General features: G+C 40.6%; 2 protein-coding genes and 2 long non-coding RNA genes across 7 annotated transcripts in view; 2 read left to right on the forward strand and 2 right to left on the reverse strand.

Annotated features, from left to right (window-relative positions):
* Nucleotides 1–3,998: 3,998 nt before the first annotated feature.
* On the reverse strand, nucleotides 3,999–59,347 carry bckdhb (branched chain keto acid dehydrogenase E1 subunit beta). The gene is made up of 11 exons (XM_052064794.1): nucleotides 59,111–59,347; nucleotides 56,523–56,600; nucleotides 53,937–54,005; nucleotides 47,498–47,631; nucleotides 41,965–42,120; nucleotides 35,089–35,197; nucleotides 28,849–28,946; nucleotides 27,940–28,050; nucleotides 9,969–10,055; nucleotides 6,613–6,764; nucleotides 3,999–4,295 (listed from the first exon to the last, which is right to left on the reverse strand). The coding sequence occupies exons 1-10, from the start codon at nucleotides 59,304–59,306 to the stop codon at nucleotides 6,624–6,626; spliced, it is 1,179 nt and encodes a 392-aa protein (XP_051920754.1). The 5' UTR covers nucleotides 59,307–59,347; the 3' UTR covers nucleotides 3,999–4,295; nucleotides 6,613–6,623.
* Nucleotides 26,689–27,632, forward strand: LOC127600389 (uncharacterized). Its single transcript, XR_007962330.1, has 2 exons — nucleotides 26,689–26,934; nucleotides 27,538–27,632. It is a non-coding gene; the product is annotated as an uncharacterized LOC127600389 (long non-coding RNA).
* A 1,509-nt stretch (nucleotides 59,348–60,856) lies between the features above and the next one.
* Nucleotides 60,857–66,414, forward strand: LOC127600391 (uncharacterized). The gene is made up of 2 exons (XR_007962335.1): nucleotides 60,857–61,123; nucleotides 63,625–66,414. It is a non-coding gene; the product is annotated as an uncharacterized LOC127600391 (long non-coding RNA).
* Nucleotides 65,015–72,089, reverse strand: part of ttk (ttk protein kinase) — a 14,530-nt gene continuing 7,455 nt past the window's right edge. The window contains exons 14-25 of one of the 4 annotated variants that reach the window (XM_052064657.1): nucleotides 69,549–69,667; nucleotides 68,506–68,624; nucleotides 68,214–68,343; nucleotides 67,831–67,920; nucleotides 67,509–67,666; nucleotides 66,955–67,106; nucleotides 66,738–66,862; nucleotides 66,553–66,627; nucleotides 66,283–66,459; nucleotides 65,751–65,847; nucleotides 65,299–65,417; nucleotides 65,015–65,219 (exon numbers count right to left, since the gene is read on the reverse strand). In XM_052064657.1, the coding sequence (XP_051920617.1) occupies nucleotides 65,154–65,219; nucleotides 65,299–65,417; nucleotides 65,751–65,847; nucleotides 66,283–66,459; nucleotides 66,553–66,627; nucleotides 66,738–66,862; nucleotides 66,955–67,106; nucleotides 67,509–67,666; nucleotides 67,831–67,920; nucleotides 68,214–68,343; nucleotides 68,506–68,624; nucleotides 69,549–69,667 (1,427 nt within the window). In that variant the 3' untranslated portion in view covers nucleotides 65,015–65,153. The remainder of the gene's footprint in view (nucleotides 65,220–65,298; nucleotides 65,418–65,750; nucleotides 65,848–66,282; nucleotides 66,460–66,552; nucleotides 66,628–66,737; nucleotides 66,863–66,954; nucleotides 67,107–67,508; nucleotides 67,667–67,830; nucleotides 67,921–68,213; nucleotides 68,344–68,505; nucleotides 68,625–69,548; nucleotides 69,668–72,089) is intronic. The other 3 variants (XM_052064658.1, XM_052064660.1, XM_052064661.1) reach the window with 3 other exon arrangements.

Here is a 72,089-nt window from a genome sequence, read left to right on the forward strand (position 1 = left end):
AGCCGACAGTTTCTCCCTCACAATCGATAATGCCACTATATCTCCTTCCCCCCAGGTGAAGAGTCTGGGTGTCATCCTTGACAGTTCACTATCCTTTCACTCCCACATCAATAACATTACCCGGTCCGCTCATTTCCACCTTCGCAATATAAACCGCCTCCGTCCCTCACTCACTCCGCACACCACCGCTATCCTTGTTCACAGTCTCGTCACTTCCCGTATTGACTACTGCAACTCACTCCTCTTCGGTGTCCATCAAAAATTCCTCCATAAACTTCAACTTGTTCAGAATTCAGCAGCCCGGATCATCACGAGAACCCCCTCCTTCCATCATATCACCCCCATCCTCCGACAGCTCCACTGGCTTCCTGTCAAACTTAGAATCAACTTCAAAATACTTCTCTATACATTCAAAGCCATCCATAACCTTGCGCCCCCCTATCTGTCAGATCTTCTTCAAATCTCCATTCCCTCTCGCTCACTCAGGTCCTCATCCTCCCTCCACCTTTTTCTACCCTCTGCCCGTCTCAGTACAATGGGGTGCAGAGCCTTCAGTCGCTCTGCCCCCCAAACTCTGGAACTCACTTCCTCCCAACATTCGTAATATTGACTCTCTTTCCTTATTCAAAACCCAGCTCAAAACCCACCTATTCAGACTTGCCTACCCGCCTTAAATCTTTCTTTCTTTATTTATTATTTTATCTGTGTTTTACTATTGGTCTTGGCTGTACAGTGTCCTTGAGTGTTGTGAAAGGCGCTTACAAATGTGATGTACCGTATTTTCACGACTATTCGACGCATCGTACTAATGGCCGCAGTCTCAGTAATGCGTGACATTTCTGTATTTTACACATACACAGGACGCATCGTACGAATGGGCGCAGTTTTACAGTGGTAAAACATACGCCAGCTTAAACATACGGCATGCATGCGCGCACTCTAACACGTTAGCTTGAAGCATACGGTAGCACGCCAAGACATACAGATAAGATAAAAACACGTTTTTAAAAAGGCAACGAAAGCAGAACTGAGTTTGGGTGTATTTTATTTAGCCATCGTACAATGTTCTCATGTTTTTCGATCAATCATCACCCAGAAATCCATCAAAGTCCTCATCCTCTGTATCAGAAGCAGAGGACTGCACATCTCAGTTGTCATTGAATGCATGCTAGTGTGAGTTGCTACGCATTGCCGAGCGGAAAGAAGGAGTACCAACAGCAAAGTCAACATTTCTCTCGTGTGAAGCTTTCCCACATTTGAAAGTAAAGAACAGAGCGAAACATGGTGGCAGCGCGTGTGTGTGTAGAAAGAATTGAACAATTGTGCAAGTACCGTAATCCATCAAAAACGCCGCGTTCCCTCTCGTTGTTGCGTATTGTGGCGTAACTCGCCAAGGGCTGCCTCTCACTCTTTGTAAAGTTGTGTTTGCCACCGATCATCCATTGTTCCCATGCTGTTTGCAACTTTACTTTGAACGCCCGGTTGATGCCAATGTCCAGCGGTTGGAGTTCTTTAGTCAAGCCTCCGGGAATAACGGCAAGCTCAGAGTTCATTTGCTTGACTTTTTTTTCACCGCTGCTGTGAGATGGGGACGCATGCCAAAAGCATAACCGGTGGCTTTAAGTTTGAACTGAGCTTCGTAGGCGTGTCTTTTTGTCGAATTTATTTTCAGGGGTTCTTAGAAACCAAAACCGGAGTTGTTTTGCAACAATGCACATTGCCACACTCTATCCAAGTGTTGGTACTGGCTTGAGGCGTCCACTTACACGCCCACCCTTCACCATTGGCGGACTAGCTTGTCTGTCCTCTCTCTCCCTCTCTCTCCCTCTCCATATATGTATATATACACGCCCACCCTTCCCTGATTGGCCGACTTCTTTCATGCCTGGCCACCGTCACTTCCGCCTTTTCTCTATATAAACAGCGTGTCGGCTGTCAGTCAGATTTTGGAACTCGGCGCATATAAAGGACGCTCCGCACCATAAGGCGTCCTGTCCATTTTGGAGAAAATTTAAGACTTTTAATGGCGCCTTATAGTCGTGAAAATATTATTATTATTATTATTATTATTATCATGATCAGCCAACAGCAAGACGGCAAAATGGCCACCCTCTGAGATGGATAAAATCGAGTGGAATCTACTGCTTACTTCATATTCCATCCATTTTCTGATCTGCTTAGCCTCACAAGGGTTGCAAGCCTATCCCAGCTTTCTTTGGGCAGTAGGCGGGGTCAACCCGGAACTGGTTGCCAGCCAGTCGAAGGCCATAAACAACAATTCACGCTCACACCTAGGGACAATTTAGAGTGTTCCATTCACCTTCCATGCATGTTTTCTGGAATCTGGGATGAAACCAGAGTACCCGGAGAAAACCCACGCAGGCACGAGGAGAACATACAAACCCTTAACAGGAAGGCCGTGTGAGGGTGGTTCTGTTTGTGACCTACAGGTGAGACTGTAGGGCTCTTCCTGCAGTGGCACACCTGTTGGTCATTGTGTCAGTAGTGAAGTGTTTCTAAAAGGACTCCCTGCCCAAACAGTCGGTGTGGGTCATTGTGATTGTATTTTTGTTAAATACATCTTGTTAAGTCCACTCTGCTCCTCCTTGCCTCACTGCTTTTTGGGTTCCTCCGACTACCACCTCGCAAATCAGAGCCAGAATCAAACCCTGGACCTCTGCACGGTGAGGCCGGTGTGCTAACCAGTCACCACCCCCCGTGCTGAATTCATATGCCACATATGCAATTATCAGAATGCTGTGTTGAAATTTGTGGGGGCACATGGAACATGATTGCTAAGAAAAATTCAGAATTGACTTCCCCTTTACAGGAACATTTTCAAAATGCAAAGGAATACGTATAGAAACATTTCCAGGTAAGGGTTGGTCAGAGTGTTACACTATAATGGAGTTATAGACTTCCGATTTCATATTAAAAAGGACCAGGTGAAAAGTGATGTCATGTCTCTGAGCGGTATGCAGATTTATACCCAAGGCTCCACCACCCTGTTGTGTTAAAAGCAGAGGTTCAAAAAGTATTGTGTGTCACATCAGATGTTGCCTTACCTCAAATTCATATCTGCAGCAGGCAGTGTCACCGTGTCAAGATGCAAATGGACACCAAAATGTCCCCATACACTGGGCTCAATGTGTAACAGGCATCCTATTTCTGCATCCTATAATGCTATCCTGGGTGTCATCAGCTGTCACCAAGAAGCCACTCCTTCATGATACTGTCTGATCATGTTATTAATACCAGTGTGACGTATGGCACGGTAATTGTTTTTAGAGGAGCCGAACTCAAGGGTAACAATTACTTATAGCAGATTTTTACTTAAGAGGTGAAGATTAAGGTTCCTGGCATTGTTTGTGTGATTTTATACCATTATGGCTCAAAAGGTCAGTGGAGAAATACTTTTGTAGATATAGCAGGATATATATATATTTTTTATGCTTCAAGTCAGAATGACTGTCAGGATAGGGACTTTGAGGTATTTACGGACGATCAAAGATCCTTCAGGATGTTCCAACAACTTAACACACGATTCACCATTAATGACTGAAAAACTGGTAAATTAGTTGGGGTTATTTAACGTAAGCATAATATGGGGGGCATAAACCAGATGAAAATGGGTATGCCGTTTTGAATTATGCACTTTAAAATCAACACACTTCTATAACCAATGTTTTATTTTGGAAGAGATGTGCAAAGTAAAAAAAAAACATAATCCAAAGCAATAAATAAACTCCTCTAGTTGTTAAACACATTGTGGATATTCTCTCATTATCCAGTCATGAGGATGTGGTCAAATAAATTAAGTTCTAAATTTTGACTCAGTCACTACAAAGTCTGCCAGCCCAAAAGTGTGCACACACAAAATATAAAGGCCACCACCCACATGTTTTCACCAATTAATATATTTTTTTCTATTTCTCAAAAAATAATGTGTGTAAAGGAACAGGGAGTGGGGGTTAGAAACACTGACAAGTAAGAAGAAATAAATGATAGAATGCCATTTTATTGATGGAGACGAGCTCAAATGCAATTTCATAGAAACATGGACTATAGATCACGTCGTCCTCATAGTTGCCATCATGGCCACCGTAGAATAAGGTTCTCTAATCCAGAAGTAATCTAAAAGTATGAGTTGAGGGCACACGGAGACATGGAGTCACCTGGACACAGCTTCGCTACTGGATGGTCAACAAAGTGTCTTTCAGTGGCTGCGCTCCACTGATTGGATACATGAGGAGGAAAATGGGGAGCACGCCGTTTGGGGCTTTCAGGAACTGGCTCTGGAACAAGAAGGGGTGAAAAAGTTAAAGTGAATCACTTGGCGCTGATGACAGATGAGGCGGAAAAGTCATGCTGGATAGAGATGGTGAACGAGGATGAGCGCTGACGTAAGTTGGATATGTTTGAGAACATTATTAATGGTTTCACGGCCCTCAGGCCAACTCTTCAGGAACTATAACTCAAAATGAGAAGTAAAAGGGGATAACTGGAGTGTGGCTGATTCAAAGCACCCCAGTTCACAGGATTACTGAGCCCTCCTGGAAGCAATCAGGCAAGAGTGGGGCCTCTGCAGTCACCTCAGTCTGCTGAGCATGAGCAGGGGACTTAAATGGCGAGGAATTGTGAGGCGGGGGGGCCCGATATGGCATTAATAATCTTGGATCAATGATGTTGCTGGTGGTACGCTGAAGAAGAATAGCAAATCTGTTTTTACATGAACAAAGCTACAATGGACACGCCTCACATGTTGAAATCACAGAGACATGCATTCATTGAGAGAGATGTCCATGTTTTGATCCTGGGCACAGATTTCTGACAGAACTAGCCTGCCCGCTCTGTGCTGACGGGAACATATTTTAAACACATGGTGAGACTCCGGCCTTGCACATTCGAGTTCAGCCAACACACATAACGGTGCTCCATAAACACTTACGTGAAGCTAAAAGCCGCTAATGTGAATACAAGAACAGTAAAGTCTAGTTCTGTACCGCTTAAACACTGAAATGCACTTTATTAAAGCGATGGAGACCATTGCAGCAATATCGAAGGCCTTCATTTAACTGCAGAAACATAGTGCAATGCAAAGTGCATTTGTATTTTTTTTCTTGATAATTGTGGCATTCATTCAAGTTTCATACATTCAAGTTATGATTTGAAAGACAAATGCCAATACACTAAAAAGAGATGCTTCAGGGTCATTAACTCATTCAGTACCAGCCAATTCTAGACACCCCACTTTTTTTCCCACTAAATCTTGGAAAAATTAAAAAAAAAAAGATGTATCTGGGGTTGAACGTGTGGGGCGTGAAAAGACATATGAATATGTATTTGGGAGTGAATGAGTTTACAGACTACTGTAAGTGTCAACATTTCTCAATGTTTATGACACGCTGTGGAGCAGTGGCATAAGTACAGAGCAAGAATTCTCGACATTTGGGAATGGATAAAAATATAGAGTGGATAGAGAAAGCTCAAACAACCATGTGTTTTATTTTATTTTAGTGATTACGGCTTTTAATTATTTCAGAAAATTACCCCCCCCCCCCCCAAAAAAAAAGATGGTTAAATCCTGCATAATAGAACTGTAAAGGAAATGGAGGGGAAGTGATGTAGGTTTATAGTTCCCAATAAATATTGAAACCATTAAATTAATGCGTTCATGATGCGCCTGTTGATTTTATGACAGAACTAAGTCTTTTCAGTCAAGAGTATGCCTGGATTTACACAGCAGGTCGAAGTGGCCAATTATGATGAAATGTCTTATTTGATTGTCGGGTTCCACCTACGTTTCAAGTGACATACGTCCTAGTGGTGTTTACATTAACGGAACACGTGAAACAACCACCATGCGCAGGTGCCTAAATTAATCGTGTTCCTAATTCTACAAGTGCCAACATTGGCCCGTGACAAAGTAGAAGTAAAGAAAAATACACATTAGCGTGACTGTTTAATTGACCTTGGCAACAATATGTATCAGATTTGGATCCACAGGCCTGATTCTGATCTGAGGAGATGCAATTCCGTGCAGATTCCAGCCAGATATATTGCTCTATATTTGGGTCAAATCGGTGATGGAGTCTTATTTTTTTCCCCCAAACTCGCTGATCGACCCCCAAAATGTATTCATCCCTCACAAAAATGACCCCAAACTCTAATTTTACTTGCCTGTCATAATTTTTAGTTTTTTTTAATGTATCAAACCAAATTTTTGAGTTTTCGAGGAATGACTCAAACTGTTGTCCACTGTTACGGTGCTGATCATGTTTGCTCAAATTTGAGATGGTATGTATGGAAACACAATCGCATGATTGCTTTAAATCGCTCAGGTGGGTGCATGAAAACTCAAATTCAAATTGCAGTGATTGCAAAAGGCCATACCGTGAAGAGAACCGTCCGTCTATGTGGAAAATACATGGAGAAATAATTACAGAGCTGTCAAGACATTTTCTTTTTGTGATGGCAGATGATATTTAAAACTCCTTTTCACCTCACATTGACACAACGTACAAGCTGCACACTGATTGAAGTAAATGCAGGAAAGCTGGATTCTTCCACTTCATGAATCGCGTTCAAAGACATTCAAGAGTTTTTCCTTACCATATTCCAGTTTAGTAGTTGATCATCTTCTTGATTCCTTCAAAGCACTTCCACTTATCTGGGATGTAGAATGGTTCAAAAATATGAGGGAAGGGAGTGTCGTAACCACACACTCGACTAATCGGAGCCTCCAAATTAAGGAAACACTCCTCCTAAAAATAGAAAATTAAAAAGAAACAGATCAGTGTAAATTCAGAATTAAAAATGGTGTATGAAATTATGCATGCAAAGATGACGTTTGTGTGTATATATATATATATATATATATATATATATATATATATATATATATATATATATATATATATATATATATATATATATATATATAAATATATATATATGAAACGATATATATCGTTTCATTTTAGGAGGATGACTACTACATCATTGTCATCTATTAGCATGGCACGCCTTGAGCCAATCCTTCCTTGCGAAAGGTCTCCAAACTGATGCGACTCGAGATGCTTTGTGAGCTGGAAAAGTACCATCTGCTACCATGGACGCTCGCACAACAATATGCAACGTATTAGGTAAGGGACAGAGAGCGGAGCTGGCTCAGATGGTCGCCACACGCAAGTCTGTAAACAAATACAGTATTGTACTGCTAAGCCTCTGGCTAAAATATATGGCAATACAGTACAAAAATATATTAAATGGCACACACACACACACACACACACACACACACACACACACACACACACACACACACACACACACACACACACACACACACACACACACACACACACACACACACACACACACACACACACACACACACACACACACACACACACGCAACATACATAAAGTCATCAATTCACTATTGGATTGTTTTATACTAAATAAATAAATGAAAAAAAAAAAGAACCTGTACTTTGTTAACTGCCAATGTGATTACCGGTAATTTAGGTCTTCTAGGATAAAGCATAAACCTTACATTCAGTAGTGGTCTCATAAATTAGTTTAGCACTGTATGTCATCATGAAACCATTTCTTTTGATGCAACAGGTCAGAAGAAAAAAGCATCAAGCACGTAAACGTCACCGCCCTGGTGCCGTCCCATCTGTGTTATGACTCGAGTCCTACGTTTGAATGCAGATGTCCAAAGCTAAATGCTTACCCTTTTTTGTATTTTTAATTAAATGTAATCAATGTACAATGAATCCAGATAATGGGTTGAAAAACCCTTCTTTTCATCACTTTCTGTGCCCTCAGCCTTTGGATGGAATAAAACTTGACGGATTCTTTCCAACAGACTGTGGTTGATCCAGACAGTAAGCCAAAATATACGAGTAAAACTGGAAATCTATTTTCCAACTTTTTTTTCCACTTTGCTTAAGAATGTTGCATTTAGTGCAAAAAAAAAAAGACAATAAGGGATAGTGAAATAGCTTGCTGTTTGCTTTCTCTGCTCGGAGACAGCAGATATTCAGAGCATCCCAAAATGTGCATGATGTGAAATACAAATTGGCGCAAAACCGGCCATTAATTACTGATCTGTACTATTTAGCAGATACAAGTGCACATGTCCTTTAGCTGTTTACATGCCACATGTAGTTATATTACTATGATAACTTGATTGCAAGGGTGCCCAAACCTTTTAGACCGAAGATAGACTTTTCGATCAACCAACCTCCCACGATCGACCCAATACCGCACATGCGCACGCACATAGTCACACACCCCATGATGAGCAACAGCCTGAAACTGACGCATGCGACGCACTTTTACAGCCTGTTAACTATCGTAGCTCACACGTGCCGTTTTAAAGTGCTTCCCTCGGCCCTCTAGTTTCCTATTTGTTGCCCGTGCCCTCACTGAATTGTACACGAAACAAACAGAATGATAATAATGATAACGATAAAAGATGTAGCGCAACAGCTCTGATTACAAGCTGCAATTGCAGACTGCTGAGCGCTAACAGCTTCCAAGGACGAAGGTCACGCGCCACCGTAGGTTCAAGATTTACCTGCTTTATTTTATTTTTTTAATACTTTTTGTGAAAATTAGACTGATAGGATGATTAGGGTGCAGTGTACATTAACACAAAAAATATATTACTAACATGCACAAAGACACACAAATGGTTCGCTTTTTTTGTTCTCTGCACTCGCGATCGACTTGGGACCAGTCCGATCGCAATCGACATAATGGACACCCCTGCTTTAGAGCATAATGGGAGCATCACACTTTGCTTTCACCGGTTAGCTGCTGATACTACCAATCATTGTGCTGTGATTGTGAAGGCACAAGCGCACTGTTAGGAATCGTACCAAGACCAACTCTTGCAGGACAGGTGACAACATTCAATCAAATTGACAGCCATTTACATACAGCTTCACCGAAATCGATTGAAATTTGCATTGTGTGCATCGATATGCTTCAACTGCTTTTGGATTGAGTATTTCCGATACAGGAGCTATATTTCTTTGCTGGTCACTCAGTCAAGGCAAATCAAGCTCAAACTCACACAACACCCTTGTTGTGCGACATACTGTGCTTGAGCATCTGCATGCGCTTAATCTAACAGCCATTAATCCTTTTGAATATATTTAGAATGAAATCTTAAAATTTGACGGACGAACCGTTGTCCTTACAGCGGTAGTTCAATGTCGTTTGAATGAAGATTTGAAGCACTTTCCACGATCTGGAATTTTTAAGCACACGACCCGGTGACTGTTTTTAACTACCGTACTTCAGACAATGGAAATAGAGCCGTAGTGTACGCGAGTGAACTGAGCCTGAAGCAAATAATGTGGATGTCATAGACTTGGAAAGTGACATCCATCTTAATGAGCATTGCAAAATCCCTTTGGATGTGCCAAGAGAACTCAGTGGGGGAGAAAGAGCCGATATGTTTTCTGATAACATGCAACCAGTCAGACAGTAACAAGGAGTCTGTCTGGTCTGTTTGCACTCTGTGCAATCTCCTCTAAAAACATTGCTGCATGTGGGAGTAAAGTACTGTACTCTGACTGCCAGCCACCACAGCTGGACAGGAGAAAAGCCACACATCTCAAATTACATTCAAATCAGTATTTACATTTTGGGAAGTTTATCCATATATTACGACTAAATATGCAGTTGCAAATGTGTGTATCCACGAATGGAACAGGATTTAAAACAATTTATTAAGGGATGTTTTTTGCTAGGGATTCACCAACACCACTTTTTTTTCCAGACAGAGTATAAGTTCAACTACCGGTGCTTACAATGAATTAAACAACACTAGCAGATTCCGGTTATCAATTATTGACGATTAAAAACAGTGCATCTGATAGTCTGAAAAACACAGTCATGATAATACTATATAACACAGTATTCTCTTAAAATCGATAGTCACTCACTTGTACTGTAGAGCTGATTTCAGCAGCAAAGCCTCCAGTGATTGGGGCCTCATGGCTAATGAGCAGCCGTCCGGTTTTCACCACTGACTGCAATACAAAGACAGAAAAACAAAAAGCATGACTGCACATTCTCTACACAAAAAGACATTCAACCGTATTAAGTATAACAGAAATAACATATTTCTCTCCAGATATTTAGATATTTATAGCTTCATTTATTATTTTAAGTGTTGTTTTATCATCTGCAAATCACAGAAACATCTTGTGCACTGCTCGCTGCAAAACATTCCTGACAAAATTCACCCCAAAATGTTTACATGAAGATAACCACTTACTCTCATACTTAAGAACGAGCTCAGTAAGTAAAGGCCCTTGAAAGTGATCTGCAAACAAACTCAACCAGACAGTATAAGTGATTGTTGGGAGAGTGGACAGGGGAAAGTTTAGTATGCAAACAACTATCTGCATACCACCAAAAAAAAAAAGTCACCGTGTTTCGTGTGTGTGGTCTGCATGTGACTCTTGTGCATGAGTCCACATGATGGATGTGTTGGTGCAAATGGGAAGATTAAAAGGCTACTGGATGCAAAATGCTGTAAATTGATGTTACCAAGTCAGGGTGAGGATGACAGACAGCATCGTTCAGTCTGCTACAGCAGCTTGCTTCACTTGCGTTGTGTGTCTGTTCATTTAACTGTGTGTGTAAAGTGGATATCATAGAATTGCATGAACTTCGGTGCTTATTTAGGCTGGTGCATAGAGTTGAAGGGACAACTATGGACATTAGAGGTCTCAGCCTTCCAAGCACAGGCATTTGGGTTTTCTATAACCTGCCATTATCCCATGAAGATGCCTCAGCTCAACCAGTTATCTGTCACAGAATAAAACCAATACTAGACTATAATCTCATCCACTTACCAATGGTAGAAGCCAATGCTATGTCTGTTCCATGCATCTCGGGAAAACACTGTATTCTTTTTCAAACGGTTCCATTTAAAATTGTTTTTATAACAAGTTTGAACCGGAATGGCACCCGGTGGAGCGCAGACCTCCACCTTGAACCCTGTGCTCGCTACATAAAATTGATCAACAATGGAAGCTCCTGCCTTGTGATTTACATTTGTCAGGTTTGCATTCAAATCACCTAATGTTTCAAATGATTAGGCGTTCGGCGTTTTTGTTCATTATCCCAAATAGCCCAAATAAAAGACAATTTTTTTCCATCATTTTAAGAAATCATATTAGCATCCATAATAAAGTTATTGGATGTGGTAAGATATGAGACCCAATTCAATACCAACTGCCTTCAATTGAAATGATAAATCCATGAACAATTTCTGGCTTTTCCTCATTTGAGGATGCAAGACTTTCCACCCAACCCACTAAAACTTTGATGCTAATGGCAAACCATCGGGAGCAGCAGGGGGACCTAATAAATAAAGCAACAACAACAACAACAACAAAACTCACGACAAAATGAAATGGCAATTTCACTCATCTCTCATGGACGCATACCGGAAAAGTCACCATAAATAAATAAATAAATAAATAAAAAATAAAACCTCTTCAAACACCGACACCATCGATGGGTCGTAAATTACTGAACAGCATCCAACCCTGAACAATTTTCAACAACCTGCTGATTGCGCAGGCCAAGAGTCCCACCCTCAAAAATCTCTAAATCTCTTAACGGATTTGCACTTATCTCAAGAATGGCCATTTTGGTCCAAAGAACACAGAAATCTGCTGATCGCCAGAAAATTCGGATCCCTGCCTTAAGCAAAGTGAATACTTGACTTCCCCTTCTATTCATTTTACATAAATTATACTCAGGTGTCAAACTAACTATCATACCTTTTTATATATTCCTCAGAAATACTAAAACTAAACATTTCGCTAAAATCCTAACAGTTCCAATTTAATCATTTAAACCATTGATATAATTCTTCAAATACCTTTGGAAAAAGAGGAGCCTGACATCGCTTTTAAAATACTATATGCAGTATGAAATTCCCCGAAAATGTTTATTATTATTAAGTTAATTTCCATTTTCCGGCTAGTTTTGCAAGTATTTATGAATGGTTGTGAAGTGATAATTTACGGTTTATAATCTGACCCAGCGCTCCCTAACCACTGGTCTGCGGAGGTCGCACAGAGATACCAAAAAAATATAATTAATATAAATCGTAATTTTTGAAATGTATATATACGCTTACCCCCCCCCCCCCCCCAGACACACACACACAATCTCCAACCCCATCGATTGTAATAATATGCTTACTAGGTGATTATATGATCCAGAATTGACATTTTACAGGGACCAGCTGTCAACATATTTACTCAATCAAATGTGGCGGAAACATGCATGACAGAAGCCAATCAGAGTCCAGCTTTTCCCTCTCTCGTTTAGTTTGCAAATTGAAGAAGTCAACAGAATGTAATAAACCACGATCAAACGTGCAGCTGATGGGCAGCCATGACTTGGAACTATCTTCCGAAGATGAAGCTATTTTGACAAGAACAGTTCCTCCACGTCACTTGTGTGTCGAGATCTCCAAAGCAATGTGGAGTAAATAAATAAGTTGTGCAAGGTAAGTCCTCAAAAACAGTTAATACAACAATCCCACAAGAAATACACAAGCGATGATGTGGAAAAGATGACTAAGTGAGCGGAGTTTGCACAGCCTCTCCACATAGCATTAGCAGTTTAGCTGCTACAAACTAACTTTGTAGTCACCTGACCAAAACAGTAATTAGCGGTGTGTTTTGACAATACGCATTTGTATATCATTTAAGATGGTGATCAAGCCACAGGAAAATATCTGGACACAAGTTGACCTGTTTGATGGCTTTAACGGGGGAAAATGTGATGTGTAGACAGAGAAAAAGGACCATGAATATGCAAACATAAAAACCCCATGCAGACCCTACAGTAGTAATTGTGCTACAGAGATGTACACAACTGGCAAAGTTTCACTGAAATTATGAATCAACTGTTGTAGAGATCAACGGAATGGGGAAACTATTGGAATGTCTGCTGCTTTTGGTGTACATTGTTCCATAGCCTCTGGCAACTAGCTAAGGATGCTCCCCGCCTCTCGTCCAAAGTCAGCTGGGACAAGCTCCAGGCTCAACCATGATACAAATGAGTATATGCGATAAAGAAAATAGATGGATGGATAGACGAACGGATGGATGTTCGAAAGCACCTGCCAGTGGCAAGGAAGGAGCTGGAAAAGGTGGTGGTGGCTGGTGAGACATCTTCTTATCTTAGTTTTTAGTTCTGTGCAAGTAATCAAGAGTGGGTAGAGTGGTACCAAAGATCCTTTTTGGCAGCCCTAACTGTCCATTGCAGTCTGATTGTGCACTCCTTTGTAGTAGCACCAACACAGACTGTGATGGTTTAGCATAGAACTCATTTGATGACAGCTGCAGTAGCAGGAAGTATATCCTCTGCCGGGCCTGTTTGAGGATGGAATTAATGGTGGCCTACTATCTCCGGTCATGATAAACGTGTAAATCACAGGAATTTGAGAGTCCAGGTTCTCTCGACGATTGACAGTTGTACAGCACAAGTGGCAGCTGTGAAGAAAGATGTTTCGTGAAGCTGACAATCATCTTAACAGTCTTGAGCGCATATAGCTTCACATTGTGCTGTCTGCACAAGAGAATCAGCCACGCCACTTCTTATTGATATGCAAACTGGCCGCCGTTGTTAATGAGGCAGATGACTGTGGTATCATCTGCAAACTTCAGGAGTTATTCATGTAGAGAAAAAGCAGAGGGGAGGCCCCGGTGCTGATGATGCATGTGGACAAATAGTTTTGCCCCTGCCTCACCTGGTATGTTCTGCCTTTCAGGAAGCTGTAAAGATGGCAGGAAAAACTCTAGCTGGTGAGGCACGGAGGAGCGGAGCTAAGGAATAATGGCATAGAAAGGCATGAAGTACACAAAGGGGAACCTCGCATAGGTCCCTATGACATTGAAGTGTCCAGAATGAGGGGCAGTCCCATATTGACTGCATCACCCACAGACAGTATTTCCTCGATAAGCAATAAAATTAATGCATTCCTGAGTATATTCTCCTGTTTGCACTTATTTTAATTTCTTACACTTTCAAGGTGCGACAATTCTCCTGTCTAAGCTTGTGATACACCCACCAAACATAACCAGAGAATCCACGTGCAACCACCGAAGAGGTGTGACCCATTGAATTCTGAGGATTCCTGCAGTCCTTGTGGCGTTTTCCTGAGACATCTGATTTCCATAGTGATCAATTTAGAAAGTACGGTATATCACACTTTGAATGTGAAACTGACTTGCTTCGTAGATGCTTAATTTATACCGATTGTCATCAGTGACGTGCGTTGCTCATCTAACAGTATACTTTGAAGGAGGATTTTTATTTGCAGTCGGTACTTAATAAATACAGCAAAATGAATTTAATCAGAGTGCTGTGTTCATGACTGAATGCATATGTGGAACTATGTCATTAAGAGAAAAGTGAGTGAGCCAGCCGCTGCTTAAGTGTTGCCTAGCAATGCATCACGTCTATGGATTTCATGACCGGCACATATAATCATGAATATTCAAAAGCTACCTCACCACTGTCATCATGACAGTGACTAAAGATGTTGTTAGTGCTGCTTTCAGCCAAACTCCAAGCTGCCAGCACGAGTCAGCCGCTGCCGTTCTGTCACGTGGCAGTCACCAGCCGAGTACAGAAACGGTTAATTTAACCAAAATGTGCGATATGCAATGAAGCACTAGTCCTTATTACAGCCTCGTGAGAGGAGAAGAGATAAGATGATTAAATCTTTGGGTGAATACCATGGAACACCCTAATTTCAAGGTCGCTCCACCCAGTTTGCATTTCATGAATGTGCATAAATTCAGTGTGTCTTTTCTGACTTAAGCACAGGGGAGAATATGACCCTAAATAAATAATAAGTAACCAGTAACCAGTATTCTATTTGAGGTCACAGAACATCCTGACCGCCATTGCTTCTCCATCACCACAGGGACTAATTGTTTGGGGCGGGGTCAACCGGACTATGTGAGCCTTCACGCCACACTTGCAGGATGTGGGGGTCTGACACAGATTTCGTGAGTGGCTGAATCTCGGCCACTAACAAACCAACAGCGATTCATATTTTGAATCGCTTTTGGTTTGCGGCTTCACAAATTATAGCCCATCAAATGCACAGACGCTTTCGCGCAGATGAAGAATCAATTTTCAGTATACACATCCTGTGCTTTATAAAAATCCTTTAATCATTCCGAAATACAATTTCATACGCGCCTATGGGTGAAAGACGTGAAGCTTGCGCTGAAAAGTATAACGGGCCATGTGCACGGGTCCATTCAAGTTAATGGGTTCAATTTAGTAATAGGGAGAACAGTCTTTCAATATGTTGTCCACACATTTGTCTTTAAAGTTGACCGTGTCCTCTTCATATTGCAGCCTGGGTGTTTCTTGAGTGACATTGTGCAGTGTGCAGATGCCCTAAAATGTGGCTATAATGTATGAAAAGACTGAGCCGAGGCTCTCATTCACTTGAATGGACTGGCGACTTGCCTACGGCACGTGAACATTTTTTTTTTTTACCAAAGCTTCACTTATTTCATCCACATGTACCTATGATTATTTTTTACTATGGTTAAGTAATGTTGTAAAACGATGTTTATTGTATAGAGTCTCTGTCTCTCAATTGTTTAAAACCAGGAAATGGGAGTGTGCAGAGGAGTTCCTTGCCGCATCACACCTACATCTGTTGGCCATTTAGATGACAGTTACATCACAATCCACCTTGGCCAACGTTCTACAACCAGGTAGGAAGAGGTCCTGAGGAATGGTTCCATTGTAACCGCAGCCTCGAAAAAGTGTAATGGAAAAGCGACACACAAGCACACAGGGTGGAAGCAGTCTGTTTCGGTGTATGGCCAGAACAATAAAAAAGGCATTGTGTAACCAGTCACAGCACTGGAGAACCTGCAAACTTGGCTGCCCTTTTGGAGGGTACAATGATTGTTGCCACTCCTGTTGCTTTCATTGTACCGAAGTGTTCGGCTGTTTGTGTTGTTGTTGTTTTTAATGTACTGTGGTGAGTTAGTGTTACTTTACTGTGTACTAATGACTTTTCCTTCAGCCTGTGCCTTGACAGCTGATTTTTGGGTAGGGCATAAGCTCTGGTGGCTTACACATTACTTAGTACTCATTGTGCTGTAGGGATGTCATTCGAGGCCAGAGTTGTTCCCAAGGCTGCAAGTGAAATGTCATGTTTACTACCATTCCCATACACGCCCAAAGTAATGAGTGGCATGGAGTTTCATCCTGCCACAGCTACTCCATCCACATTACCTCTTATGATACAGTCTCTTTCTACATCAGTATGCTTCCTGCTTCTGCTTTCCCAACCCAGACGTTCCTCCATGATGCGGTTTGTCTCATCATGTTTTTTCTTGGCCCCTCCCTTCATCGATGCTTCAAGCCATCCATTTAGCTTGCTTTCATCAAGTTCATGTCATCAGTTCAAGCACTCCCCACAATGCGGCCTCACCAGTGTTGGCACTCAACGATAATGGCATGCACTCAAAGACTAAGGTCACAACTGTCACTTTCCCATGGAATATATATCGAATCACACGCATAGGCAGATGAGTACCTACCCGAGCCTACTGCAACACGCAACCAAACACATACTCATACTCTTGTATGTTTACACACCCTGAAGTACAGACAGAAATGTTTTTTCAAGAGCTGCTTATTTTGAGTCACAGACACTTTTTGACTGCCATATGCATATCATGCTAGCTTATCTGTCATCTTTGATGTTATTCTAAAGGCAGGCAGCATTTAAAACAAAATTAAGTATTGTGTAATGAGATATGAGTTTGCTACACTGAAAAAAGGGTATTGGATTTACATTAAAAAAAAGCATGGGTATTGGTTGCATGCATTAAAATCATGTTTCACCAACATGAATCAGAATTTATTTCCAACAATTGTCATGTTGGTGAAACATGAATTCAATACATGCAACCAATGACAAATCCAACAGACTTTTTGTCAGTGTGTGAATGTGCAATCTAAAATCTAACAGACGTATATGATTAAGTTAATAAAAACATTCCTGAGGCATTCATAGATTGCTCCCATTTTGCAGAATCCCTCAATGGGATTTAAAACTATTTTCAAATGCACACTTGCCATATAAAGCTGGAAACAGCTCTAACTTGAAAAACCTTGGTAATGACACCCACAGACACACAGACACACACACACACATACGCACGCACGCACATGCACGCGCACACGCACATGCACACACACAGATTCCCACATGGTATGCGACAGGAAACGAAAGTTTAGCTCCAGTGTCGCCAAAGAGAAGCAGCCTCATGCCCGCTGGCTTTGCTCCTGTCTGCTGACCCTATAATTGACTGGCCATCGAAGGGTCCAAACTCAAGTGCTCATGTGATCTTTATGAAATCTTCCGCTTGAAATTAGTACTCAGTGAAAAGCAAGGGGGTTTGGCCTGTTAACACAGCAGAGGGAATGATGCAGGTAGGAAATGAAGAGGTTTGCTACATGAGCTGACCCCGTTGATCCACTCACTCTCATGACAGACAGTGAGGGAAAGTGAGAACTACAATGGAGAAGGCGTTCAGGAAAGCACAAGAAAAAAAGAGGAAAAAAAGGTCAGGCACAGCTTCAAGACTGGGCAGATGGCCAAGCCAGCCTCTGGGGGAGTAGAATGCCAGGAGACCTCCGATCCGACTGAAATAACTGCTCACATCTCATGAAAACACATTAAACTAATTTAAGCCAATTACACCGTGACACACACTACACTATTTGCCTGTCCTTCACCACCACCGTACCTCGCCTCAGCATTGGCGTGTGTGTCCAAACAAAACTTACTAAAGCATAATGAACCATCTTTCAATCTACAGTAGGGCTGAAATGGGTCCTCGAGTAATTTGAGTACCTCAGTTCAATAAAACACTGAAGGCATTTTTGGGGGGCCTCAAATACCTGCTTGTTTACACTGTCAGGGAGAAGAAGTCAAACTGACCGCATCAGTAACTCTTCATGCGATATATGACAGTAACACCGTCAATGCGATAAGAAAGCCACCTTCAAAATAAGTCTTTACCAAGTAATATATGAACATCAATACCCAAGTCCGCTTATATTTTGATGTTCCAGGCAGCGTGTTGCAGCATGAGGGCTGACGTGACTCATTTTCTCGACTTCGTTTGAGTTTATTGCTGTTACAAACTGTTGCTTCTGACGCTGTCCAAAAATAATGTCCAATTGCTAATTAAGGGCACAAAAAAATTAATAATAATTATGTTGAGACTGTATTGTAGCTGTGCGAGCAGGGCTAGCAGCGCTCAAGTTGCATCCATCAATTATCTAAACAGCTTTATCCCCTTGAGGGTTGTGGGAATGCAAGAGCATATCCGACTTGACTTGGGGCAATAAACGGGGGACAGCCTGAACCGGTGGCCAGCCAATCGTGCCACAGTGATGTAGTGAAAGAAGTTGTGTCTGGAGCTGAAATTCAGTGGAGGTTTTTAACAGAGTATAGAGAAAGTGCACCATCAAAAAGAAGTGTGTAAGAGTGGATTGAAAAGTTTAAAATTGCCCGAACCAGCATGGACCATGTAGAACAGGCATGTCCAAAGTCCGGCCCGGGGGCCAAATCCGGCCCGCGGTCGAATTTCATCCGGCCCTCGGCCCCTGTCATAAAATCAGTGCCGTCTGGCCCGCAGGTTGGGCGCAATGGAACACGTGTTGCATTGACTGAGGTCTCTTAGACTGGTGAGTGATGTTTCATAGAGTACTGCTTCCCTCTAGTGGCTAAATGAGTAATAGCATTCACTAAATGAGTAATAGCATTTAGACACTAGAGGGCATCACTCACGAGTTAACAAGACACCACTCCATGTTTATATTTGTAAGCTTTTGTTAAATTGTTAATTATTATCATTTTATTTTCATGCATTATATTCTTTTATGTTAGTTACCTTAATTATACTCTGTTTAATACGTCCTGAAATATTCTTAGGTTGCTTACATGTGATTGGAGAAGAAAAACAGGAAGGCGGGTCGTTACCGGAAGGGGGAGTGTTGGTTGGAGCGTTAGCGGGGAGCGGTTGAGGAGAGAAAAATAAAAAAAGAGAAAGAGTTGTGTTCAAACGAAGTCGTCCTCTCCTTTTTGCCCATTCTAAACGTAGAGCAATCCATTTAAAACCTGCGAACCCTTCAACTTACATATTGACTGATATGTCATATTTCAAATGATCCTTGCAGTTGTGGATATGTGTATTGCTTGTTCATTTCCCTGTTGTTCGAGTCAAAGGTTTTGTGACTATTGAAAAGTCATGGTGATACATTTTATGTTTCAAATCAATCAATTTGCACTCAGGAGACTTCTGTTTAAGAAAAAGTCAAGTGAATAAGCAGTTGCATGTGATATACCTGTTTCAAATGAACCAAAAGAAATTCTTAAGATTGTTGAAATTAAAATAAAAATGGAAACGTGAAACAGACTGGCTTACTAAAATTTGTTGAACAATATTGTTGTTCAATGTAAAGAATGTCAGCCAAGGTCGGCCCCCCGACATTTTACCACATAAAATCTGGCCCCCCTAGCAAAAAGTTTGGACACCCCTGATGTAGAAGGTTTTCTTCGGAAAAAGCAGTTCAAGAAGTGGTGCATAAATGGTTACAATACCAGCCAAAAATGTTCTTCTCAGATGGAATTCACAAGCTCCATCTATCAATCTATCTATCTAATTTGGGCACATTTCACCACTCGTGGCTTTGGGCAATATAAAACACCGGCGCGAAATGGCACGACGAAAAAAAAAGAGGAAATTTGACATAATGCAATCACCGGCACATTTCATAGTTCATCTAAAACTGTCATGTTTTACTGAATGGATCTGATCACTGCTTTTTGCAGGTTATGCAACTGACTTAATTTAGAACTTAAAAAGGATCTGAAGGATTATTTTGTAACAGAACATCTGGCAGTATGTGCGTTGGATGCCATGCTTGTGATATCAGTCCTTACCGTTTCAACTAGTCCAGCTTTTAGGCAAACAAGCTGACCCCAATGATCTCAACCGGCCCACATCTCAAGCCAAGACTTTGTCCTCTTCAGTGGAAAATAAGTAAAATCTGGTCCAGTGAGACACCAGCCATCCCATAACTTGTAAATACGGGGCTCATTTTACACACTAAATATGGAATTTCTATCATATCAGTATAATCAGGAACTAAATGAAGAGTATTGATAAGGTCTCTTGATGAATCTCCAAACTCCCCACCCTCTCCATGTTGTAAAAAATCATATATATTAATCTCTCTCTCTCTCTCTCTCTCTCTCTCTCTCTCTCTCTCTCTCTCTCTCTGATTTGTAATATATATATTACAAATGCCCAACATTCTTCAAAAACCAATGATAACAATATTACAATATATGCAAGAGTTGACTGCAGTTTTAAGTTGTCACATTGTAACTAGCGCCAAGACAGTTGTTGGTTGCCATGACAACAAAAATACAATTTATTTTAGGCTTGTTGTTTTGCAAAAGTATTTCATATTTCTATGTGAACTTTCATATTTGTCTTTTCTTTAAATCCTCTGAATATGTTATTTGGAATGTTTTGTTAAAAATCACTTCCGGGTCACATGCCGTGGACAGCGAGGAATGAGAGAAAGATCGAGAAGACAACTGGAGAGAGAGAGAGAAAGAGAGTCAGAGACAAAACTATGATACCGTGTGATCTACGTGATTTACCGTAACTTGATCTACTTTCGGTTTACCAAGGTGAACACGGTATGTCATTTTGTGTTATTTATTTAATGTCCTGTTCAAGATATTGTAATTTTGATTGTTGTTCGAAATGTGTTAGTTTTCACGGTGTTCCATGATTAAACGTTTTGGACATCAGTAAGAGGTGTCATCCTTGACCAGGGTAGATACACACATTACCATCCCTATTAGATGGCAGAGATGGCTGAGTTGTACAGACTTGAACTGCACTACATTACAACGTAAGTAAATGTTTTTTTGCGGATTTGGAATGATGTGCAGGACAAACAGTAACTTAATTAAAAACATGTTGTGAGTTGATTTTTGTGAAAGCAGTTATGTGCAGTCCTTAAAAGCTACTTTTCTGCAAGAGAGCTATTGCATAATATATGGTTATTTTGTTGCTTTCTTCCAACCCATTGTTTTTGGGTTAGGATAGTGGATTCTCTTTTTCATGAATTGAGAAATGGACTATGAAAAATAAAACAATATATTAAGAACACATATTTTGCACACATGTTGTCCATATTTCTAATAGTATTTTTGTCACACATCTGGTTAGATAGTGTATGATCCTATGTGGCCTGCACTGATGAAAAATTGGGGCCCCCTCCAGCATTGAAGTTGCCCATCCCTGGTCTAGGTTCTCTTTCCATCTCTATTTAACAGGTGAATGAGCTTTACATTTTAAGATTCTTTACTGTAAATAGGTTGTTCAGATAATGTACATATTACCCACAATTTACAGGAATGGAGAAAATTTTTGAAAGCCGCCAGGGCCTGCTACGTAAAAAAGAAAACAAAACAAGCAAAAAAAAAAAAAAGAGTATGCAAGTACATTTGTGAAGAAAATCTGGCCCCGTTTATGCCAATGTTGCCATATTTACACCAACATCGGATGAACTCCCAAAACCATGTTTTTCTCTGATTAAAAAAAGATGTTTGCAAACACTTTCACATCCATGATGTTTGGCTTTACCCATCTCTGTATCTTGTCATAAATGTTTGCTTACTTTCACTCCACAGAAAATTCCTGTTTATTCCCTAAAGTGCTCAGTGTTAATGCTGTAATTACAGATAAACAACTATACGGACTGGGACTGGGGCCCAAACATTTGTTCACTTTCGTCCTGTTTTTTCTTTGTTTGTTTTTTTTTTAAAACTTTCCAGTGCTTCCAGTGTGAGGGACAGCAGGCCAAAACATATAACAATTGTTGTGGTAAGCCACCAAGCACATGCTGGCTGACGCCCCTCCATTGAAATGGAAAAGCAGGAATGATGGCTGAGAGTTTATGCTAATTGGTAACAGGCTTCCTAAATCATCCTTGTTTCAACTCCAAATTACTGTAAAGAACAGACAGTTTACTGCTATGCTGGGTGACAGATCTGGCACGCAACAACAAAGTATATCTGAGGTTTACGTTGTGTTAAAAAATATACTTTTTCAATTAAATGTCTATTTCACACTGCACATAAAATTCCAAACTTCACGTATCCCCACAGTCTCATATTTTCCTTGAATGAGCAATTAAAAAAAAAAAAAAAAAAAAACAGACCAAGTAAACTGGTGTGTGTTGAATTTCTCCATTCCCAGTGGCCAGTGTAGCTCCATTTCAGGCCACTGTGGACAAAATAGGATGGTTACTTGATGATATTACTAAATAATCTCTACGCCTGCCATTCCCACTTTTATAAAATATCAGTCTCATTTTGGTCTCCGAACATTATTTTTTTTTATTTAGTTTATATTTTCCAGGATTGTCGAAGAAAAATAAATGTTGCGAGTCACATTTTGACATCTATGATGTTCTGGAGTACTGTACATCATAGCCTCTGTAAAGAAGTGAACTAATCATTTGACATTTACTATCCAGCCGATTGGCTCATAAAATGAACACATTTTACAATGCAAGAATCATAGTGAATCGCGACCACAGTAGTTTTTAGTACAGTATGGTGTTCTTTTTGGACATGAATAAAATATTTGATTGTTAAGTTGCATTATTACTGTTAGAATGTAAATAAAGGTCTTTTCGACAAAGCCATTCATGTGCTGCGAGGGTGTGAGGATGGAACGCCGTGTCAGGGTGAAAAAGGTTCAACTCGAGAGCAGTGTTGCGGTGAGGTAAGAAGGCACATCCAAGGGAGGAGATGGTGAAGTGATTTCAGAGTGCAAATGGAAATACACCAAGCAGTGGGAAAAGCATCTATCCTACTTCTTGGTCGGCCACTAAACAACCAATTCCAAATATGTGCAAGCATGCAATATCGTCCTTGCATGCTGCCCCACGACAAACAAAAATGACCAAGTGCAGGTGAAACGGTATTAAAAGGTAACCATGCACTCTTGATGCAGACCTTCCTAAAACTGTCTTTTATGACAATTCATTCCATTTAATAATGGTAGTTGGAAGTATCCTGATCCAATAGGTTGGGATCAGGTGACTTCACTTGGCTATGAACAATATTCAATTTCTTTGCCTTCAAGAAGTCACGCGTTGCCTTCTTGGTAAGTTTAGGATCATTATCGATTGATATCATGAAAAGCTGTCCTATCAGTTTTGTAGCATTTGGCCAAATGTGAGCTGGGCTAAAAGCCCTGTACACTTCAGAAATCATTGTGTTACTTCTGTCAGCCGACACATCATCAATACTAGTGATCCTGTTCCATTAGCAGCCATTCAAGCTTAATGTTATAAAGTGGCCACCCCCAAGTTTGACAAATGATTTGGTATGCATTGGACCACAAATCTTTCTTTCTCCATATCTTTATCATCTGATACGTTGATAGTTGATTTTGGTTTCAACGAATCATTAAAAGCTGCCAGTCTGTTTCTCTGTATCTGATACCCAGACGTTTTGACAATATTAGATGTGTATTGTTTCAAACCATTGCATTCTTGTTGACGGTGGACAAAGCCGTGCTAAGCTAAAAATGCACGCACGAAACACAAATGTGCTTCAGTGATTTAGTACACTTGTCATATCGGTCTTGCTGAAACCACGTCAAATCAGAAGGGGTAAACACCTTTGAATAGAAAATAGAAGGCAACATTAATAAGTCACTGGAAAAAAAGTAATACAGCATTAGGATCCACAGCCACAGGAAACCTGGAGTGAAGAAGGACGTCACTGCAAATGTCAGCGAAGAGGAGTAGTATATTACACTCGTATAATAAATATTTACTGTATTTTCCGCACTGTTAGGCGCTTCAGAGCATAAGGTGCACCTTCTAATGAATAGACAAATTTGAAACTGTTTTCATATCTATATCTTTATATATATATTGCGCGTCGTCCCGCACGCGGTCTGTCCTTCCGTCTGTCCCTTTTCAAAACGTACCTACTTCACCGCGCCGCTGCGCGCCGCCACTGCGCGCCGCCACTGCGCCGGTCAGGCAGTGGCTCACTACGATCGCGCGGGCATCTTAGCGAAAAAATGTTGTCTACCCACAATCATTGCAATGAAATTGTTAGTTATTTAGTAGAGCTAAACATCTCTTTATTTTCGCGATAAGCAATGAAGATGAACAAAAAGTTGAACCAAGCAACAACACTTTTGTGGGCCGAAGGCCCACCTTACCAGCCTTCCGCAGGAACTAGCTGATGAGCCGCCCGGAGGGCGGCGAACCAGCTAGTACTGTATATAGGGCGCACTGCATTATAAGGCGCCTAGAATGAAGCGAAAATAAGATAAGATAACCTTTATTTGTCCCACACTGAGGAAATTTGCAGTCTACAGCAGCAAAATTGGGGGAGAGGGTAAGGGGGGGGGGTAACAATACAATACAGCTTTATTTATATAGACCTTCCAAAATTAATGCAGCTGTTATAGAACATTTAAAAAACGACGTCCAAGAAGTCAGAATATTGAACCACATATAAGGCGCATCGAATGATAAGGTGCACTGTTGGCTTTTGAGAAAATTGGATGCTTTTAGGTGTTTGTTGTGTTTCATGAATCAGTGGGTGATTTGTACAGAAAATGGAACTCAGAAACGTGGTAGAGCCAGCTAGCAACTAGCGCTGCTGAAGAAGGACGCCGCAGGAATCTGACAGCTCAAAAATTAAGTAAAAGTTCTACCCATCTATCCAATTTCCGAAATGCTTATCCTGACAAAGGTGGCAGGTGTGCTGGAGCCAATCCCAAGTGCAGGATACGCGCTAAATTTGTCACCAGGCAATCTCAGAAATAGACCCAAATAGGCAACTGCCCACATTCACGTTCAAATCAATGGACAATTTAGAATGTTCAATCATCCTATTATGCATGTTTTTGGAATGTGCAATGAAACCAGAGTACCCGGAGAAAACCCATGCAGGCACGGGGAGAACATGGAAACTCCACACAGGAAAGCCAGAGTCCAGATTCGAGCCCATGATCTCAGAACTGTGAGGGCGATGTCCTTGCCATTAATTTATTGTGCCACTTTTGTGAATGTTATTTAGAATAAATCAGTCCTTCAGTTCCTCCACCTCGCCATGACAGTACTAGTCGACCCCGTCGCTCACAACCAATATGGGAATGGAGTCAGGAGGCCCGCCCACTGAGCTAGTGTGTGTGAAGTGTGTGTGTGTGTGTCTGTGTGCGAGTGTGTGTGTGTGTCTATGCATGAGGAACATAAACCCACCATTCCATTTCATGATATTTTAATAAGGCATTAACATTTTGCCTGACATCAGGAGCTATATAGTAAGCTGTTGAGAACCATGAAAATTGGACAGTAAATATCCAAAATAAACAAATACTTTATGTTGTGACTCACTCGTGTACATAGGAAGCACGTGGCATTTCCATGTACAACGGACTAAAACGTTATATCCCAGGAAAAAATAAACTGTGGGAAAACCAGAGCTAATTCGATGGAATTAGGTGAATAATTTGTAATGTTTCCCCCCCAAAAGATTTAGGTCACATCACTTCTTGCAATAAGGAGGGCGTTGCCACTTTACTGTGGCCATCCTTGTATTTTATTGGATGCGACAGTGTACTTCTGAAATAGTGTTAATGCATTTTAGTGTTTGACTATACTGCCAAACAGTTGGTACTATTTTTTTACACTATGTTTTCAAAGTGTAATCATTTGTAAAACGGGCATATTGGTAACCTGTCTTTGTAATGAATGGTATTAGCATTTATTTGACAAATGACGCTCGGCAATAAAAAGGGGAACAAGTCATGCAAACTTACAAATACAGTAGATAATTGTTGAAGTGGCCTGAATAAAAGTGGCTACGGTATCATTGCTAAAGAGCAAATGCAGTACTTTAAAACTGAAGTTGTCTTTTTCTTTTTTTGTTTTTCGTAGCTTTAGTCTGACAAAGGCAAATTTATATAAACTTTTGGCACTGGCCAAATACATACTCATCTTGTTTGTTTATTGAACATAAACATACACAGTAATAATTTGACAGAAATGTTATGTGATTATATATAAATAGATCATTTTCATATCAATAAGAAAAGCAAGAAAGTAAGAAGAAAGAAGTCTCCATTAAGGCCTTAAGTCAAGTCAAGTCAAGTCAACAGTATTTATAGAGCACTTTCAAACAGCCATCGCTGCATACAAAGTGCTGTACATGGAGCGATTTAACATATACAATAAACAGTAAGACGAATCAGTAATAAGTAATAAGTAATAAGGCGGTAGAAAGCACCAAGCAGTAAAACCAATAGCAAATCTAAGTCATGCTGAGTCAAACGCCAAAGAACCAAACGCCAAACGCCTTAACCTTAATGGAGACACGGATAAGCCAGGTAAAGTACCCTTAACCGTGATATTTTTACAACTTTTGGTTTGTATCGGGATTTTATACATACACACCATGGCACTCTTGTGGCAATTTTCTCTTGTATTCATAATGGATATCACCATACCTTTCACTATTTATCAACTTACTTTTGATTTATCATTATATTTAAGGTTTAGAATTTATCACTTTAACTCTGATTGATGTAGGTTGTTTGTACTATTTTTTTGAATTTGTTTTTGAACTCAGCAAGCGATTTACTAATTTTCAGGTCCGTTTCGAAATTATTCCACAGATTAACACCTTTGACAGATACACTTCTTTGCTTGATGTTTGTCCTTGTTTTGAGTTTTTTGAATAAGTTGGTACCTCTTAAATCAGCGGTCCCCAAACTACGGCCCGTCAGGACTTTTGGCCCGGCCCTGTAACCCTCCTGTTGTCCTCGGGTCAAAATGACCCGTCACGATGTTAAAAACGCCCCAAAAATTCCCTAACTGCAAACAGTGGTTTCTACAAGCCTACTGGAACCTACAAAAGGATTATAAGGAAGGAACACAAGAACTTTAAGAGACTGCTCATAAGTGTCAGAGATTCAGCTCTGACAACTGAGCTGAACTTTTATCTGTTAAGATTGTGCATGGCACAACAGAAAATTAATGTTCCATTGCTTTTTTTTCTATGAAGAACCCAGAGTTATTTAGTTATTATTTATTTCCTGTTTTTTCTGTGAAGAACTCAGAGAGGGTTATTTAGTTATTATTTATTTCATTAATAGTGTTATTATTTGTTTCCTAACTTTTTTTCTGTAAAGAACCTGGAAAGGGTTATTTGGTTATGTGTGGCTTACTGGAAAACAATAAATTTTTTAAGCTCCCCTACGATCGTCACACTTTTTCTAAACTGACACCGGCCGCCCATCAGAGAAGGGAAAAGTTATGTGGCCCTCACAGGAAAAAGTTTGGGGACCCCCCCGTCTTAAATCATAGCTGCTTTCTCGAATTTCGAAAAACTTCAGAATGTTTTGGCAGAGCAGGTTATTGTGTGCTTTGTACATTAATTGGGCGATTTTAAAGTCACCCAGGTCATAAAATTTCATCGTATTTAATTTGATAAATAGTTGATTTGTGGGTTCCGTATATTTTGATCTATTAATAATTCGAATTGCTTTGTTGTTGTTGTTGTTGTTTTTAGAATAGGGACTGTTTTGTTTTACAGGCATTTCCCCATATTTCCACATAGTAGGTCATATATAGTAATAATAATGAAGAGTATAACGTATACAAAGATCTCTTATCTAGCACATCCTTGTATCTTAGGGTAATAAATGCAGTTATTTTAATTCTTTGAGGTCCATTGCTTACATTTGCTAGCACAAGATTGAATGGTACCTTGCAAACAGTTTCAGCATCCCATGGCAGGATAGTGCGAAGGTCGATGACCTCACAGGAAACACCCAATTTCTCCTGAGCCATTTGAGCCACTTCCTTCATCACATGTACCTAAAAGAAAGGGGGGGGGGGGGGGTCACATGATCATGATTTTTTTTTTTTGTCTTTCACTCATTACTTTCTGTGATTCTATCAAGAGAATAGTGATACCTTGCGAATAAAACATCTTAATTTACTTTATATTACGGTCTGAAACAATAACTTTGCTCTTCTGGATCTCAAATTCCACTCGTTTGATTTTCTTTCTCACTTAACTAAGTTGGCCAAGCAGCTGAGGAGTGGTGAAGTAGGAAATAAAGAAATACGTTTCAGAAGGAAGGGCCATTGTTTCCACTACTTGACTGGATCATCTATCTTGCCAAGTCATCTTTCAAGAATAATACGGGTTTTGATGGAGACACTTTCTCTCAGTATCCTCTGAACCCCATCTCAGGCTGCAGGCACACTGCGGCACGGATAAGCCAGGTAAAGTGGCTGGGAACAATCAAACTGAATCTGACTCCTGGTGAGTGACAGGCTCTATGTGACAGCAAGCCGTAGAAATCAAAGCTCGCTGATGAAAAGACCATCAACAATGGAAAGAGTGCTGCAGACATGCACCGTTAATAGGCGGAGAGCAACGCACGGCCTTGGTTCCGAGATGTCGGCACAGATATAGTCTAAGCATGCCAGCTGAGAGACCCTGCAGTGACACAGGAGGCTCGTCGTGTACTTGAAATTAATCCACTGGCTTTGAACACCACATATTGTTGTCCGTACTCCCTGTGACCAGGGTTCCAAAGATAGACGGTGACTAAACCATTCAGCACACCCACTGAGATGTTGTCAATGATGTGCAGGATCACCTACCTGTGTACCCCAGGCAATCAATGTAACATCACTTCCTTCCTCCACAACCTCAGCCTGTGAGAGTGGAATAGTGAAGGCTTCTGTGGGAACTTGCTCCACTGCAAACACAAAAAGTCAATCAGAAGCATTCCATATCTGCAAAGTTATCCAAACTGGTCATAAAACTCACTTGTACACTTGTTTTTGTGTACACTGTAACGTACTGCAACGTTGCCCCTCAAGCAGTTTAACCTTCCTTCACTGTTCATACCAGAGGAGATTGCTCTAAGACTGCAAGGGAAGCTCAGCTTCCCCTAAAATGTAAAAAAAATAAGTGATCAAATATATGTGTGTCCATACAATTGTGTGTACTTGTCATTGACTAAATATGTGCTACAACGCGCTCAACCTTTGTTCCGAATCAGCTTCTTATTACTGGTTATGACGCGACTCATTCTCATTCATTCCTACAGCTTCACTGTGCTTTAAACTGTGTGGACGCTGAGCGTCTACAGCGCGGACGCTGGGCGTCGAGAGAGTTCAGAGCCCGTTGTCCCAATCCATCGAAACGGGACGAGTCATTGGATAAATGTTGGTTTTGTCCCGCCCATCGGACGCTCAGGTTCTCTGGGAGTCTATGGACAGTGGGCGTTTATCGGCTGGCCCGCACGCTCAGCTTTTCTGCATGTTGATTGAATGATCTGTCTGAGGCTGAATCTCTTTTTCATTGACAGTGAAACGAGCCAATCACCGATCTTTTGGTGCAGGCATCCATGGGAGCATTTTTCAATTCTCATTCTGTTCTGAGTTAAACTGGAGACTTCTAATAATCATAGTGACACTCTCGTTGTCACTAGTTGAAAACAACTAGCGACAGATTAATATTTTATTTCTGCTGTGCTTTATTGTAGTAGCTTGTGTTCGCAGACTGACTTCTATCACCCCAGTTAAGACCCTGGAAAAGACACCTTGTTGGTATGTCACAGATCATTCTCTTGAAAAGGAACGGAGAGTAGAATTCACGTATAAATAAACAGACGCATTTTATGATGTAGGCCGAAATTGAGCTTCCCCTCCTTGACAGACCAGCATCTGGTTCATACATTGTACGCGTGGCAAACAAATACACTCTTGCAGTGAATGCATTACTGTTCAGTCGACCAAACGTCTTAGGGCTACTTGATCTTTTAAGCGGGCATACATTGGGGTGACAGTAGATTAAATTGGGAAAATCAATTGTCTTGTATAATTTGGTAAAAAGTGAAATAATGAATACATGAGGTAGTCTCACCGAATGATTCATAATTATTATTCGTTCTGTTCTATTATGACACATTTTTATTTATCGTAACTATATGTTGATTTATCCATGCCTGTGGCATAGAAGGATAGGGGGAATAATTTATTCCATTGGATGGCAGTCGGCGCAATAAACCTGTGTATCCACCAGAGGCGGGAGTAAGTCACATGTGCAAATCACAACCCTCAAGTAGTACTCTTCAAGTTTCAAGCACGAATCAATCGGAGGAGGGGGGGGGGGTCAAGATAACACCCCCATCCCAAAAAAAGAGTATTTACTTTCAAGAAAATCCAAAGTCAAGTCATAAAATATTACTGAGCACAACACTTCTCATATTAGAGTCATGATAAAATACGTATTTATCTCTCTCAAAATTAAATGAGTACACAAAGAATGTATGCAGCTCTAACAATTAACAGTTTGAAGTACATGCATATATATATAATTTAAAAGACAGTGAAAATACAAAGGTGGCCAAACATATGTTCTTGGTGCTGCAAATATTAAATATGAAGTTATTCAAAACAGTTTCGAGGCGGGCATTTTTGTGACGACACAATCGACACCACCGAGTTGGTCGACGGTTTTCCCAAGCTCTACTGTAGACCTATGGGCAATTCTTCTAAATTACTTGTTTTTTTCGGCAAAGCTATAGTACTCAGAGGGAACCCATACATCATGCATAGGGTGACAGTTGTAATTTAAAATAGAAAAGCCCAAGGTGGAGATCCAGAACCGGATCCCAAACCTTCCTGCTATGACCAGGGAGTTCTCACCAGTATGGCTCTCTTAATTTCAAAATCCAACGCGTACGAGGGTTGATAAAGAACACAGAAAACGGTACCCTGTAGTTTTGAAGATACAAAGATTTCAAAATGACTAACTTTAAGGGATGAGTAGAACCACAAATGGAATAACACAACCATCAAACACACATTCCTCCAGCAGTACATTTTGTCTGGCCAATTCCAAAGGCTAACACATGATTTTTTCCCGAAACTCATTGCCTAGTAGAGACCGCATATACTTTTATCAGCACAACATAATGTTTGAGTACTAGTGTTTGCCAGCTCCACGTTGATTAATGTTGCAGAAAAAAACAGGGTTTAGATACTGAGGGGAGAACTCATATTCATGTCGCTTCAAACCCAAGAGAGTGCAACTCAGCACTGCATATGAAAAAGCACTGGTAAGGGAAGCTCTCACGTAACACACATTTGTAGCACATACAGCCGATTAACAATATGTATCCTAGAACAACATGCAAATACAGTGGTACTTCTACTTACCAAATTAATTGGTTCTGGAAGAAATTTCTTAACTTGAAAATTTTGTAAGTAGATGCGTTTTCCATGCAAATGCCCAAATTCGTTCCAAGCTCCCCCTCCCCAAATTGAGACTTCAATGTTTCCTAAAGCATAAAAATATGTAACACATACATGTTACAATTAGATTATTGCACTATAAATGAGAGTTGTGCAACAGAGTAAAGAATAAAAATTATGGTCATTTAATCATCTCATCGTTTTTTGCCCCTTTTAGTCCATGTTCTCTCCCAGAAGTGTTTTTTTTTGCCAGGCGTTTTTGTAAAGAACTGATCCAAGGACGTTTGCTTTTGTCGGCTTTTAACAATCTTTCCAAAATTTCCAAGGCAAACATCAGCATAGTGAGCGATCGCCCTACACTTTTTCTGGGTGATTTTTACCTTTTGTATCTTGACATTTATTTCGTAACAACAGGCAATATTTTCTTGAGACGTTTCGTAACTTGAAAATTTCATCTGAAGAAACTTCGTAAGTAGAGGTACCACTGTGCAAGGGTTTCCATGCCTTCTTCATTTTTAAAGTTTGTCACCGACGTCACTGAGTGATCCAAGTGTGAACTGAGGTTTTTGAGAATAGGGCTATCACTTTTGAATCTTTTGAGAAATCAATTATCCTATTACATTTTCCATCTTAGTTTCCAACGAGTCCGATAGCCTGGGAAAGTGGTGACTGGAGTGCATTTATATAGCACTTTATCGACACCATCATGGTACCCAAAGTGCATTAAAGAGGTTTGTATTCACCCATTCGCGCAACCATTTACCATTTATACACCAATGGGCATCTGCAGCCATGCAATGCATGACCAGGCCCACTGGGAGCAAATCGGGGTTTGAGGTCTCACCCAAGAAATCTTCAATGCAACTGGGAGTGGCAATAAAAAGCTCGAAGCAAGCAACCAGAAGTTGGACATTAACCCGAATATTGACTGCATGTAAACAGTCTGTAGCGGCTGAATTTTATAATTTTTTTTTAATGAGACAATTAGCCTAAAAAATGGCTTGACTTTTGAAAGAGGTGAAATGGGGTGTAACAACTATCATATAATTATTTATCTTGATTTCACAAAAACACGTGAGTGTCTGTATTGACACATCTGGGAACTATTTTTAATTGTGAAAAACATGCACAATGTGTCTTCTATGACAGTGGTCCCACACCTCTTTTGCATCACAGACGACTTTAGACAAGTAAATGCTTTTCATGGATCAGCAACCAGTCACCGACGGGCGGGGAATAAAAAAACAGCGTATAAAAAAACAGTGTATAAAAAAAAAAATCTCATTACCGGGTACTTTTAAATTTACAGTTTTAAAGCATTGGTACTGACAAACAGATAATTATGGAGTCATTCAACATTTTATCAACAGCCAACACATTTTCTTTCATTTCACATAGTTGTATTCAACAGTACAACGAATGTAGAACAATATAAAACAACAGTGACGTACTAAAAATGGACCCCTCAGGAATAATGAACATACCTTAAACTGTAAACATAATTCTTTTTGAGTTATGATCCGACATAAAGCGTAAACTTACTTGCAAATGTACATGATCAAAAGTTGACGCACTGACGCTTTCGTCCTGTGACTGTGTGTTACTATGGCTTAGCTGCTAATTTTACGTGGGCAGGCTGTGCTCATGCTTTCCACGTCATCACTTGCGTGCTACTTGAAATTATTCAACGGGTTTGTTGTATTGCCTTGAGTTTGATGACATACCTTGCACAATGGGTTCATCTACTATTTCGCTCCTGCCACACGATCAATGGGAAGGAACTTCTCATGAGTCATAGCTGCCCATCCGGTCTGCGTTTAGCTGCATGTCCGGTCGTTATTACTGTTGTTCCTATTACTTTGCTTTGTGCGTTTTTTTTTAAATTATTATAATTTTTTAAAGATTCCGTTTACTTCATCTGGCAAACCAAATTTGGAAGGAAAAGCTGTACTCTCTTTTCCGCCACATCTGATGGAGTAAATATGCTCACAGCTGGTCTCATAATATCACAATTTTCAATCATATAGCCACTCAGCCAGACTTATATTACCCTTTGGAAGTTAATCAACAGGGTGAGGGTTGGGGGCTTGGCTGGGGATTGTTTTTTTTCCTTTTGGTCTATCTTCTGTGCGGCCTGGTACCAAATGGCCATTGGTTTGGGACCACTATTCCATGACCTCCAGGAGACAACTGTGTGTTTTTGTCCTCAAACAGGACCTATAGGCAAAGACCATTAGATCTTTAAACTTAGCAATAGAGCTGACTTGCTATGTTCCTTTAGAAAAAAAAACTGAAAGGCTTCCTTTGTAGTACTCGTGCATAAAATAAGACAACATTTGCCTGTAATGCACCATTATAAGACACTGCTATCTATGTTGTTTTCACAATAGTTTCAAGCAAAAATCTTACATCCAGAAATGAAATTGCTGTCATCATCTAACCAAACAAAGGCAGCGCTGTTCATACAAGATGATTAAACTAATCCAGGTCAATATGATAATGGAGCTAACAATTTCGACCATGAAGTCAAAATAGATCTATGCTTAATAAGGAGTGTGATCTCCATTGGTAAGTCACCTGTGATAAAGAGGGTTAATATACTGTAAAGATCCAAGATGCTTATAGATGTTTTTTCTCAGCGCTTTAAATGAATACTTTCTACTTTTGTCAGATTTCCTTCACTGATAATGATTACTGCAGAAAAAAATGCTTGAATATCTTGTAAGAGCAACACCAATATCAGTTTTAAAAACAACTTAACCAGAGAGCAGATGGTCAAAAAATGTGTATCAACCCAGCTTTGTATCCCCAAGCTGGGTTGATACCAACTGCAAAGGATTTCACTTTTGTTTCCTTTTCACAAAAATTGTATTTTTCAAAGCAATGCTACTCCTACAGGTAACTGTTAAACTGATTATTTTTAGTTATCATACATTTGCATATTAGGTTTATTATTTTACTTTAACTGTTTTGTTAACATAAAGCTGCAGCTGTTGTGAAAGCACCATATAAATCAGGATTTATTGTATTGTATTAATGATGAATTTATTATGCTTGAAATGAAAAATTTATTATGGCTGCAATGAAGAACGCTTATGCTTTTACTAAAGATATAATTATGCTTTTAATAAAGATATACTCACATTTATAATAAAGAATACTAAGTGCACTGTGTGACAGTTGAGGGACGCAACTACCTTTCAGAGAAAGTGGTTGGGAAGAGATAAAGTGAAAAGACAAAACAAGAGCAATGTCGGACGTGGATGGAGCTGTCAACACCAGCTGCAACCAACTTACGTAATTTTCACTCACATACACACACATAGTCAATCAAGTTCAGTGTGTCTTCAACAGCCCTCACCCTTTAGGTTGGACACACCCATGTATTAGATTGCCAATGAGAAATAAATGAGAGGCAGAGTGGGGAGATTCTTGGGTGACGTGCAGAGAACTGAAACTTAACGCTTCTCCTCGTTCCCCCCTCGAGTGATTGGTATCAGAATCCAGTGTGTCCTCTCCTCATTGGGTCTTTATTATGAATGTCTAATTGATAACTCTGACAGTAACATAATGACACAACTGCTGTGTTTAATAAATGAGCAACAGTACATAAACTTGCCTTGCAATCCAACTTACCTGCTGCTCTGTAAAGGATCTTGGGTTCAAAGAAAATGCAGGGATTGTTATCAGCAATGCAGGACAGAAGCAGCCCCTTGGCCTGCACTGGGCTACGAGGTACAACAACCTGCACACATAGATTGCATTGGTTTAAAGCCATGTTTAACACGAATAGTAGTACAAAGAGTGATTCTGCAATTGTCATCCTGTTATTATAGCCACACTTTGCTCTTACAAACATAAATATAGTACACAGTGATGGACTTGTTAAACCCCCTTTATCACTACTTGCCTCATCAATTAGTGACATGGTTGCTTGTCTGTATTTTTTTGCTGCCTCCCGGCTTCTCCTGAATATAATTTGTATATTAAATGCGGGTCAACCGGTTCGCATTTCGGCCTCACAGTGAAGAGGTGCAGGGTTCGATTCCGGCTTCGGCCTTCATGTGTGGAATTTGCATGTTCTCTTCTTGCCTGCGTGTTTTCTCCAGATACTCCGGTTTCCTCCCACATTCGGAAAACATGCGCGGTAGGTCAAAGGAGCACTTTAAATTGTCCCTATGTGTGAGTGTGAGCGCGAATGGTTGTTGGTCTGTGTGTGCCCTGCGATTGGCTGGTAACCGGTTCAGGGTGTCTCCCGCCCACTGATCGAACACAGCCAGCATAGGCTCCAGCATGACCCTCGTGAAGATAAGCGGATAAGAAAATGGATGGATGGATGGTTGGATGAAATGGAAAAGTACAATAGGTTTTGTTTTCACTCAAGACCTTATCGTGGTTTCAGTGCACAGCAAGAAATGCTTTAACTTTGAGTCAGTGGTCAAATCCAGCTTGTAAACTTTTTTTGTACATATCTGAATCACATTTAAACTGCTTTGCAACCATACACTATATTTGTCGTCCTGTCAATGTGTTTACAAGAGCAAGCTCAGTGTTGACAATGTGATTTGTTTGCTACGTTTGGAGCTTTTTATGACCTATTGTTGTAAAGAATTGTTCGCAGAGTTTAATTCCTGCAAAGAATCCAGACAGCCTGAGTGGAACCATTTTAAAGTTGTGTTCTGTATGACAAGAAGGAGCATGGAGGAAGGCAATTAAGTACTAATTGAAAATAGTTTGCCGAGGTCAATGCTTCACATAACACATCGGAATACCAAACGGGAAATGAAAAAACAAACGTAAAACTTGTTTAGATTGTTTTTTTTTTCATTGCCATTATGTCTACAAGTGAAGGGCTGGCATGAGAGAAATATGTGCTTTTCTGCTTAGGCTCCTGCAACAGCAATCCAAACACAGATAAGTGCAAGGGGGAAGAATGGTTAAACTGATTTTACAATTCTATCAACCATCCCCAGTTTAAAGCAACTGCAGCTATGCTCTGTGCGCTCTTTTCTGCTGCAGTGAATGCCTTGTAAATGAGAAAAGTTGTTTCTATTCTTAAAATGTGATAGTGATACAGTGTCACTTGCATAACAATGTTCATTAACATTAGAGATAAAGTATTAAAAAGTTCTGATTCGGTCCTTTGTCTTTTGACTGATTGTTTCAATGCAGCTTTAAACTTTAAACTGCATTGCCATGACTCTGTGTTTCCCTCTGGCATCAAAAGTGTGAACAGCATTTCAGGTCAAAACAACAATGACTAAAGCTAATCAACAGAGTGGTTGAACTCAGGGTGTTGCTAACCCTCAGATGGCTGGGCTGATTGTATGCAGAAAGATTAACATTTATCAGCGTTGACCTTTGTTGGGAGACAACATGTTTTCTGCTTTCAGCGATGGGTACTCAAAGTGGATCTAATGGTTTGCTGTAAACTATATAGTCATTCTTTGGCCGTGGTGAAATAAGACACTTTCATGATGATCACATGAATGTTAAGAGGATGCCAGACAATGAAAGATTCTATTTTATCCTGTTACATCATTGTCATCAACACAATTTTTCAGGGTGTAATTCTTAATGAACAACAATTTATGGTAGAGTATATGCAGTTTTAGTTAGAAGTTGAAATATTGCTGGCAACGCGCAGAATCCCGGCACCTCCAAAACCTCGAAAACACTGCTACTATAGACGGTAAAAAGTTAGGCTTTATGAGGAAAAAAAAACCCCAAAACACTTTACATCAAACAAATGTCACTGCAACATTAACAGAAATATCTGAAACTGACGTAATTCTAAAAGAAGCTAGGCAACACTTGAAGAAAAAAACATAATAAATGAGTACACAATGATTACAAACAACTGAACTCACCCTTAACGGTTATGTAAATGAACCTCTGCAAATGCTTTATCGTTCCTACGGAACTTATCAAAGAGTGCATAGGATTCAAGTGTACGTAGGCACAAAATCGGGAGAGAGAAAAAAAAAACTTAGGTCATTTTTCCTTTATAAGTCCCTCAATTTGGGAACATGCAGGTACTGCCCTTGACATACAATACAATACAATACATGCTGATTTATATAGCGCTTTCACAACAGCGGCAGCTGTAACAAAGCGCTTAACAAAACAGTTAACATCAAGTAAAACAATAAACACAACACATAACATAAAACACAGACAGTCATGCAGGCATAACCACTTTTCCATCACACGCTTTGTTGTTTGAAGCAGTTTGAGATGAAAGAGGAGAGAATCAAAGTTTCCTTTAACCAGTGGATCAGAGAAGTCATGCTCAAAATGTGCACACGTCAGCTACAAGCTAAGTTTCAAAGTCAAGAAGAAGCTGTAGCATCCATTGACGAAAAGAGATTGGTTCAATTCTCCTGTCCCATGGAAATCCATTTCAATTCTAAGCGGCAACTCACGGTTCCAAATGCGCATCAGCGCCCTGAGCCAACGCTCCTCTCTCCTCATCTTCAAGTTCAGCAGCCATCCATTCAGCCGCACCAACGCCGACTGTCCAACAGCGTCGACATAGCCACTGAACAAAACGGGGTTGTGAAAAATGCTGCCCACTACAGGCGCAAAAAACACAAGCGCCCCAGGTCTGTCCAGCATCGACAGTCAATGGCGCCGACATTCCTCCCAACCAAAATCTGTGCTGGCACAGGCGTGCTACCGAGAAGGCGCAGCCACCAAGCACAGATGCTTCTCCTTTGACAAATGTCGTGGCCAAAAAATGCTGAAAAGAGTCCATATCAGGTCCGCACAATGAAACAACAAACAACATGTGACAAAACTAAAGACAAAAACACCAAAAAAGAACAAAAAAGCAAGGCTCTTGAAGAGCACTTGCCGAAGGCTGCCTACTCGGGCGCCATTTGGAAAAATAAAAAATAAAAAAAAAGGTCAAATCTATCCATACATGTTTTTTTTGTGTCTTCAGTCAACCTACTATACATATTTTTGGAATGTGGGATGAAACCGGAGTACCTGGAGAAAAACTACACAGGCACAGGGAGACCATGCAAACTCCACAGTGGAAGGCCGGAGCCCCAGATTCAAACTCACAACCTCTTCATTGTGAGGCGGACCAGCTAACCAGTTTATTAATTCATTACAATTGGTTTAAATGAATCCAACTCTTACAAGCTACGATAGGCAACATCACCATTCAGTTAAAAGAGCAATTATAGGACCAGCAAGTTACACATTTTTGGCACCAACAGAAGAAAACTGCATGAACGTGTGTGCAAGCCTCCGTGTGCAAAGAGAAATTTTGAGGTGGAAAATAAATTATAAAACAGATGAAGCTAAAAATGATAACTGGTAGTTTGTCTTAGAAATATTACGTGTGTATCTTGACAGAAATGTATTGTTGTGGTCCCGTTTGATTTTGGATAGCTCAAGAAAAAAGCTTAATTGAATAGAGCAGAGCAGTGACCACATCTGCAACTTGTAACTTGCTATTTTTCTCTATTGGCGAGCTTCACTTGAGTGAAGCTTCATTTAAAGTATAATAGTGGTACAGAAAATGGCTGAACGGATGTGACGTCAATGATCATGTGACAAAAAAAATGATACAACACAGAAGGTGAAGAGTTCTGTTGAAAGCTGCTTGTGCTATTCTAGATTCACATCTGATTAAAGACAAAGTTTGATTGGATAACTCACAGTTCATGTTTTCGGTCTAACAGTGAGATTTTGTTGTCATTTTATAAATATAGTTCCGTACAAGGGCGGCCCGGTAGTCCAGTGGTTAGCACGTCGGCTTCACAGTGCAGAGGTACCGGGTTCGATTCCAGCTCCGGCCTCCCTGTGTGGAGTTTGCATGTTCTCCCCGGGCCTGCGTGGGTTTTCTCCGGGTGCTCCGGTTTCCTCCCACATTCCAAAAATATGCATGGCAGGCTGATTGAACACTCTAAATTGTCCCTAGGTGTGAGTGTGAGTGCGAATGGTTGTTCGTCTCTGTGTGCCCTGTGATTGGCTGGCAACCGATTCAGGGTGTCCCCCGCCTACTGCCCGGAGACAGCTGGGATAGGCTCCAGCACCCCCCGCGACCCTAGTGAGGATCAAGCGGTTAGGAAGATGAATGAATGAATGAGTTCCGTACAATGATCCATGATATAATAGGTACTAGAAGCATCTTCCTAAATATTTGAGGACAAGCTGAAACCGCAGGCCTTTGTAACTTACTCATGCTGACATGTCATCACCCTCCAGAGTGTTCCATGCTGGTACCAACATGGAGAATGGAGTGGAAGGAAAATGCACAAAAGAATCACTTCTCTGGGTTATTTATTAAAGGCCAATAATGACAGACTGGCAAGTGGCTTTTTTTTCTCCAACTTTTACTGTGGTTCCCATTATTAGTGTTTTGCAACGGCTTATATAAAACAGACACTTCCAGAACATATGTAATGGATAATATAAACACTACAGCACACTATGAGCACTGTGTGATGTACTGTATGACGTAAGCACGCCACTTACTCAAATTTACAGCTGCACAGCGAGGCACTTTGTTTGCGCGCACTGTTGTCAGTAAATTGGGATGGTGTATTAGAAGCCTGCAATGTTAATAATCATTTTCAATGAGCCTCCAATTGGGAGGGTTTTCTTCTGTGAAAATTGAAAATCTGACACTGTATTTCATAACATTCAAATGAATACTGCTCCATACCTTTTAAATGCATTGTTTACAGCACTTTTTATTTACTACTCTTAAAACAGTTTGAATTCAGCAGTCACTCTGATTTCTCTACAAGGGTGCAGCTATGGACTATTTTCAGTATCCGAGTGTCCTATTGAAAATCCTATTGAATAATCTAGTATTTGGATAAAATAGATTTTTGCTTTGTTGAAAAACAATTGGGAACACACAACAGAAAAGACTTGGTAACGAAATACTGATTGGTTTTCCTTCTTTTTTAGATACATCCGCCCCCCTCCACCCAAATTGTACATACATGCAAACTGTATTTTCTCATCTAGAAACACTTCCAGTGAAACAATTTCAAATACCGTACTATTAAAAAAGACATAAAACACGAATGCAAGTCATTTCAAACTGAGTATTTCTGAAAAAATAGTCGTTAATTAAAGGAAGGCCTGTTTAATTTTACACGTGGCTTGTTTGGTAGTAATTTAATTGGTTTAGCTTGGAAAAATACATAAGAGCTGAAAATAATGATATAGTTCACTTTTAAGGCAACGTTTTCAACATGGGTATGTCCAGGCTAGGTCCAACGACATGTAACTTGTGTGATTTACTGCTGGACAATAGACATTGTACCAGGAGGACACACAGAAAAACGTCATATTGGATTGCAAAAATGTACAAAGGGGTAACTAAAAATTGCAAAAAAGGCATGGCATGTTATTCCACAATTTTTTACAAAAAGTGTACTTAAACAAGTCTAGCCCCCGTGTGCACGAGAAGGCAGGCAGGCACGCAGAACAACTGGTGATTTACAGTTGACATTAAAAACAAATGCCCTGCCAAGTATTTTTAACAAACAAGAAATGGGAGATGAGCTTCACCGCCCGAGGGAGGATGTGGTTTCTCCTTTGCGATCCCCGGCAGGCACAAGGAGCGGCGTTGTGGATGTTATTTCCAAAATGTGATCGGAGTGCACAACAACATTAAAAAGCTCTCCAAAGCCCAAACTATTAAGTTAATTATATTCAAGGAATCAACAAATCATCATCAACATTAAACAAATGTATATGGACTGCGTCTGTCAAAAAAAGTCAATATGGACTTGTATATTGATATATGGGGTGCAATCCGATTCAAGAACGGTACATTTTAGAGTGCAATGATTTGAAGTTTCCGACTTTGCGGTTCAAATCTGTTTTGGTCAAACCGATATAACAAAACCTTTTTTCTGTGTTGTATACCTCCAGTGTACTGGAGCACATTAGGCGCCAGTGCTCCTTGATATTTTATACATCAACTAAGAGTGAACCGCACGTTTGCTACAAGTGACGATTTGTTGATTGCTCAGTTAACTTGATTATGTTTTTATTTTCACCTTCCTTACTCCATAAGCGCTGTTCTTAAATACATGTGACACCCCATATGAAGCCACATTATAGTCACGAGCATCCTGTACATGTCAACATTGCAATAAACTAGCAACAAATTCAGTAGTGGTCCTACAGCCCTGGGTAACACACAGTATGTGCGCTGTGACACACTCAAAGTGCATCCCTTGATCATTCTAATACAATGAAAGTTCCTTGAGACAGTAAAAATCGGTTTAGCAAATTTTGACCTGAGGTACTCGAATTACTCAAGTACTTGTTTCAGGCCTACTCATACCTAAACACAGATTTCAACAGGTTTCACAAAATAATACAGAGTCAACTGGAGGCATTTTAGAGAGCACGGCAAAGTTAAATATATGTCTGTCAAGTTTAAAACAGAAAGAACAACCTTTACAAATATACAACAAAATAGAAATAGATTTAATTCGGAAACCGCAGGGTGCTTGCTGTATGGCTAACCTTAATGCCAGGGCAGTGGGCAAAGAAAGCCTCCGGGCTTTGGGAATGGTACAGGGATCCATGGCCGACACATCCCCAGGGAGCTCGAATGGTGAGGTTGCCACAATCAAACAAGTTGCCAGATCGGTAGCGGTACTTGGCAGCTTCATTGACAATCTACAAAGAAACAGATACAGTATGTTAGTTCCATTCAAATTTGTTAGGTGAATGGCACAGTTTTGGTTGCTGCAGCAGGAAAAGAAAATCAGTTCTCTAAGTCTAAAATATTACATTGGAGTCAACTGCAAAGAGTTGTAAGAGCGAATACCTTTTGAAATTACCTGGATTTCTGCATCAGTTGTAAAATTGATAAAAAGTTACAAAATTTGATATCTTTACATAAGTCACAATAAGACAAACACTGTCTTATTCCGGTTTGTCTTATCTAAGACAAACCAGGGAACACCATCTTCGTGTTTGCGGGCACCATATTCCCTCCAAGGAGCGCATGAGTAGCCCACTGGACTGTTCTTATCGTAGCTCACCAGTTATGGGACATTGTGATTTCCTCGGAATGTTGGAAAAGTGACATTTTTTTAATATACAAATGCACACACTTGTATATTATTACTGAGTATCCATCCATTCTCTGGATCGTTTATCCTCACTAGGGTGGTGGTTATGCTAAAGCCTATCGTTATCCTGAAGTTAATTATCGATAGAACTTCATTTTTGACATAATCCGTGTCTTCACATCGATCAATATCCATCTATCCATCCATTTTCTGATCCGCTTATCCTCACAAGGGTCGAGGGGACATGCTGGAGTCGATCCCTGATGGTGTTGCCAGCCAATCGCAGGGCTCACAGAGACAAACAACCATCCGCGCTCAGACTCAAATTCCACCCATCAGGGCCGGAGCCGGAATCAAATCCTGCACCTCTGCACTGTGAGGCCGACGTGCTAACCACTCGTCCACCAGACCGTCGTAGAGTAATATAAATCAACAACAACTTAACATGGTGAACAACTTTAAGGTTCGAGGTAATTTGAGAAAATACTGTAGGAGTGTCTGGATATTAAAATAGTAGCACTTCACATTTATCAGGACCCGAGAAATGACTCAATTTCAAAAAGGTTGGTGACCCCTGGCTTAAAACCAGTACCACACAATTATATTTTTCCATTGTTTTTATATTGAACACAAATATATGGAATGTCACACTTCAGGTCAATGTAAATGAAAATAAAAGATGAAAAAAATTGTTTTTGTGGTATTAGTGTAATTGTTTCTGTTCTGACTTCGGTGAAGATCCGAGCACATTGTATTGCCAATTTATGCAGATATTTCATATTCGAAAAGGTTCACATATTTTCTTTTGCAACTCTACATACATAATTTTCCAGACAAATGATTTTGCAATGTGATTCATTGGGGAGAAGTAATGGTTAACGGGAACTATTCTCTGAATAACTGATTAATCGATTGGGAGATGGGAGATATATTCTATGTCAACATTGGCCTCAAAAATCATTGATGCATATTTTGTTGTCTGCATCTTTGACAGAGCGAGGACACATTTATCTTCTGGAGGACACACAGTAACATAACATACAATGGTTAAATCTGCCAAAACTAATTCATCTCCCCAAATGTTGTAGAACATAAAAACATTTGAGGGATTTTCATAAAACACCCCCACTATGCCAAACATACTTAACAGAAGGACCATGTTTGACCCAAGTAAAAAAAAAAAAAAAAACACAACTACGATGTTTCATTGTTGTGTTTGTGAAGCTAGTAACTATCCATGATCATTTATTCTTAATGTAAAATGAATGCTAGTTCACATTAGGTAGGAAGAGGGATGATTTACCTATAATAGTTACCTGTATTACAACTATACAAATTAAAAATTCCCCCCAGAATTGTATTTGATAGTTTGTTGGTTCAAAGACCCTATAAAGTAAAAATGTCTTCCAAATATGACAAACCTCAGAAAAAAATGCCAACTCTTATTACTATAATTGCCAATTACCGGTATATAAAATCAGGCTTTAAGACCATGAAAAAAAATAAATACCAAAATCAAAAATCAGTGTATCCCTCCACTCTCAAATACTGTGGGGTTGTCCTCTGGCTGAATGCACTGAAACGACGCCCGGCTCATCTGTCAATGAAATAACAATACTACTCTCGTCTAGAATCTAGTCTAGAATAGTCTTATGTCTAACATACGGTAACGAAATGTTTGAGCCACAAAAATATATCTGCTCAAAACCTCTGGTGGCTCGATTCCATCCCATCGGGTCATCAGGTGGCAGCCTGAAGCCCTAGTCCACAAGCCGACTGTAATGTCAGACTTTTATTTTTTTGCGCTTGCTCTTCTTAATTTTCTTTGTGACGTCTGTGCACTCACGGGCAATGAGGTGTTGAAAAGCAGGCATGCCGGCGCGAAGCCCTGCTCATAGGTGAGCTGTCAAATTGCATTTTAAAAAAAAATCTCCCCTCAGCCTAATTATTCCGTCTTTCTCTGTATGATATGCACATGCTCAAGGCCAAAAACAAGGCGCGTTTTAAAGCGGCAACACCACGAACCTGGAGCCCCTGTCCACACGCTGGCTCATGCTCGGCATGACATGCGTGCACTCACAGTGCAGAGTGACAATGTCGCGCTCTCCACCAGCCACACCTGTGAACAACGTGAAGGGAAGTATTTTCGGATTCTTGGAAAAGCTAACTGCATGTTGCAATTGGCGGATAACCCAAATGCAACCCAAGTTGCTCCAGAGTTGCCTCACCCCCAACTCATCTGACAATTTGGTAACAAAGTAAGCTGTGCACAGCATAGGAATGGGGGCATCGTTATTTTTGTGCTGGGGCAATGGTCTCCTTCTGTATGTTTGTGAATTTGGTGCATCTCACAATTTGCTATCGAAAAGAGTAGACAAAATTTTAGACGAGCTAAAAGGAGGTCTATTATTCAGCGTAGGTAGTGTAACATGATTTTGCCGTATTTGATCGACAGACAAAGTCAAAGTCGGTGCTCTATAGACAAGTATGGTGGATATCACGCAATTTCATTCATAAGACACCAGCGTGGAACAATCCCTCTGAATAATTGAAGAAATCAATTACCGTATTTTCACGACTATAAGGCGCTATTAAAAGTCTAAAATTTTCTCCAAAATGGACAGTACGCCTTATAATGCGATGCGTCTTTTCTATGAGCCGAGTTCCAAAATCTGGCTGAGACCCGACATGCTGTTTATATAGAGAAAAGGCGGAAGTGAGGTCGGCCAATCAGTGAAGTGCGGGGAATCGGTCGGCCAATCAGTGAAGTGCGTCCGCGCACTTATATTTACATATCTCTCTCTCCATAATTTACATATATGAAGAGAGGTGGACGTGAGGGAGGACAGGCACGCAGGGGTTGGGTCCGGCAATGAGTGAAGGGTGGGCGTGTAAGGCACGCCTCTAGCAGGTACCAGCACATGTATAAAAGGTGAGTGTGTGCATTATTGCAAAACAACTTCGGTTTTGGTTTTCAAGAACCCCCGAAAATGAGTTCCACAAAGAGACACGCCTACGAAGCGCAATTCAAGCTCCAAGCCATCGGTTATGCAGTGAAACACGGGAATCGAGCAGCCGCCAGAGAATTTAATATCAACGAATCCATGGTTCGCAAATGGAGGAAGCAGGAGAACGAGCTTCGCCAAGTCAAAAAGACCAAGCGCAGTTTCCGTGGAAATAAGGCGAGGTGGCCAGAGTTGGAAGACCAACTGGAGCGGTGGATTCTTGATCAAAGAGCAGCCGGCAGAAGCGTCTCCACGGTCACCATTCGACTAAGGGCGAAAACGTTAGCCGAAGAATTGAAAATTGAACATTTTCAAGGAGGTCCGTCTTGGTGCTTTCGCTTTATGAAACGGCGCCATCTATCTATGAAAGTGAAGACGACCGTGGCTCAGCAACTTCCAGCGGACTACAAAGAAAAGCTGGCCGTTTTCCGCACCTACTGCAGTAAAAAGATTGTCGACAAACGCATCCAGCCTAACCACATTACCAACATGGACGAGGTCCCGCTGACTTTCGACATCCCGGTGAACCACACTGTGGAGAAGAAGGGGACCAGCACGGTTGCGATACGCACAACGGGGCACGAGAAGTCAGCTTTCACTGTCGTTCTTGCTTGTCATGCTAACGGACAGAAACTGCCACCTATGGTGATTTTCAAGCGAAAGACGCTGATGAAAGAAAAGTTTCCAGCCGGCGTCATCGTGAAAGCAAACCAAAAGGGCTGGATGGACGAGGAGAAAATGAGAGAGTGGCTAAGTGAGGTGTATGTTAAGAGACCGGATGGCTTTTTCCATGCCTCGCCGTCAAAGACAAAGTCAAGCAAATGAACTCCGAGCTTGCCGTCATTCCCGGAGGCTTGACGAAAGAACTCCAACCGCTGGACATCGGCATCAACCGGGCGTTCAAGGTGAAGTTGCGAGCGGCATGGATGATCGATGGCGAACACAGCTTCACGAAGAGTGGGAGGCAGCGCCGGGCTAGTTACGCCAAGATCTGTGAATGGATTGTAGCTGCTTGGACGAACGTTGCTCCTAGTACAGTTGTTCGAGCTTTTGGCAAAGCCGGCATCATTTCCGTGGAGCCACATGACGACGAGAGTGACTCTGACAACGAGGGGGAACCCGGCGGTTTGAATGGATTACCGATACTTGCACAATTGTTTAATTCGGACACGGAAGATGACGACTTTGAAGGCTTTCTGAGTGATGCTTGAGCAAAAAACGTGAGTACCTTGTAAATAAAATACACCCGAACTCAGTTCTGCTTTCGTTGCCTTTTTAAAAACGTGTTTTAGCTTCGAGCTTCAGTGTGTGCTTCAAGCTAACGTGTTAGCATGCATGCATGCCGTATGTTTAAGCGTATGTTTTACCACTTTAAAACTGCGCCTATTCGTGCGGTGCGTCCTGTATATGTGTAAAATACAGAAATGTCACCCATTAATGAGACTGCGGCCATTGGTACGGTGCGCCGAATAGTCGTGAAAATACGGTAATTGAACACATGATAATGATTATCAGTTTAAACATGTTTTCATTGCAGCCCCCGTAACTTAACTATTAGTGCGGGGAACCACAAAAGTTTCGTACAGGAGGAAGACGTGTCACTTGCACGGCCGAGAACATCATCTGCAAAGGGTGACCCTGCAGTTTACCTGCCAATGTCTCTAGTGAGTCTATGTGTTTCCGCATGTGAAGCAAGGCGTACTCAGGTGGACTACACTCCAACTGCCCTAGTGTTAAAGCAAATGAGGGATGCTGCCACAATTGACTGGGAAAATTTTGACAACCAAGTATGACATAGTTCTACATCTTTGCACATGATTTCTGTAATTATCTTCAAATATGTTTACTATATTTAGAAATATACAACACCTTTGAATTCACTCTACCTGTTCCTTAAATGGAACAGGAGGCTCCTGAGTTATCCTCGCAATGTATGCCTTCCTTCACTATTTATTCATCATTTAATATTGTTACCTGGTCAAAAGCAGGATAGATGTAATCTGCAAACTGGATCTCAGCAATGGCTGTGGCTCCTGCAACAGCAACACCAATACCAAATCCCACAATCCCCTGCTCACAAAGTGGAGTGTTGAAGACTCGATCCTTCCCTGGGGTGACATTAATAGAAAAACATGTACATTGAGAACCAGCAAAAAAAAGAGAACACTGGTGGACACATCACTTGGTTTGACCCAGATGGGTCGGTCTCTTTTTGACCCAAATTGTTTTTGTTTTTTTTACCCAACTGTTTTTAAAGTGTGCCCTCGGGACTAGTTCCCAGTATAGACAAACAACAAGTCATTCTCAGATTCACCCCTCTGGAGAATTTAGAGCAGGGGTGCCCAAACATTTTGGAACGAAGATCGACTTTTCGATCAACCAACCTCCTACGATCGACCCGTTACCGCGCACACGCATGTACAGTACATACACACACACGCCATAATGAGCAACAGCCTGACACGGAGGTATGCGACGCACTTTTGCAGCCTGTTAACAATCGTAGCTCACACGTACCATTTTAAAGTGCTTCCCTCGGCCCTCTAGATTGCAGACTGCTGAGTGCTCACAACGTCCGGTCATGCAGGTCACGCCCCACCATAGGTTATACATTTGCCTGAGTTATTTTATTTTTTTAATACTTTTTTGAAAATGAGACTCGTAGGATGATTATGGTGCGGTGTACATTAACACAAAAAATATATTACTAACATGCACAAAGGCACACAAATGGTTGTTTGGTTTTTTTCCTCCTCTACACCCCTCGCAATCGACTTGGGACTAGTCCGCAATCTACCGGTCAATCACGATTGACGTAATGGGCACCCCTGATTTAGAGTCTTTAATTAATGAGTACCCAGACAAAATCCACGTGAACCCGGTGGGGTACTTTCCAAACTCCACACAGAAAGTTCAGACCTGAGGTTCAAACGCAGAGCTGTGAGGCACTTTAAATCTGAAAAATACTGTATTGTAATTCCAAAATATTTGTATCACAAAGATATACAATGGACCCCTGCTGTTCAAATGGCATGGACACACACACAAACACACACACACGCACAATATACACACATCATTTATTACATATATGTAACAAATGACTAATAACTATAATCATGTATATCATCATAAACAGTTAGATAAATTAATGCATACATAAACACCTGAATTAAGAGCACAAATTATATATCCAGCGATTAAAAAACTAGGTACCATATATGGTACAAATACACTGTTTCTTTATATTCACTATGTAACTGTAGATGTAACTACAATTTAAATCATTCCTTGCAATTTAATGTCATTTGACTCTGGCACATAAAATGGCAATTTTATCAATAAAGTACACATGTATTGATAATGTCTTGAAATACACTCCCAAAAACGCAATACAGGCTTTTTGTATGTGGCAAACCTGTTTAGTGATACCAAGAATGTAAAAAAAATAAATCTGATGAAAAACAGATCCTATTTTTGCCAGCGATTCCATTTTCCCTTTCTCCACCCTGTAATTTAAAATGGAGCCTGAAGAATGTGTACTCTAAATTTGGATTAAGAATGTTATTTTTGTTTCCTCTTTATTTTTTTTCTGTGCAATGGCTTAAAATGTCCGACTCACCAGTTTTACTCATTAAATTCAATTAGGTAGGATCAGTATCACAAAACCAAAAGAAAATTCACTGTGATGACAATGGACTTTTATGGACATCCCGCAGTGCCATGTTATATATGTGCCCAGTCATTTCCGTAGGCCTAGGTCAAACCTACTTTTTTACTCTTTCCTCTCTAGGTGGTGCGGCAGACCCGTTTTGTTTTCGTTTTCAACGTTCAACGTTAAAAGACCAGGGCCGATGATTGTGCTAAGTTTCAATCATAATAATTTCGACAAAAACAGCGGTCACTGATCCGGCCCTTAATAATGACAATAATATGTAATATAGTCACATATTTAGGTTAAGTCCAGCAACTGGTGGACCTGAAACATCATAGCTATATATTTAATGGTTGGTCAAATCTGTATTGCACAACCGTTTATAAGTGAAACAAAAAATGAAAATATCTGTACAACCTGATGTCCTCGGAAAAGAAATGAACTTTCGGCACGCATAAAGCCATCTCTGATTCAAATTTGCTCTTGACCAGTGTAACTAATCGATGATAAGATGATAACGTGTTAGCATGTGCAACATGTGTTTGCAATTCAAGAGCGAGGGTATAGTGAATTGCATGCATGGTTCGCCCTGTTGCCTGGCAGCAAGAAGACTCTGGGTTCAAGGCATAATGTGCAGTAAAAACATTCCCTCCCTGTGCTCAGCCAAGTTCTCTCCAGTTGCTCTGGCTTCTTCCTACGGTCCCAAACAATATGTTTGGCTAATTGAAAGTTCTCTGTGTGAATGTGTGCCCGCCATGTGATAGACTGGTGATCGGTGGTGACTCATGAGGAGTCCTGCCTCAAAGGCTACATTTGCTGCTTTTGGCCAACGTGTAATATTCTTCTGGTTAAGCAATTTGTTCATTTGGATGTACCTGTATGCTTGGGGTCATTGTCATGCTGAAATATGACATTCCTTTTCAGTTTCAGCTGTCTAGCAGACATCTAAAGGATTCTGTCCAAAACTGACTCATACTTGGAACTGTTCACCTCGGCTTGACTGAAGCCCCTGTTTCAGTGTGAGGGGTTTTTTTTTTGGTCTTCTCTTGCAAAGGAAAAATATCAAAATAACTTCATTTATTTCATCAGGAATAATCAATGGATGAATTCATTATCACTGAAAGAAAATGGGGAGTTCGTTTATACAAGGGGTTAGTCAACGTAAAATCCAAATATTTTTTCAACCTCCTAGAAAAGTACAGTATCTGTTAAACTGTGATGTGAAAAGTTATCTGCCATGTTTTACTCAAGTTTCAAGTAACCCAGTTTGTACGCAAGTAGAAAGGTGCAAAGGCGATTCAGTACGTTTCTGGAATCTATGGATGTGCTAGTGATCAGCCAAGTTTCAATCGAAGGTACAGTGCTGCCTTGAGATACGCCTTTATTTCTGTCCTTGATCACACTTGTAACTTGTAACAAATAGCTCAAATCATTTTTCCCCCCACTGAAATGAAAGGAAATGCCATTCATCAGTTCCAGAAACCCCCTAAAAAGGGAATGCGAATGAGAGGTGAAAATATCTATATAATACTTTCTATAAAACATTAAGTCATGGCATTAATACATGAAATTAAAAAGAAATCAACAGGTTTGATCACACATTAGTATACACTCTTGCAATGCACCTTGTGCTGAACACTTTGGTGTGCACGCCTTGAGCACGTGGGGACAATACAAAACGTATGAATACATTGTATTGGAGATTCAGCTCATCTCTTGGCTTCTCAGTTGAGCAATCAATACTCATTCATTGCAGAGGACACAGATCATGCTTGCGAATAATGTTATTCTGTCTGAATGTGTAGAGTCACCTGCCACTAATATATATATATACATATATATATACATACATATATATACACATATACACACACACACACATTATATATATATATATATATATATATATATATATATATATATATATATATATATTAGAGCTGTCAGTTTAGCGCGTTTTTATTGGCATTAATTTAAATGAATTTTAACGGGATTAAATTTTTTCTCGCGAGATTAACGCGGCACACGTCACAAGCGGACGTTACGTTGCTCTATAAATACACCAGAACAAAACAACAAGCGCGCTGCAGAAGTCCACGCCCATGTCTGTTTTGCCAGCCCTGGCAGCGCGAGACACCGAAAACGGATACTTAAAGATTTTATGAATGGAAAGCCGTAGAGAGACTTCCGCGCAAGAAGTACCAACATAATCAACATAGCCTGACTTTGTTAAGGGGAGTGAAACCCCCCTCTTTCAGAATGGTTTGCCCCAGCAGCACGGGGGAATGCTTGCGCTTTTTTGTACGGCGGGCAGTTTTGAATACAGCGGCACATAAACAACAGTGGTGTCCGGTGTCTCATTATTCTTCAACAAACATACAGAAACAGACTGCTGTGTTCAAAGCAAACTTGAGAAAAACGAAGTATGCAACTATGGTTTAAATCCACTATAGGCCGAGTACTAGTTTACCTTAGATGTGCACTTTATAATGTTATATTGCTGTTTTTATTTCATAAAAAAAGCTGTTAAAGCAGCTGTTGTGTGACAAAATATTTTTTTCACCGTTATTTATGGACAGTAGTATTGTGCGAGAGATTATGTGTGAATAACTGCACCAAGTGAAAAATGTTCATGTAAAATTGAAAATCGTAATTGTTATTTCAGTAAATATTTGCATTTGGCACATAGAAAACTGATTCATGATTCCATGTTGATGAGAGCATTAAAATGGGGGGGAAAATAGGACAAAAATGTAAAAGGAAATTCAGAAACGATAAAAAATGTGTGAGTAATCACGATTAATTTTTAGTTCATTTGAGTTAATTATGACAGTTGCATTTTTAATTAGATTAAATATTTTAATCGTTTGACAGCTCTAATATATATATATACACACACATATATATATTCTTTTTCTGGGGGGCCTGGGGGTGAGAAGGGGTGATCCAAAAAGGCGGTGGTGGAGAGCCGAGATGACAACATCATAAAAGCTATTCATATAGTGCGTGCCCTGCATTAACCTCTTTCATGTGTACTTGCTGCAGGTGGGAGAGGTGTGCTTCTTCCCTTTCAGTAGTGAGAGGGATAAAAACAGCTTTGTGCTCGTCACTGTACACAAGGATGAGATGGAAAATAATGATCACTCTCTAAAAGGTCAACATTTCTGACGTCAATGAAAACAAAGGCAAAGCCAGCCACTGTGCAATTGATTTGAGACTCCACATTATCAAAAAACAAAACCAAACAAAACATAACCAAGGCAAACGCACCAAAATCAGCTGAAAATAGGTGAAAGACAGTTGAGTATGGTTTGAGACTGTCATTACATAAGAGAATAGCATAAATCAGCAGAAGTGTTGCTATTTGGAGACGAGATTTGAGTTGTGGATTTAAAAAACTGAGAAGAAAAAAAAGACTATAGAAAAAAAAACTATTTTAGCTAAAAATGAATAGAAAAGAAACACCCATGAGGTATACCGCCATGCATGTGATCCTTTATGATGCTACTGCCGCCGTGTTATAAGTTCTAGCTGTTTATGCAGTCAGATCTGAAAGGGATCCACCATACTACTTTAATGGGTTTCTTGATAAAAGAACAACATAAGGAAAAAGAAACATACTTAACTGCAATTTTACAATTGTTCGTGTCTAATACCGTATTTTAAAGTGTTTGTATCATATAGGATAAACACAACCAAATTCCAAAAGCACCTGTCTAAGTGATGCACACCAAATTCAGAAGGCACAGGCGAATGGACATTTGAGCTGAGCTGAACTGAGCCCTTCATGGAACATTTACAGGAGCTATACTCACTGTTGATTGACAGACCTCAAGCTTGTTTCAACAGTTGCTGTAGAAACTTGCAATGCAACAGTCAAGTGACAACTCCAGTCACAGGCTTGGCAATTGCTTCTTCTCTGCTCATCTGTCCTTTCCCTTAAGCACCTTCAAATGCACACATGTGGACAAATACTACATACCAGAACTAGATAACCGGTATGGATATATCACACTGGCCTTTGGTTTCTGGTTATAAATGCACCCTCTGACTCATTGTTATTATTCTACAATGCTTAATGTCTAAGATACTGTACGTCGGAATATAAATACTAAATCAAAAACTCCACAGTACTGCAGACCTTTCTCACAACTGACATTAAACTGATAGGAGCTGGAACACACATAAGAGGACCATGCAAGTCGTGATAACCATTGTAGTTTTGAAGATGTAATTGAAAGCTTGATGCTGTGGCAATTACTGTGGTTAAGCATAGTATTTCAGTCATTGCTAAAACTGATTGGAGCTGCAGTACTTCGACATAACAGTTACAAGCGGTACAGTACTCAAAATGCATTAAGGAGTCGCCAGGATGTATAAGCACTGATAATGTCATGAATACAGGCAGAAACCTTAATACCAAATAGAATTATCAGGTACATACCTATACTAAGGACGACATTGTTGTTGTTCATCAAGAATAATCACATATTAGCTTTCTTAGGCTACAATGATGAACTATTTGCAAAAGGGTCCTTTTGGTCCTCTAGGTGAACAGTGAACTCTTACTGGAGCCGCAGAGAGTTAGTTGTTGGGGTTTCAAATACTCTGCCGCCACCTTATGGTAAAGTAATACAAGGCAGAGGGAAAAAAGTGGCTTCATTTTAAAGTTTAAAATCCAGCCGCTTGTCATCGGCAGCTTTGTGTAAAATTTACACAGTGAAGAATTGGATAGATATTGACCAGTTTTGAACTTACCATATTTGTCTCTCAGACCCACTGTGCATCGAAACACTCCACCAAAGGCCACATCTTCTCCAAAGATGACTGCAAATACACAGCGCACAGTTAAACTTTCCTGTGTATCATGGGTAAAAAACAGTGAATAGTTTTATAAAAATCTGATTACATTGCCATAGAGAAATGGACCCACGTTTTTTCAAAAAGGGGAAGTTAAGAAACCATTCAATTTAATGACAAAGGCATAATGTGATGCTTTTGAAATACATTTCACACACACACACAAACCCTAAACAAAAAATAAGCAGAGGGAGAAAAATAAAACAAGCAATTTCTGAACCAGTACATTTCAACTTTTGTTCAACTGTTATTCAGCTAGTAGTTTCTCAACAATTTTGACACTGACTCAAACGTGATGATTCTAAGAGTCACAAGCACAATCAGAATTGAAATGGCTACTTTTAGAAATGGTGAGTGCCGTACTTGATAAGAAATGTGCACACACCTTCTACATGAGTATTTGCACGCTATGAGAGTGAATGTTAATATACTCCAATTTATTTAGCTCACATCTGACAAGCTGTGCCATTATTTGGAATTTCACTACAAGTGTCAACAAGTTACTCCCACGAAACAAGTTGCTATGGATATTAAACGTTATTAATGCTGCCAAGCGATTAAAAAAAAGTGTGATTAATTAATTAGGGTCTGTAATTAATTAATCTATATTTTAATTTCATCTAAAAATGACTGAGAAAACCCCTATTTTCATTTTAAATTCATTACATTATTGAGGCAGATCAAAAGATTAAAAAAAGTGGCATTATAAAGTATTTTATTGTTATTCAGCAGACTTGGACAGATGCATTCCTAGCCATTTACTTTCTGCTGTATTTGAGACTAGTCAAAGTCCTACCTGCAACCTTTAGTTTCGCCCACAAGGGGGAATCTCACTGTTTTGTTTGTTTTTGTAAATCTCCAAAGAATTACAAAATAAAAATAAAATAGAACATTAGGTCTTTAAAAGGTGCTCAGTAAGAACAAATTTCTTAGCAATACAAGTACTCAACACTGAACTTGCTTCAGATAATAAACAATAAATAAAATAGACCCTTAAATCACAGTGATGTCAGTTAGCACTTCAGACATAACACTGCTCATCATGACAAACTAAAAGTGCTGAAATAAAAATCAATCACTTCCAGTAGTCTACAGAGGACACATCAACTATGCCTCATACGTGGGGTGTTCTTGAGTTTAGTTTGCCGAAGAGCTTTGCTATGTATGGTTCGCTCGCTATATTGCTAACGCTTTTAGTGCTAACATTAGCTGTGGCTGCACTCGCGACTGGGTGCTTTGCATTGATGTGGGAGGCTAAATTTGAGCTGCTTCGGTGGTATGCAAACTCCTTCCTACAAATTAGCCACAACAATCTACCTTTATCAATTGTGTCGTCAGGGTGTTTTTGGAATGTAAATTTTCCATTCATTGTGCCGAGAACTCTTACATCCTGCTCCATTTTCACCTCTCCACTCCTCACCACGGTTTATTAAGCCCGCCCAACTTTGATGCTAAACAAGCCCCATAATGACAGCCAATCAATGTCTGGTTCAGGCTGTGACTGACAATTGTTTCCCCACCCTTAGCAACTCGAACACAGGGAGCCAACACATAAAAAGGGCTATTACAAAAAGGCAACCCACCTACAGAAACAATAAAGGCAGAGATTAAAATTTAGATTAATGCGATTAAAAAAAAGAATGCGCTAAATGTAATGTAATTAATTAACTGCAATTAACGTGATAATTTCACACCTCTAAACGTTATATTCTCAGATTTTTTAATGTAACAGTAGAATACGTAATGTTTTGTCGAAAATGTTGTTAAGTAAACAGAAGTGTTTGGCTGACTTATTCTTTCGCACAAAAACGACTATACTCGATGATAATACAATGTATGACAGGGGTGCCCATTACGTCGTTCGCGATCGACCAGTAGATCAAGGACTGGTCCCAAGTCGATCCGAGGGGTGTAGAGGGGGAGGGGGGGAATGTGTGTCTCTGTGCATGTTAGTAATATATATTTTTGGGTTAAAAAATATATATTATCATTCTGAGACTAATCATTCTATCAGTCTCACTTACACAAAAAGTATTTAAAAAAGAAAATAAAATAAAGCAGGTAATCTTTAACCTATGGTGACGTGTGACTGCATCACCGGAAGTTGTTTAGTGCTCAGCAGTCTGCAGTTGCAGCTTGTGATCAGAGTTGTTGCGCTATATCTTTTATCGTTGTCATTATTCTCATTCAGAGTTTGTTTTGTACAATCACACTGGGGGAAAGAATGGGAATCTGGCGGGCCGAGAGAAGCATTTTAAAACGGTACGCGTGAGCTACGATCGTTAACAGGCTGTTAAGTGCGTCGCATACCTCAGCATCAGGCTATTGCTCATCATGGCATGTGTGTCTACATGCGTGTGCGCGCGGTAACGGGTCGATCAGGTGGGGGTTGGTTGATCGAAAAGTAGATCTTCGGTCAAAAAAGTTTGGGCACACCTGATGTATGAAAACAAATGAATACAACACATTGTTTTAACAAAATACCTGCTGTAGGGTCACTGGAAAGAGTGTTGTCCAAGGCGCTTGTAATAGACTGGAACAAATTCATCTTCTGGGTAGGCCCTATAATAATGTACAAAAAATACAAATAAACAGGACAAAAAATACTTAATAGTAATACAGTACTTTCATAAGCAATATGTTACTGGTGATTGCGTCTGATCAAAAGTTGGAAGACTTAAATAAAACCTGACAGATTTCGACTAATTAAATATGCCGGTACCGGTAATTAAATACAATAATTGTTTTGGCCCTCCTGAGCATGCAATGCTTCACTCCAATCGGTCAGAAATTCAGAGCGTTGTTCAAATGTGCCAATTGGTTATTCAGAGTTGCCAGAAAAAGGAATGCCGGAGCCCAATGCTTCATATGGAAATACTTCAAGTTCGACCTTGTGACTGGCTGCATTTGGAAATGAATGGGAGGAGAGTATGCTCTGTCTCGCCGAACACACACACACTGTGTCGTTAGTGCGTTAGAATGGATTTCTGAACGCAGCCCGTGTTGACGAAAGCAAAAAAGCTTGAGTGAGACTAAACTTCCGCTTCTGACAATGGAATTGTTTGTCGTTTTAGTTTAAAATGGCTGACCTTAACTAGAAGTCTGAGTCGCATTGTGGCCAAAGGTATAATAATGGTGGGTTATTGCGTCGTTTGGCCGTGTTAATCCTTGTTGTGGCGTAAGGAAGAGCAAGCTAAACTAGCAGTATATTACACATAAGTTGCCATGACTACTACTGTGTCATGAAACGTGTGACCGCAAGTGGGGTTGCACCGGTGCTACGCCGGAGTTAACATGCTCAGTGACTTTGTACGTGTTACCGCTCCACAAAATTTGCTCCGGTGTAAAATATATCGCAACAAAATACATCGGTGCAGCACCGGAGCAAATGTGTGCCGTATGACCACCCCTAATGTGTCCAAAGACACACATGTATACCTAAATGTAACCAGGTGAACCTTACTTAGATGCTTGTAGTGAAGGCTTCCTTGTTTAACAAATGTAGCACTGTCACTTTAAGAGCCACACTAGATCAAAACACGCGGGAACATATGCAGCGTGTGAGAATCAGACCAGAAAGGGTGACATGCACGTAAAGGCGGGTAGTCGCTGAACTGTGCCACGCTTGTCCCAACTTGATACACCCATGATCATCCTCGTAACCCTGGCGATATTCAGGTAATTGGTAACTAGTTTACCATGACGCATGTTAGGTGTTAATTTTGGACAGATGATTAATTAGTTGAATGGTATTTGTAGAGCACAATATCTGGAGTGGTTTGGGTTGGAGTTTGAAATCTACCACTAGTGAGTTGTGTGAACAGCTGTACAGCGCTAGTGTTCGCAATGTTATAAGATGTAAATGTGTTTTTTTTTACTGTAAAGTATATGAACTGTGTTATCTGTTCTTTAGAGGGGAGATCATTTGTGTTTGACCATGTGCTTTGTACACACCCATCACACCGGAACATATCGAGTAAGTGTGGCTGCATCTCAAAACATTGGGTTGTAATGATTATTTGTTCTGCACTAAGAAGTATTGTGGCTCGGAAATAATGTATTTTTATTTCTGTTTTCCTATTAAGCAAGCCACTGCTGTTGTCTATTGTGGCGAAATTGTCTGTAATCTGTTAAATGATTTTCTTTGATCTCTTAGATCCCTTTTCGACCTCTTTTAAAATTCAGTTAACATCTCAGTCTTTCATCTTAATGCTGAACAATTTTTCATTGTTCAGTCAGGAATAAAGCCCACCTAAAAATTATTTTGTGTCCAGTCCAGTCTTTCCAAAGACCCGGCTACATAAAGACCTTGTAAACTGAAGGATTTGAAACTAAATACATTAGACATGTTTGAAGATAATTTATGAAAGAATGCACAGATTGAGAACTGTGTAGATCTCAGATTAAACTGTTTTCACCATTTTAGTTTTATGTGTTGTCTCATCGCGTGCCTGACCAATCTCTGTAAATTGACTTTTGATTCAATTAAATAAATTGTGTCCCAATAAGATTTACAATTCAGTATAATCGTGCCATGCAATGATCAGTTGTGGACGCTGGGTACAAAACAAGCAGTTCAGTACAGTGGCTGACATGTAACCAGACCAGTCATTCCAGACAATTAATTGTTTTTACTTTAGAGTACTCCACGCCTAGGGTACGGAATGGAAACTAGTTTTGAATTTGATTTACAAGATTACGTACAGATGTAGCAGTCATGTCTTAGTTGAGTGCATTACTAACACTTAGTGGCACTATACTTATTTTCATTCTCACGCTCACTCCTTTTTATGCCTATTGATCAGAAATCAACTAAAGGCGGCAAATATCCTTATCATCAGATGTCAACTTGCAAATGTCCGATAGAAGATACTGCATAAACAAGTTGTAACAAAATAAAGCTTCAATATTTAAATCAAACAGTAAGTTAACCTCGGATTTTTTTCTAAACAAACTGATATTTTTCAATACCTACATTACAGAGACAAGTAATTTAATTCGGTTTTCGTAGTTCAATTTATCGATCGTTCGTGCTATGAGGTCAAGTGGGAAAAGCTAAGCTAGCACCTTACCATACTGTGTCGGGACGAGGTCGGGCTGGAAGGTAAAGTGTGCTGCATGTCTACACTGTGTTTGGGTATGGGGGTTGCAGCTCGGTGACAGTTTCAGCAACGCGGGTCCAAAATGTCTCTGCGATACGGTCGATACACCGGAGATACAAAGTTTCGTGTGTACACCTCGAAGAAAAAGCCGTGCCGCAGCCGCCATGACTGTTGTGACCGCCGGGGCAATTGAACCAAACTACAAAGATTGTGTATATGGGTGCTCCTTATAAAAAACAACCTGCATGCTTTAAAGCTAAGCTGATACAATAACTTATATGTAACATTTCAGTTTGTTTATTAAATTTCAGCTTTTAATAAATACACATTTTCATGCATTTATGTCTATTTATTCAATTGAATCACGGTTCAAGGAGTGAACCCTCTTCGTTGTACACGAATCTGGATCTCAGATCCACGTATACGCCTGCGCACCATTCCGAGAGTGGGTGTGTTGTGTTCGGAAGTAAGGGTGTGGAAAATAATCGATATTAATCGATACATCGATGCGCACATCCGAGATCCGAGTGCATCGGCTCACTCACTGGGTACGACGCGATTGACGGGTGAAATCGCGATTCATCACGATGCATTGATGGGTATCGGTGAAATCGCGGTCAACACGATGCATTGATGGGTATCGGTAAAATCCATTTCAATCGCCGTTTTATTCATGTTAAACGTCACATATCTGCCCTTTCCTAGGCGCAATGAATGCACCATCATTGCTTTGCGTTTTGTGTTGAATACGGACGGTAGCCGTGCGTCACATACAGTCCAGTACACAACGAGCGAAACATTATGGAAGTTAGCGCACGCAGCAGCAAGGAAACTACTATATTTAATGCAGCCGCAACATTCAAATCTTATGTTTGGAAATACTACGGCTTCGAAAAGAAAGACGGAAAGCTTGATAAAACCTCCGTAATTTGCAAGGAATGTCGCACTAAGAAGCCATACAACGGCAGCACCACAAATATGCAGACCTACTTAAACCGATGGCACCAGATCACCGACAAGTTTCCCTCCCCCACCCCCGCTTCCCCGCCCAGTTCCTCGTCGGACACCGGAGAAACTCTTGGTAAACCAGGTCAGGATCAGAAAAAAATTGCCTCTTATTTTGGGAGTCCCCTTGCAACTCACTGTGACCGCGCAATGGCTATAACTAAGGCCACTGCTTATTTCATATGCAAAGACCTCCAGCCTTAGCGTGGTGGACAACGAGGGTTTCAGACAGCTCGTGCACGTTTTGGAACCCAGGTATAAAATACCAGACAGGTCTGTGTTCACTTACAAACATATTCCCGATGTGTACAACAAAGTGAGAAGTGAGATTACTGTGTCGCTGAACAGTGCGCAAAGAGTTGCACTTACAGTGGATGGGTGGACATCTTGCGCTAGAGATTCATATACATATATATATATTATTATTATATTTCATATAAGACACTCAGTGAGAATAGTCTGTTTGTGTTTACACTATAGCAACAGCTGTGAGTCTCAGGTGCCAAATTGTTTACATTTTCTTTGCACAAAACCCAATTGTGAAAGGGCTTAAATAAGTTGTTTTACACGTTCTACTGTTTATAAGGAATAAAGTGGTATCCTTTTTGTAATACCATACTGAATTCCATCTTTTTAAAAGCTTTTTTTCTTTGCTTATTTGCATCATGTTTAATTGCACAATATCGCAACAAATTGCATTGTATCGTATTGGATCGCATTGATTTGTACTTAATGTGTATCGAATCGTATCGCATCGGGAAACGGTGAATCGTATCGCCAGAAAATTCCTCGTATCGTTTAAGTATCGCATCGCTGGCAGTGGATCGTGATGTGTATCGAATCGTCCTCAGTGCTGAGATTCAGAACCCTATTCGGAAGGAGGATTGCGATCCGCCCCCACGCATTTCCGAATAGAGCACCGTATTGGTCGGAACGTCGAGTGTCACTCCTTTTTGATGCAGTCTGAATAACCAAATGGTAAATTTGAGCAACACCCTGAATTTCTGAACGGGAAGAATGAACCAGTGCGCCCTCGGGGAATAACGCAACCATACCATGGCGTGATTGGCTGGAGGAGGCGGCGTGTACACATCACTTTTGCAGCAAATAGACCCATACCTGTTAGTGATGGGAATACCGGCTCCTTTTAGAGAGCCAGCTCTTTTGGATCGGCTCCCTAAAAAGAGCCGGCTCTTTCGGCTCCCAAATTGCTCCTCAGTTTTTTTGTTGTTGCTTAAATTAATTTAATACCAAAAATAACGTAATATTATGTGTAAAATGAAGTACTAATTTCAAAAATAGACATTATATCAAATATTTATGATTTATATGGCTTTATTTATATTCTTCTGAACATACTCAACATGGAGTGCTAAAAAAATAAAAACAAAGTACAAAGACCCATCTCAAAACAAGGTCGTCAAAAAGTTCCAATCTCTGAATGTGTATATTTATAAGCTTTTAACTATTTACAGTAAATCAACATAACTAAGCTTTGAATACCACACAACAAATTATAACATTTGTAAAACAAAAAGAAAAAAAAGCAGCATCCAGGTAAAGGTTTTAGCTTGTGTTTAGCGAAGATTGGCATGAAGAAAAACCAAGTGCCTCAGCTTTGAGGGGTTGATCCTCTTTCTCCTCTGTTAATATTTGCCCTGTTTTGGAGAAGATTCTCTCTGAGGGGACAGATGTTGCGACAACACACAGCCAACACAAAATGGATGAAAATCCCTGGCAATCATTTTACCCAGTTCCTCATCAATTGTGTTCTGTTTTGCTGGTTTTATAGGTTTTTGCATAAAGTGGCTCATAGAGCTCTGGGTTGTACATCTAGGCAGTTGTGACATTGCAGCAGCACCAACAGTTGCAGACACACTAGCAACTTCATTAATAGCTGGTTCCCTTGCTTGTCTTTTCTCTTCAGATTGTACTGATGGGTGGACATTTCTGATGTGCCTGTGCAGGTTATTTGTGGAGCCTGATCTATGGGATATTTTAACCATGCACAGTCTAAACGCTGCCTTTGAACTATCAATTAAATTGAAATGAGTCCATATTTCACTGCGTTTCCTATCCATTTCTCACCTTTCCACTTTCCACCGTGTTGTTTTTTTTTCACTAACTAGCTCTCTCGTCTCCTTGTCGGTCTTGTTCGCGTGCTGCTCAGTGTGCTGCTGTGTGTCTCTTCTCTAACCCCTCCCCCTTCTCTAAACTGCAGCGCGCGCGCGTGTGTGTGCGTGTAACCGCCCCCTTCCGGCTCCCAAAGAGGAGCCGGCTCCCAATGAGGTTGGAGCCGGCACCCATCGTTCACTTCAAAGAGCGGCTCTCGGAGCCGGGTCGTTCGCGAACGACACATCACTAATACCTGTGCCACGAGCTCATGTTGCATTTGAGGAAGGTGGAAAATCGTGCAAAATGCGAGGCGAATGTCAACAACTATGCCTGATTCTGATCAACCGTTTGTTGTTGTGTTTCATTACAAAACATTTTGACCTCCTGCAAACCTTTTTCGTAATGTCTTTTATTCGTATAAATAAATAAAAAATTATAGCTTAAAAACATTTCATACGTTTCTCCAAATAACTAAATGCAAGGAAATGCAGTATACGGATAAAGGACCTTCACGCATGCAGTATAAATCACATTGTTTTGCTTTAAGTTGCTTGGAATAAAAACATGTAAAAGCGAGATAAATGTAATGGTCTTGTATTTTGTAAATTATATTTTGCCATTACGGACGGTAGTCCAGTGGTTAGCATGTCGACCTCACAGTGCGGAGGTGCAGAGTTCGATTACGGCTCCGGCCTCCGTGTGAAGTTAGCATGTTCTCCCCCGGCCTGCGTGGGTTTTCTACTGGTACTCCGCTCTGTTCCTCCGACATAAAAAAACATGCATGGCAGGCTGTTTGAACACTCCAAATTGTCCCTCATTGAGCACTGCTCAATGAGCATGATTAGGATGCTCTGCATCGGCATATACGACCAATATCCAGCAACTTCAAACAGCCACTTAAGATGAGTGCACAGGCCACAATCAACCTGATCAACTCTATGCCAAGGGAGTTGCAATGTATGAAGCAAATGGTGATCACACCAGATACCTCTTCCCAAGAAAAGAAAAACGGCACGTGGCACACTTGTGCAACAACCAGGCTGTCTCATCAGTATCTTGATAAACCACACCTGTGAGGTGGGATGGATCATCTCCACAAAGGACTCACAACACAGATTTAGATATATTTGAGGAAAAATCGCCTTTTGTGAATACAGAAATAGTTGACATCTTTGAGTAACAGCTCACGAAAAATGGGGACAAAAACAAAAGTCCTACCGGTATATTTATATTTTCAATTAATGTGTATCGGGTGCATCGGAAATTCACTCTGACGCTCCTGCACTACTCTGAGAGTGTATGCTTGGAGAGGCAGAGCACACTTCAGCCATCCATACATTTTTAACGCTGCTTCTCCTGAACAGGGTTGCAGAGAGTTGCCGGAACCTATTCCAGGTGAGCTCCGGGCACAAGGCAGACTACACACTGAATTGGTCATCAGTCACAGGGCACATAGAGTGACAAAAAAAACATTCACACCCACAACCACACTGCTATTAAGTGTTAACACTGCCCAGACACAAGTCAGGTGAGTGTACCACTTCACCATCAGCAACAAGCACATTCCCCTAATGTTAATTTCCGAACGCAGCGTATGTTCTTTGACCATGTGTCAAACTCAAGGCCTGGGGGCCAGATCTGGTGTACCACATCATTTTATGTTGCCCGTGAAAGCAAATCATGTGTGTCAACGTCCATGCTCCTTGTCAAATTTGTACCGATAATGTCAAATTATCCTGTGTAGGAAATACTGCAGAAATAATGTTCAGAATTCTGTTACCCTGTTTACACTCACTAAACTAAAAATTAAACAAACCATTATAATTGACTGATTTCAAAACTAGTCATCTATCAATTTTTGGTGTACAATACGATAAGACAATTAAAGATTTATTTGGTTTCACTGTCATAACGGCCCTCCGAGGGAACCCGGAACTTCAAAGAGGCCTGTGACAAAAATGAGTTTGACACCCCTGTCCTAAATCAATCAGCTACTTGCGCTTGAACAGTTTCCATCTCTATTGCCTGATGCACTGCGTCCACAATTGCATTTGTACCGATAATGTCAAATTATCCTGTGTAGGAAATACTGCAGAAATAATGTTCAGAATTCTGTTACCCTGTTTACACTCACTAAACTAAAAATTAAACAAACCATTATAATTGACTGATTTCAAAACTAGTCATCTATCAATTTTTGGTGTACAATACGATAAGACAATTAAAGATTTATTTGGTTTCACTGTCATAACGGCCCTCCGAGGGAACCCGGAACTTCAAAGAGGCCCGTGACAAAAATGAGTTTGACACCCCTGTCCTAAATCAATCAGCTACTTGCGCTTGAACAGTTTCCATCTCTATTGCCTGATGCACCGCGTCCACAATTGCAAAATTATTGGTCAAATGGCCGGTAGTTTTTGCGTTTATGTAATCGACGCTTTTACAGCAGTTGTACACAAGTAACACTGGTCTTATGATGTACTACACAAAAATGTATACCTTAAACCTTTTATCCTTAAATATATACAAAGAGGTTTGTTGATCTGCTGCAGCATTAGTCTGCTTTTTTATGAGGTCTACTGTACTTGATCACAAATGACAGCAAACTGAAATTACACAAACTCTTTTGTGTGATAGTGGACCTCTTTGTGGTTTGGCACTGCTCTTTTAGAAATTACAGGAATACATGATGATGAGGCTAACCCTTGAGGATACAGTACGGTAAGTTTATTTAAACAGAAAAAATGAAAAGAAGAACAAGAACAATTTTCCTCAAGAAAAAAAAAAGTGTACTGCAGTTCTGTTCAATGTCTTCAATATCAAAATGTACATAATCACTGTATCAAGTTAAAGATGAAAAAGCAAACATATTTACATTTCTTTTTCTACATTGTTAAGTTGACTTGGCACACTCTGCCACATCCAGCTTCTTGCCACTGTCGCACATTTTGGCCAGATTCTGTTGAGAGAAAAGCACTGTATGAGATGATGAAATGGCTGGAAAAAATAAACTGGCAATTTATCAAAGGAAATCTTACATTCGCAGCTCGAATGACGCTGGTGGGAGACTGGATGGCTGCAAGGTCTGTTAGTATTTTCTTGAGATCACAGTTGTATGGATGTTCTGAAGCAGTTGAAAACGTGTCACATGATGGTCCTCAACAAAATGAGCCTTTCAATCTTATTTTGACTTTCACTACATTCCAAATTATTGGGCATACAGATTTCTACATTAACAATGGCCAAGGGCCACCACGTGACTGTGTTGGGCCACCCAAAGGCTGCTGACGCTAGCATTGCAACTTTAGCAGGCAGAGACCCGGAGTGAGAAAAGCAGTCTAAATACAGAACCTGTACGTAGATGTTTTTTAGGGCTAACTTCAGATGCTGTGGCTTTAGGTATGCTTTGTCGACCAGAAAATTAAAGTTCATTCTACATACTTAATCACACAGAGCACATTGTATATATTTGTATGATGAATGTATGTACCTGGTTCCGGAGACCTTTGTGGCTTAAGTTGCAGGTATGGATGCTCCAGCAGTTCTACAATGGATATTCGCTCCCTAGGACTTCGGACCAAGCATCTCTGTCAAACAAGAAGCCGTATTCGCGGTTACAAAATACACAGAGGTTTGCTGATACATCTCAGGCAGTGTTGTTTCTGAAGACCACCATTCTAGTTTTTTGCAATACCAAAGTTGAGTAATTTATGATCTCATGATGATTCTCAATTGACCAAAAGACTAAATCAAAATGTCTTCTTGAGAGGAGCTGTGACCGTTTTCAGAACTCGCATTCATTAAATTAACTTGTACATTGTACTTGTATGTTACATCTAAGGAAGATTTGGACTGATGATGTATGCAACTTGGGAAGCTTCTCATTTCTTTAGTTGACTTTGTTTTAAAATAATACAATATAATGTGTCTTTTATCATTGAGAACATGAACACCAAATACAAATAATTGCTGTATAAACGACCGATCACCAAGACAAAAAATTGTTGTTTTCGGGCTCTTACTTTCAACACATCCAGCAAGTCCTTCTCTGAGATGTCAGGAAATGCAATTTTATGGCTGGGATTGATGATGGCATGCATCTTGCTGATTCGATTGGTGATGCTTTGGAATGGACTCTTTCTGTATGTCATATAGTACAGGATACATCCGAGGGACCACACATCCCCCTTTGGACCTATCTTAGAAACAAAATTTTTAAAAAAGTTAGCAGACACTCTTCTGCAATCAGAAAGATATTTCTTAAATTGTTAAATAAACAATAGGAAGAGTACTTTTGAGCGTGCTTTTCCATGCTGGGATGAAGTGTCTTTAATTGCCTCTGGGGGCATATAGTTGAGGGTTCCAGCCTGTGTTTGATTTGACATAATGACACTTACATTTACCCTGACCATGTTTTATTTCACTTGTATGTCAAACATTCATTGGCTTTTAACTCCTCCGAATTTACAGCTCTTACTTGTGTATCCTTCATAATGCTTGTCACATCAGGTTGCATACGGCTTGCAATACCAAAGTCAATTAGCTTCAGTGTCGCGTTGACAATGACAAAATTTGCTGGCTTCAAGTCACCGTGGACGATTCCTGCACACAAGAGCCAAAAACACGCATGAGAATGGTTTAAAATAAATACAAGTTACTAATTGGAGCTCGAGAGAGTGAGAGAAAGAAAGTACCATGTTTGTGAATTGTCTGGACGGCTTCTAGCATGTACTTCCAGTATAGCTTCCTCTCAATTGGATTGACAGACGTTCTGCTCTGCAACCAAGTGTTGAGATCCAAGTTGCCACACTCCATCAACACATAAATGTAGCTGTTGGTTATTTCACTGCAAAAACATGACCACAAGAACATTAAAATAACCCTGAAATGTACAGTGCAATGTATGTTCCACTAAATTGCACAGTTACCTTATGCTGTGTTTTCAATTCTACCGCTAATGTATTATATTTATTCTACAAATATACTGTATTGCTAATACTATATTTTATATTGCACTGTATTGCACAATGAAACACTGTTTTTTTTCTTCCCCCGAATTTTGCTGCTGTGGACTGCAAATTTCCCCAGTGTGGGACAAATGAAGGTTATCTTATCGTAAGTATGAAGTCGTGGTCGTCGTCCACGTGACAGTAAAACCACACATCATCTAACAATAACGTGATGAACAGAATAAAAACAGAGGGATTTTTATTCAATGGAATTCTTTCCACCCAGTCCATGCACTTACTAGTCATAGAGCTTTATGATTTGATCGCTGTATTGCTGCAAGTAGTTCAGATGCTCAATCTCATTTTTGGAATTTTCTACTGTCTGAGCATCTGCATCCTCAAGGTCGATGTATTTCACTGCAAACAATTGTTTTTTTTCATCCAGGACCTGGTACACCTAAAGAAAAAAAATTAAATAAGCTATGATTATGACGAGCAAATACGGACAATTATTATGTATGATTATTATTTTGAATTTCTATTTTTATTAGTATTATTACAAGGGAGTCACATGCGCAGCACATTTTCACCAATATACTATATTTATTTTCTGTCATTTACCTTGCCGGATCCACCACGTCCAATCATTTTAAGAATGAAGAACTGTTTGCCTTTAATGGTCACGAACTCATTTGTTGTGAAGGAAACCTGCTAGTAGTAAAAAATGTCTTGTTACCATTTCAAATGTTTGAAAAAATGCAGTTTCACAGTTTTGTGTTGTTGGTTAGTGGAACCAACACAGTGGTATATTTCGACCGAATCGTGATACAAAGTTTGATTGGCATTTTCCCCCCCAGTTGGTAAGATTAGAATTGGTAATCATGATACTGTATACATGTCCAGAGAGAATGCAAGCAAAATACAAAGACACTTCCTTATCGACGTGACACAAACTGGAAATGGAAGTGGACTGTACCGTTGTGGCACAAGTTAAGTGGTTGTACCTGTGGAATGTGAAAGGCAGCTGAGTAATTCATAGGTGGGCATGGCTGCTGAACAGGTTCTCCACTGTGTGCTGCTTTTCGGGATGAATACAACACTGCAGGTTCTCTCATGGAAATAGGAGTAATAAAGCTGAAGGGGAGAAGGGTAGAAGTTCAAGTTAGGCAAATCAAATTTAGTGATTAATTCACACAACAAAGTTTCACAATTTTCATCTACCTCACAAGGTTCTTTGCGTTAAAAGCAGGCACAAAACAATAAATGTATTTTACCAATTGGCCCGCGTGGTATTACCGATTAGCACAGGTACCGCTGTAGTTATTTGGAGTCTGTGGATCTAATTTCGATGGAGCCGGGATGGAGTTGCTCAAACAGGGAACTGGTTTGGAATCAGGTGGTGTTTCACGTTTCACCTAAAAAGAAGAGAAGAGACGTGAATGCAAAAAGGGGTTCAATTTGACAGGAAGTTGAATCACCGTATGTTGTGTAATGAAGTTTTTTCCTAGATATAAAATTGTGAGTGGCAGCCTCTGGCTTTGAAACATCTCACATCACGAAAACGGTTTACAACTGACCAGAGGTGCACAAACTGTCACTTTGACTGCAAGGCAGTGAGTGTCACGCCAAATGTGTCAGACGATTTCATTGACTTTTTAAAAAACGCAAATATTGCTTCTTTTGTAACCAAAAATGTCTCACTTATTTAAAAATTACATCTTAAAATAAGTATTCTGTTTTTTTAATTACTCAGAGAGCTCATAAAATATGCAAATATTCTTCCAAACAAGGTAAGATTACAAAGATGAGAGGTGATTGCAGGTCTTACAGGTAATGAAAAAGTCGAAGTTCATGTTAGATGTTACTTCATGTCACTGATGAGATGCAGCCATTGAATGCTTATTCGAAAATATAACCTGTAAAATGTCTCAAGAACAAGTGGCCACACCACACAACCTGTGAACCCATTATTCACTGATTGAAAAGCTTGGGCTCGGTTGATTTTGATGGTTTGAAAGAAAGATTCAATGACATGATTGTTAATTGAAAAGGTTTGCATAATACAAAAAAAAAAACAAAAAAAACCCAGATTTTTTTTAAGAAAAGGAAAACATTAAAGAACAGTGAAAAACTTTACCAAAATGTGAAATGTGCTTTTTTTTGAAGCAGTTGGGTGTGTGTGTATGAATCGAATGGTACAACATCTGCTTCAAATTGAGAAAGAAAAAACCCTGGCAAAGAATTCAGATAAGCCGCACACTGTATTGGCAGACATACTGGTATTGTACTGATTTAAAATTATCAAGGCATTCTGCAGTGTGTGTATAAAGATGTCCAACCTTTGTCAAAACATCCGGAGTTGTAATCTTCCACTCTCCAACTGATACACTCTCCTTGCTGGCAGGTTTGGGATGTTCCGCTGTTTGGTTCACAGCAAGCCTGTCAGGGAGCTGGGGTTCTTGGATGCACCCCGCATGTTGACGTGTTAATTTCAAAAACTTTAAAATAATAATTTACGCTACAATGATGTTAGGAGAACGCCCAAGGCCATAAAAAAGGCAGTCTGGACACTGCAGTGACAGGAGAGGACATATTGTTAACCAGCATGTCGATTTTCTCCATGTTTCCAATAAAGGCCTGCGATAGCCTCGGTCAACTTTGGGCTCTTTGGAAGTGGATTTGGGGACATTTCTTAACTATACAGTATACTCATAAAACAATATTGCATTGCATATTTTTTAATATACTGTACTGTATATCTGTATACCTATCCATCCATCCGTCCATCCATCCATCCATCCATCCATCCATCCATCCATCCATCCATCCATCCATCCATCCATCCATCCATCCATCCATCCATCCATCCATCCATCCATCCATCCATCCATCCATCGCTTATCCGGGGCCCGGTCGCGGGGACAACAGCTTTAGCAGGGAACCCCAGACTTCCCTCTCCATAGCTACTTCTTCCAGCTCTCCCCGGCGGATCCCGAGACGTTCCCAGGCCAGCTGGGTGACATAGTCTCTCCAGCGTGTCCTGGGTCTTCCTCTGGGTCTCCTCCCGGTGGGACATGACCGGAACACCTCACCAGGGCGGCGCTCAGGAGGCATCCGAATCAGATGCCCAAGCCACCTCATCTGGCTCCTCTCGATGTGGAGGAGTAGCGGCTCGACTCTGAGCCCCTCCCGGATGACCGAGCTTCTCACCTTATCTCTAAGGGAGAGCCCGGACACCCTGCGGATCAAAAACTCATTTCGACCGCTTGTAACCGGCATCTCGTTCTTTCGGTCACGACCCATAGCTCGTGACCATAGATGAGGGTTGGGACGTAGATTGACCGGTAAATTGAGAGCTTCGCCCTTTGGCTCAGCTCCTTCTTCACTACGACAGACCGATACAACGTCCGCATCACAGCAGACGCTGCACTGATCCTCCTGTCGATCTCCCGCTCTCTCCTGCCCCCACTCGTGAACAAGACCCCAAGATACTTGAACTCCTCCACTTGGGGCAAGATCTCCTCCCCGACCCAGAGGGGGAACTCCACCCTTTTCCGACTGAGGACCATGGTTTCAGATTTGGAGGTGCTGATCTTCATCCCAACCGCTTTACACTCGGCTGCGAAACGCTCCAGTGAGTGTTGGAGAGCCCTGTTTGAAGGAGCCAACAGCACCACAAAAAGCAGGGATGAAATACTGAGGCCCCCAAAACGGACCCCCTCAAAGCTTCAGCTGCGCCTAGAAATTCTGTCCATAAAGGTTATGAACAGAATCGGCGACAAAGGGCAGCCTTGGCGGAGTCCTACCCCCACTGGAAACGATTCCGACTTACTGCCGGCAATGCGAACCAAACTCTGACATCGGTGGGATAGTGACCGAACAGCCCGTATCAGGGGGCTCGGTACCCCATACACACGAAGCACCCCCCACAGAACTCCCAGAGGGATATGGTCAAACGCCTTCTCCACAAAAAGAAGTCCACAAACCACATGTAGACTGGTTGGGCGAATTCCCACATACCCTCGAGGACCCTGCTAAGGGTGTAGAGCTGGTCCACTGTTCCACGGCCGGGACGAAAACCACACTGCTCCTCCCCAATCTGAGGCTTGACTTCCTGACGGACCCTCCTCTCCAGCACCCTTGAATAGACCTTACCAGGGAGACTGAGGAGTGTGATCCCTCTGTAGTTGGAACACACCCTCCGGTCCCCCTTTTTAAAAAGAGGGACCACCACCCCAGTCTGCCAATCCAGAGGCACACTCCCTGTTGACCGCGCGATGTTGCAGAGGCGTGTCAACCAGGACAGCCCCACAACATCCAGAACCTTGAGGAACTCCGGGTGGATCTCATCCACCCCTGGGGCCTTGCCACCGAGGAGCTTTTTAACCACATCGGTGACTTCAGCCACAGAGATAGGAGAGCCCACCTCAGAGTCCCCGGGCTCTGCTTCCTCCAAGGAAGGCGTGTTGGTGGAGTTGAGGTCTTCGAAGTACTCTGCCCACCGATTCACAACGTCCCGAGTCGAAGTCCGCAGCGCCCCATCCCCACTGTACACAGTGTTAGTGGCGCAATCTAATTATTTACACACTCTATCAGGGCAGGCTAGCCATGACCAATTTGCGAATAAATACCAAGTATTCTAAAGTGTATTGTTTTTACTCTTCATTCAGCTACCATAAATGTCTTTTACACTACAAATTGAATATAACAGAAAAATATAATTACTTTCTGAGTAACTAATTACTTTTACAAGGCACCCAATGAGTTAGTAAGTCAATTACTTTTAGGAAGGAGCAGTTTGTAGCGATAATTTTTTTGTAAAGTAACATTCCACAACACTGAAAATTTACAACAGTGAGGAAGTGGCGCTAAAATCTATT

Source organism: Hippocampus zosterae, chromosome 5, assembly GCF_025434085.1.
Source record: "Hippocampus zosterae strain Florida chromosome 5, ASM2543408v3, whole genome shotgun sequence".
Taxonomy (NCBI): Eukaryota; Metazoa; Chordata; class Actinopteri; order Syngnathiformes; family Syngnathidae; genus Hippocampus; species Hippocampus zosterae.

Coding starts and splice junctions, on each gene's coding strand:
- bckdhb (XM_052064794.1), bottom strand. CDS start 59,306: ATGGCGGCTGCGGCACGGCTTTTTCTTCGAGGTGTACACACGAAACTT. Junction 42,121..47,497: donor TCTATCCTGCTTTTGACCAG/GTAACAATATTA, acceptor GTTTCTTTGTAG/ATTGTCAATGAAGCTGCCAA. Junction 28,051..28,848: donor TGATTGCCTGGGGTACACAG/GTAGGTGATCCT, acceptor CCTTTCTTTTAG/GTACATGTGATGAAGGAAGT.